The 68,646-nt window shown below is 39.6% G+C and overlaps 1 protein-coding gene across 1 annotated transcript; it reads right to left on the bottom strand.

Moving 5' to 3' along the window:
• Positions 1 to 25,049: 25,049 nt before the first annotated feature.
• Positions 25,050 to 62,645, bottom strand: GDF11 (growth differentiation factor 11; the record flags this gene model as incomplete). The annotated part of the gene is made up of 3 exons (XM_083353044.1): positions 25,050 to 25,430; positions 27,370 to 27,743; positions 62,255 to 62,645. The coding sequence occupies 3 exons, from the start codon at positions 62,643 to 62,645 to the stop codon at positions 25,050 to 25,052; spliced, it is 1,146 nt and encodes a 381-aa protein (XP_083209170.1).
• Between the last annotated feature and the right edge of the window lie 6,001 nt (positions 62,646 to 68,646).

The following is a 68,646-nucleotide window of genomic DNA, read 5'->3' as shown; positions in this document are numbered from 1 at the left end:
CTTTAAATTCATAGTTGATTTTCAAATACAGTGTACTATGTTTCTCTCTGAATTGAATGTATTTTGAATATCTGATGTTTGGTGTTTCAATTTATTAAAGACAATTACTTGGAGAAAACTTCTTGCCTGTTACATTACCACATTCTATTTTCTTACAGACAATTTATTCATACCAGCTTTAAAAATTGATTGTTAATTGTAGCTGAGCAAGAATACATCTTTGAATGATTTCTTCTTTAACTGTATATCAACCACATTTTTTTTACTAAAAATAGATTAAACAAATATTAATTTTTATTACAGATCTGTATCATCCTTTATGGAAAGAAGTTGTTAGGACATTCTGTTTTTAAAAACAATCTTAATGATTCATCAGAGGTTTTATACTGTTACTGATAGACTTTTGTCTTTAGTGGTAATCAGTTTGGCCTCTGGTTTTTTTTTTACCCTAATCTTTTATTTGAAAGATGGTTTTTCCCCTATATCTCATACTTAATTCCTTTTGTCTAAGTACAAATTAAACAACATATATGAAAATAGCTTGAAGATTCTTCTTATTCTGAACCTGGATTCATGCTTCATTTATATTTGAAATTAGTCTGACAGTATGCTTGTGCTTTTCATTATTTAAGCCTTCTTTGAGCAACAGTCTAATGATTTATTTGCTATTTAGTACTGGGATGATACAGTGTGTGTTTTATATATATATCCTAAATTTTTGTTTAATTTTTGGGTTTTAATTTCATAAGATGTATTTTATTCATTGCTTTTTTACAGTTGGGTTACTTCTTTTGAAATGTTTTGTAGATTGTACTGAAACCAGTACATTTCATTTTTGATTTCATAATAAACTGCTTAAGGAAATACATTCCCTGCTTCTTTGATGCATCAGAATTTGCTTTTTTGTAGTAGTTTATACCTGCGTATAACAGAGCTATAATGATGCACGTACTGGTTGCGTCTGGTTCTCATTAGGAGAACCCCTGTTTTTGTTGGATCACAAATATCCCTCTCAATACCATAGTCAGTTCCCTACATTCCTGTTTAAAGAACCAGACTTTATAATTTGATAATTTTTCTCCTCATTAGGGAGAGCAGATTTTGTCACCAAATAAAGGAAGTGTACAGTGGTATGTGGAAATCAATCTGCATTGAAGAATTGGGCATCTTCTTGATCAAATACATAGTTTTAGAGGAAATGGATGAGGACATGGGGAAGCATCATGTATCTTTGGATCTTTTGCTTTGTCTTGTGCCTCGTATCTGACCTTGACTGATCCTAGAAGCTAAGTATGTTTGGTTCTGAATGAAAGACCATCTGGGAATTTCAGGGCTACAGACTAGACTAGAAGCTGAAAAAGTAAGAGGGCAGTAGCAGCCCATTTCCATGATACTGATAAGAAAACTGCAAAAATATTGGTGAACCAATTTGGTGTAGTGATTGAGATGCTGGACCAGATAGCAGGAGATCGTGAGTTCCCACCCTCCTTTAGGCATAAAAACCGGCTGAGTGTCAGTACCTGTCTCTCCGCTCAGACAAATGCACAAGGTTGTTGTGGAGAAAGTAGGCAGGAACGTGATGTGCATGATTTTGATTATGCAAAATAAAGATGGGATATAAATAGAATAGTGAATGTGGTTATCAGAATCAAGTTTGATTCTAGGATATCTTCACCTTCATATTCAACAATGCATAATTTTTATAGCTTGAATTGTCTTTTCTATATAGCTTGTTGAAAAATTAACTCCAAACGTGCATTTATCTTTAGACGTCTTCATTAATATTTTTCGACTTTGCACATAAAAACAGGAATCCAGAGCAACTGCACATCCCCCCCCCCGCTTTTCTGGTCAATTAATTCAGAAGGGGGTGTTCCGGTTCTGTTGATAACCACAATGTGTGTCAGAATTGCCATTCTAAGTATAAATGCTTTAAGAATGGGTTATATTCATTTTACATGTTAGCCTCTGAGGTAGTTAGGTGAAAAGAGCAGTTAGGTATGTTACATTACTGGGAGAATACTAACATTCTGTGGTGTTAGGTGATAACTGTTCTCAATTTTCCCACTTCCTAGCTAGCCACTGGTTTCTTGAAATGGTTCATATTTGGAATAGTGTAACTTTAGCTTTAATGGATTGCAAGCAAAGCATTGATTTAGTTCATGGAGAGGTTTTCAGGTTAGAAAATATGAATCCCGATTTGGACAGATTGAGAAATAATCAAATTAAATATTATCTTCCTGCAGTAATCCAATACTGGACACAAGCAGTGGTTTTCTAAGATGCTATCAGAATAAATTCTGATAACTCTCTCTGCAATTGGGAGATTCATTTATAGTGATATGATCACTTTTACTAACTGCGTTTTCATACATTTCGTTCTTAACTAGTAGTTAAGATTTATTTAATACTATTTAATACTGTGAAGTCAATAGAAGCATTTTTGCTTTGCTTTTCTAGTACAGGATATTTATTTTTATTTATTAAATTAATTACATACAGCATACTTTTTGTTATTTCCCTTCTGTCTATCATATCGAAGCAAAAGATTATGGATACTCCTCTCATTTTTTATCTCAGTAACAGGAGTATCTGAAAAGATAAAATGCAAGCTTTGTAAAATCAGAATGCTTTTGCAATTCATGGTATTGATAATGAATATACATGGCTAGATTCAAATGTGTGTTAAAGTTGGATATTTGTGTTCTTATTATAAGTAAATTTTCGTTTTACCATGACTGCATTCCCATGCTTAAAATAAAATGTTTTTAGGTCTGTTGCTTAATGAAATTAGCTATTTGGGCAGTAGTGCTAATATAGTAAACTCCTGCTCTATGTACTCGAGTCTGTTCTGATCCTGTTAATTATAATTCAAAAAATAATTATCTTTCAGAGGTCTTTCTTGCCTTCTGTACTACTTCTACATTGGGGAAAATTATTAAAAAATGCAAAGAGGGAGGGTTACTCCATTCTTTAGGAGAAAAAAAGGAGGGGATCAATCTAATCAAACTGTGTTTAAAACACTACCTAATTTATTTTTCCTCTAAGCTGGGGGCCGCTCGTGACTAATTTGAGCTGAATAGGCAGATAAAAAAAGCAGCAGGCATACAATGAGCGGCAGAAAGTGTGGGAAAACCAGGAAAAGAAAGGGATGTCCAAGACTTGCAGTGTGAGAGCTATAGAAGGCTATGTAGCACCCACGTTCAACATGAAGTCACTTTTCAAAAATAGACACTAGGACTCTAAATGCAATAGGTCTGACTATAGGTCAGAAAGTAGAATGATTTTAATTTGTCCTTCATAACAAAATACAGACATATGTTTTTTTCCCAATTGCAATGTTGTATTCTCCTCATTGGCCTCTTGCCCACCCCTCCAGCCTTTAGTGGGTGGGTTTGAAATTGTTTGTAAGAAAAAAAGAAAGGCACCCTAGATGTGTGCCAGGGAGGATTTGGTTAAAAAACTATATTTTCTTTGCCCCTGTCCCTTTGCTTTTCTTAAATACTTACTGAGTTCTAGCACAATTTTATTTCTAGAATAAACATACCCAAAATTCTAAACATCTAAAATTCAACTTAATACCCTTCTACCTTGGAAAGAACTAAAAGCTGATTTTATACTTACACAACTGTAAGATCACATGTAAAAACTACCTTTGCTTTTTTGGGAAAAAAATACTTTGAAAAACATGGTAGGAAAAACATGTACAACAATGATCAAGAACTATAATACAGAACTGTGGCATGACTGCTAACAAATTTTAGAGAATGCAGCTCATTACACACTGCACGTTGCCTCAGGGCAAGGCGATGAGATTTCTCTTTAAGCCTGCAATGATAAATATGTGTATTGGAGAATGGAGTCGCATAGGACATAATTTATTTCCTGGCAATACATACCCAGGATTATGCTGTATATAACAAGGCATATTGATTCCACTGCAGAAGACACTTACCGGTAATTTAACACTATAATTTAGTTGGCATACTTGGCATTCAAACAATACTTTAGAAAAATATTCACAAGATGATTTCAGGACTGATTTTAATACTGAAACTATATTGGTTAGTTTGATGTTGCAGAGAGGATTGATAAAAGATGTTTGATATTTTTAGGCAAATGTATTCCACTTACTCTTAATCAAATTGCGTTAAACAGGTATAAGTGGGGAAGTTTTTATTCAGTTGTATCAAAGGAAACAAACATGGTGTAAATACAATATCTATACAGTATTGCTCTATTATTCAAGTGTAAATAATACTCAACCTAAACAGTTGCTGTGTATTTGTGTAGAGACTACTCAAAGATTTTTAATGTCTGTTATTTCAAAAATGTAACTGCAAATTCATTTACCATAGCCTGAGGATGTTGACAAGTTACAATTCCCAGTAGTCTAATGTTCAGTGGTGACATATTTATGTAAAACATTTATATAACAATCCATCTTAGGTCAAACTCTAGACAGTTCCCAATCAACAATTAAAACAATGTCAATATTAATATACAGATATCTATTCAAACTATAAACATTAAAAAACCTGGCACTAAGTTAAGCTTCTAACATACAGTCTTTCATTAAATCCTTTTGTCCACTTTGCCCTGTCCCAGCCAGGTCTTCAGTGCTTAGTGAAAGCCTTGGAGGGCAGAAAACTGCCCAACTTCAAGGGGACAGATGCTCCACAGGGCAAGGTCTGCCATGAAAAAGACATGCTTCCTAGATCCCATAAGGTGGCTTTATTTATTAAAAGAAGAGATTAGGAGTGTGCTCACCATATCGGATTTGGTAGGGAGACATGGTCCTCTAGATTACCTGGCTTTGTGCCACATAGGCCTTTGCACCATGAAAAGCTGGTGGTGTTGTTAGCTGCGAAGTCATGTCCGACCCATCACGACCCTATGGACAACGTTCCTCCAGGCCTTCCTGTCCTCTACCATCTTCTGGAGTCCATTTAAGCTCACGCCTACTGCTTCAGTGACTCCATCCAGCCACCTCATTCTCTGTCGTCCCATTCTTCTCTTGCCCTCAACCTTTCCCAGCATTAGGCTCTTCTCCAGTGAGTCCTTCCTTCTCATTAGGTGGCCAAGGATCTGGCCTTCTAAAGAGCAGTCAGGGTTGATCTCCTCTAGGACTGACAGGTTTGATCGCCTTGCAGTCCAATGGACTCGCAGGAGTCTTCTCCAGCACCATAGTTCCGAAAAGCTGGTAGCTTGCAGCTTTTCTGTCATATGCTCTACATATGCTGAGTTACATACAGCAAGATCTGCTAATATTTTTTTTGAGGGGGGGGAACCAATTGATGAAGGTATATCTCACCAGTTTTAGACTGCTGTTATACTGGCTGGTTTCCGAGCAGAATTCAGATACGGGCTTTTGATGAAGCTTTGCTTTGTTGATGATGTGGACAAATGTCAGATTCCATATCAGTGTTTATATTACCATCAGAGACTCTCCTCGGCATCTCCCTATCAAAGTAAGGAAATTTGCACCTGGAGTTGGTTGTTTTCCCCCAAAGAGACCTGTGTGCTGTGTAGTTGCATCTATTTTCAGCACCAGAAAAATCATCTCCTAGGCTTTTGCTTGTTAAGTTGTAATTCAGGAGTTCAACTGTTTTTAATTTGGCTGTGTCGAATTCAACTCTAGTGGTTTTAAAGTAACATCTGGTGACAAAACTTTGCAGGTTAACAGATGATTCAGAAATACTTCAATAACTAAAATAATTAAGTAGATTGTAGTTTTCACACAGAGCAAATGAAAGTTGCTGTAACAAAATGTTGCAAAGTTTGGTAAAGATTGTGATTCACTCAGTATATCTTCCTTTTCATCTTGGTTGGCTTCTGTTAATCCTTGGCCTGATTCAAGAAGCTGCCATGGCATGGGAAACTGCATGATATGGAATTTGAGTCCCCAAAGGACCAATTTTCCATTTGTGTAAATAACTTTACCAATAGAGTCTCTTTACCAAGTGTCCTATCAGAGGTTTGAACAGCAGTTACAGAAAAGGGGGCATTCTCTATTTAAAACTCGATCACACAACGGCTTCCTCTCCTTAATTCTTGCTTCAGGGTTGGTATGTGGGCACTTTGGGGCAATTTCCCAACAAAAGTAAAGCTCCTCCTCCAGATCCAAGAGGATTGGACAATCAGAACTATTTCTTTGCTCTCCTAGAAAGAGAACTTATAATTATGAGGACGCTGTGATCTTCCTGTTCCTAGGTGTTTGCTCTCAAATTGTTCCAAGGTATTTAAAATAATTCCAGTTTCAAGTAAAACCCCACTTTTTACAAATTTCCATAGATACTTTGGAGGTAAGAGGAGGTGTATGAGATACATGACAACTCCCTGAAAAATTCTCAACCTTCTGCTTTGTCAGTATATTTTGGTAAAGAATCTTCATAATTAGCATTCAGACATATGGTAATATTATTTGTATTAAAATTTAATATCACAGAAATCAATTTTAGTTTTAGTTCTGACCTTATTAATCATGGGAATGTGGCTCATGGCATGATACTCAATAGTTAAGTACACAGAAAAACTTGTACAAACCAGTTTTAGGGAGATTTTTCAAAGCTACTTTTCTCTAGATGAAAATTCTCTAGATGTAAACACATGTTTACATCTAGAGAATTTCCATCTAGAGAAAAGTAGCTTTGAAAAATCTCCCTAAAACTGGTTTGTACAAGTTTTTCTGTGTACTGCTTGTCGATCCGAAAGTTGACAGTTTGGCGGGTCGAATCCTGAGTGCCACTTAGCAGAGTGAGCGCCTGTTACTCGTCCCTGCTTCTGCCAACCTAGCAGTTCGAAAGCATGTAAAAATGCAAGTAGAAAAATAGGGACCACTCCGGTGGGAAGGTAACAGAGTTCCGTGTGCCTTTGGCGTCTAGTCATGCCGGCCACATGACCACGGAGATGTCCTCGGACAAGCGCTGGCTCTTCGGCTTTGAAACGGAGATGAGCACCAGCCCCTAGAGTTGGAAATGACTAGCACGCATGTGCGGGGGAACCTTTACCTTTATCTTTTAAACACATGTTTAGGTGAGACACTGCAATAAGCCAGAACTACATGAAATTCTTATTAAATTATGGGGGATCATCTTGCTTAAATATGGAACTCAATTGATCCTACTTCCTCTTCCCAAGGAAAACAGCAATAAAAGTTCCCACCCTGGTTTTTTTGTTAAACTGGAAACCTTGTTTCTGTGCTAATAAAACAGAGTTATAAGCCATGATGTACAGTATTAGTAAGTTCACAAACACAGCTTTAGTCAGCATTCGGTCTGGTTTTCTGGTATAGCTAAATGCAACTTTTTTTTTTCTCTACAAGTATTTTCAGCTTTCCCCTTTATCTGTTCTGCCTGCCTCCTGAGACTCTTCCCGTTAATTATTCCAGAAGGCTTGTTTCTCTAGGTATTTGATTTAATCTAAAAGGCTTTTATAATGCACGAAAGAGTTTTAACTTGAATTGTTTTCTTTTGTTTGGGGCTTTGACTGCACTTGTCTTACCTCATGTGTCATTCTTCCATTTCTTTATTATCTTCATAGTGAAAGCCACTTGGACATCTGTAACCATCCCCCTTCCCACCCACTACCCTCGGTATTTTCATTAATGTCTAATATCTTCAAGTCTTAAGAGTTAACTTTTTTAGTTGCTGAACTGTGGATTTCATTCTGTTGCCTCTCAGTTTTCATTTTGACTGTGGCATACCAGATTGCTGCTTTTTTTGGTATCTTACTTACTGAGGTTCTACCTACATATGGAGTTTGTTTCGGTTTTCTCTGAACACCTCTTTGTTCTGAATATGCAAAGTTCTACTAAATAATTCTTGGCTCCTTTGGGAAGAAGAGTGGCATAAAAAATAAAATAATAAATAATAAACCATGTCTGCAGAGTAGCACTGCTTTACCCTGGAATGTAAATTGAGTGATTTCTTCTTTCTGTTTTGTTTTTTTTTCATTTACTGCTTCAGAATGAATTAAGCCATGGATCAAGTTAAACTTTTTTTATATACAAGTTTTATTGATTTTTTAATATTTACATATACATGTATTTGTGAAGCAATATGGTGGTTGGGTAGTCAAAATAACAAATAGCAAGTTGTAAATAGTTCAGGTTGCATCAATGGGGATTCCCTCTCTGATTCCCTTAATTATCACATAGTCAAAATAGTCAAGTTAATACACTTCTAGTTCTAACCATCAATTAACAAAATTTTCAATATATTTTCACTAGTACAGTACATATCAATATACTATTTTTAAATTTTATCTAATTGCAATAAAATATTCTAGAATAGCCTATAATATACAAAAAAGCTTAATTTTTGGGTAACCCACAATTCCCTATTTTAAGTAAAGAATAATTCTCTTGTCTGCAAAACTTACATTGTTCATTACAAAACATTCTTATGTTTTACCATTAAAGTCTAGTTTTCATCTTAACAAATCATCAATTATTAGAAAGATATTTTGTCTTAACCGTTCAACAATTATTAAAATACTATCTTTTATATATAAAATTCTAGATTCTATAATAAAGTTCAAAAGTAACAACTAATATATTCTATGTCATCTTAACTGTACATCAATTGTTAAAATTCTATCTGTTAATATATCATTCCAAATTCTATAATATTGTTCAGAATTATATTCTTGAAGCTTACTTTTGTTTTCCCTTACAGATCTAAAACCTAAATGTAAAATCAGTTATATTTTTTTAGAGATTCCCCTTAATCCATTCAAAGGTATTTTTATACTCTTATCTTTAGGAACCCCAAAAAAGAAACAAGTTCAGTTTTTTAAATCTTGCCTTCCTTTTGTGCCAATCAGGCTTCCCTTTTGGCATCTTTAAATTCTTAAATGTATCTCCCTTTCTTCCTATACCCCTTATTTCAGACATGTCAAACACAAGGCCCGGGGGCCAGATCCGGCCCACGAAGTGGTTTCATGTGGCCTGTGAAGCCATCCTGGAAACAGTGAGGGAACGGCCCCCACTGCCTTGGCCCTGGCCCAGAGACCCTCCTCCTGCCAGAGACCCTCAGATCTGTCCCACTCCTGCCCAGGCCCCCACAGGCACCCTTGATGCGAACCATGTAGAGTTGGCCATGCCCACCCAGTAGGCCATACGCACTCTAGCCACGCCCACCCAGTAGGCCACGCCCACACTGGCCATACCCACCTGGCCCCCTGAGGGCAACTGCAATGCTGATGCGGCCCTCAATGAAATTGAGTTTGACACCCGTGCCTTATTTGAATCCAGGGAGCGTATCCAAATGTCAATTTTGCAAGGAAAGTGTCCCCTTTGTAACCATTGTAGTTTTGCTTTGGTAATTCAGTTTTTGATGATTTATGTAATATAGTTGTCATTAGATCAGTCAAGTCTTTTTCTTCCAATTCTATTTGGGTTAGGTAGAAAGTAGTAGCTGATGTTATGGTTGTCATTTGATTAGTTGAATTCTCAATATAGTGTATTTGAAGGCCTTTAGTGTCTTCATTTTTAGTATTGTTTTCTTCAGGTGCTGTTGCTTTTTGAGTTGTAAGTTTTGTAGTTGCCATTGAAGTTTGGACTTTAAGGTTTTCTGTAGGTTGCATTTGTTGTTCTTTGAAATCTCCTATTTTAATGTTAGTTTCCACTTCTGTTTGGTTTTGGATTATCTTTTCCTCATTTAAAGTCAAAATTTGATTTGGTGGCCTTAAGTTGTCAGATTTTTCTTGCAGTTTGGCTTTGATTTGCTCTGTCATTGCCAAAATTGTGTCCAGTATCAGTTTATAGTCAAGTCGTTGGATATATTCATCCATTTTGTTATTTTTTGCAGCTAAATCTTCCATGGAGGCTATTTTAATAAGAAATCAAATATTATCCACCTCCAAAAGAGTTGTTTTCAGTGCCAGGTATTCCCACACTTATCTTTAAAAATAATCTCAAGGACAGCTCTCACAACAGAAAAAAGAAATTTACTTGCTGTACCAAGATGTCATCAATAGCATATAAAATGCAATGTAAAAAACTTGCTTCCCCCCCCCCAAATTAATATAGAACTTTTGTAGCCTTAGTCCAATTTTTTTCCTTAATTCACAGCTTAGAGAGAAAATAGGATAGTGGATCCCCAGCAAAAAAATAGGAGCTTTTTAGTAAATACAGATAAAATTGTTTAATTTCTTTGCTGAATTACTTGTGTTTCTTGTAAAGCTTTAAGGCTTTAAGATTTGTTCCCAGAGTAAATATTTGCCATTTTTTTCAAAAAATGGGGAAAGAGGTTTTCAGGAAAGTCCCACAGAAAGATGGTTAAGGGAATAGGAAAGGTAAAGGCTCACCCAGGTCTTCCAGATTGCTCCTTAGTGCTAGGTAGTGCTTTTGGCTTTCGGCAGGGAGCAGCTTAGTGAACGGTCATCTTTATGGCCGGTCTCTTCTTCTTCGGGCCAAAGGAGATTGTCCTGGATTCAAGCGGAGGGCTGCTGCCCTTCCGCGATCGCAGGGAAGGCCTCCTCGCGGTAATCGCCCCTCCAGGGTGATTTTTGACCCTTTTCAGGGTCCTCCAAAAAAGAAAGAAACGGAAGCAGACTGTTCCTGCGCATTCGGAAGCGCTGTGCGTGCAAACCGGAAGCCAAGTTATTTAGTTAAACTTGACTAGCTAAAAAGGGATGGTTGTTGAATGAGGAGAGACTCACAGAGCAAAAAGTAATTAGCTATTCTGGAACATTTGCAATTTTTAAATTTTATTATTAGCTTTTTTATTGACTGAATTAGTAAATAAGGGAAAAAACCCATTGGTGCTGGTTTGTACTGTCTAGTTTATATTACTAAATGATAGATAACTGCAGGAAATTTTATTTATTTATATGCCGCCCATCTCACTATCAAGCTACTCTTAGCAAAATAAAAGCAAGGCTGATGTAATGTAAAAGTGGACTTAAATACTTTCAAGAGAAGTAGTTTCTAGGGTCATGAATTCACATTTATATGAATGAATGTCAATATGCCACAAGTATATAACTCAGTTAATAGCCACCAGATGTTCATTTAGAGAGAAGAAATGATGCTGTTTGTTCCACTCCTTCTAATTTAAAAAATGTGCTATTTCTGTAACGGATAATAAATATTTAATAAATGTATTAGTAAACTATGTGTGAACCATGCAGTTAGTTACATATGCATGTTTTTTCTGTCTTGTTCATTTTTTAAAAAATGTTACAGTCAGGAAAATCTTAGAAAACATGCAGAGTGTGTGTCTTAAATTCCATTTTATGAGAACTTCTTCAGATGGATCTCCCCAGGCAATTTCTTCAGCTTTGGTAATCATCTCTGAACAGATTGCGCAAGGTGGTTCAGTCTGACAGCCTTGTCATATTGAAGCAGGCAAAAAAATTCTATAAATGCATAATATCTATCAGGAAGGTACCCCGGAATGGATTATTGAGCTTAAAGAAGCATTGCTAGTTTAGAGGCTTGGGGAGACTTTAAGACTTAGTTGTGTGAAGTTGGTTAAGTTGAGCTGCTTAGAATTTGCACACATTTAGTTATGTAGGTAGTCCTTGACTTATGAACACAACTGAGGCCAAATGTTCTGTTGCTAAATGAGACAGTTAAGTGAGCTTTGCCCCATTTTACAACCATTCTTGCCACAGTTGTTAAGCAAAGCACTGCAGTTGTTAAGTTAGTAAAATGGTTATTGAGTGAATGTGGCTTCCCTGTTGACTTTGCTTGTCTGAAGGTCCCAATAGGTGATCGCATGACCCTGGGACATTTCGACCGTCATTGCCAAGCATCTGAATTTTGATCACATGACAGTAGGGATGCTGTAACAGTTGTAAGTGTGAAAAATGGTCATTAGTCACTTTTTTCAGTGCCCTTGTAATGGTCACTAAACTGTTATAAGCCGAGGACCAACTATATAGTACCGTACTTTTTGCTGATGATTCATTCGTGCATTCACATGTCCATTTATCTCAGTATAATAAAGCGGATTCATTTTGTTGAACCTTGTCACCTTGATAACATACACAGCCAGTATTCTCAACATACCCTGTTGTCTTTTTATGAGGGCTCCATAAAACAACATTCCATGATCTAGTTTCCTGTGTAGCACATCTGGCCAATTATAAATCTTAGCTTTTATAATTTGGGAAAGCAAAACAATTTGAAATAATTGGAGGTGGGCTTGAGACTCCCTTTCAGGACAATCTGGACTTCTTTTGTATAATTGGCAACCTTTTTTGCAATATAAGTATCATTAAATACATAATTGCTTCATCCATGCCGTGCTCAGTCCAAAGCATTGTACTTTTGCCTGAAAGGTTTTCCTCCATCAAAGTTGCAGTGATAGAATGGCAGTAAAAGGAGGGGGGGAAATAGTGGTGCAACTTAAATGGATAGATAGGAGGCTACAATGTCTTTCCATTATGTATATGCCTGTGATTAATCACAAAGAGAGAAATAATAGATATACAGTAGTGACCCTGCTTAGCTTCCTGTACTAGCCAAGGTCAGCTGAAATAAATTGAAAGCTATTTTGGGAATGATGTGCATTTCCAATCTTTTAAAAGTATCTGTTAAGCATTTTTGGTTGTTCACAATGTTTTCCAGTTTTTAATTAACACTTAATATCTTTCAATTTGCATTATATTGGTACCTGAAGCACCTATTTATTATTTCAAGCTGCATCTGTAAATGTTATGAGTTTTCTTGCCCTCCCACCAAATCCTTTTCTTCCGAACTAGCTGAACTTTTGATTAAATTAATAGTAAGCTCTATGTTATCTCTGTGTACAACTTACTTCGCTCACTTGTGAGTTTCTCATCTATATCTTAGTATAGTAGTTACTTTTAAGTTGTTGAGATAAGAAATTAAAATGAGACTAATATTCTAATGTAATATATTGTGGCAAATATAGCTATTCCTGCCCATATTTCAGTTTGTGTCAAAGAAGGTAATTATATGTCATTTTTTCTTAAAATTCATAAATAGAATAATCATACTGTTTAGATGAAGTAGTAATAGAAGCAATGTAATTATGGTGTTTATACAATTATTGTATTTACTGCTGAAGCCAGCAAAAATAATTTACATATAGTTGCAGGCTTTACATAAAATATACAATAAGTACTTGACTTACAACCATTCATTTAGTGACTGTTTGAAATTACATCAGCACTGAAAAAAGTGACGTATGACTATTTTTCACAACCATCACGGCATCCTTGTGGCAACGGATGGAAACTAATCAAGGAGAGAAGCAACCTAGAACTAAGGAGAAACTTCCTGACAGTTAGAACAATTAACCAGTGGAACAACCTGCCTCCAGAGGTGGTGAATGCTCCAACACTGGAAGTTTTTAAGAAGAGACTGGACAGCCATTTGCCTGAAATGGTATAAGGTTTCCTGCCTGAGCAGGGGGTTGGACTAGATGACCTCCAAGGTCCCTTCCAACTTTTATTATTATTATTATTGTTATTGTTGTTGTTGCTGTTGTTGTTGTTGTTATTATTATTATTATTATTATTATTATTATTATTATTATTATTATTATTATTATGTTAGTCTTTTCCGAGGTAGATCTGATGGGAAACATGATTACATGATCAAAATTCAGGTTCTTGGCAACTGGCATGTTAATAAGATAGAAAAATGTGGGTTAGACAGCATCACCACCAGATGGATTCATAGCTGGCTGATTGGTCGTACTCAGCGTGTGGTCCTCAATGGAACTGCATCTACATGGAAGGAAATGTGTAGTGGGGTGCCCCAGGCTCTGTTCTGGGCCCAGTGTTCTTCAACATCTTCATCAATGATTTGGATGAGGGGATAGATGGGGAACTCATCAAATTTGCAGACGACACTATGCTGGCAGGAATATTCAACACTCCCAAAAATAGGCTTAAGATACAGGAGGATCTTGACAGACTTAAACATTGGGCACTATCTAACAAAATGAAATTCAATGGTGAAAAAAGTCAGTCCTACATTTAGGCAAGAAAAAAACAAATGCACAGGTATAATAAAGGTGGTACCTTACTCAGTAGTAGTAACTGTGAGAGGGATCTCAAGAGTCCTAATGGACAATCACTTTAATATGAGCCAGCAATGTGCTGCAGCTGCCAAAAAAGCCAACACAGTGCTAGGCTGCATTAACGGATAGAATCAAGATCATATGAAGTGTCAATACCACTTTACAATGCCTTGGTAAGGCCACACTTGGAATACTGCATCCAGTTTTGATCACCACAATGTAAAAAAGATGTAGAGACTCTAGAAAGAGTACAGAGAAGAGCAACAAAGATGATTAGGGGACATATAAGGAACGGTTGCTGGAATTGGGTATGTCTAGTTTAATGGAGAGAAGGACGAGGGTGGACATGATAGCAATCTTCCAATATTTGAGGGCTACCATAAAGAAGAGAGAGTCAAGCTATTCTCCAAAACACCTGAAGGCAGGACAAGAAGCAATGGATGGAAACTAATAGAAGAGAGAAGCAACCTAGAGCTAAGGAGAAACTTCCTGACAGTTAGAACAATTAATCAGAGGAACAACCTGCCTCCAGAAGCGGTGGATTCTCCAACACTGGAGGTTTTTAAGAAGAGACTGGACAGACATCTGTCTGAAATGGTATAAGGTTTCCTGCCTGAGCAGGGGATTGGATTAGATGACCTCCAAAGTCCCTTCCCACTTTGTTGTTATTATTATTAATGATGATAATAATATGTATTTATGAGAGTTGCAGTGTCCTGGGGTCATATGATCACCTTTTGTGACCTGACAAGCAAAGTCAGTGGCAAAGCCAGATTCACTTATGAACCATGTTATTAACAAATGCAGTGATTCATTTAAAACTGTGGCAAGAAGATTGTAAAATGGGGCAAAATTCACTTAACTGTCTTGCTTAGCAGTGGTAATTTTGGGCTCAAATGTAGTCATAAGTTGAGGTCTATCTGTATTACTATATTGTGTTTAATCGTATCAGCCATGGCACTTATCCATTTATACTAGGGAATGGCTGTTATTACTAATTCCTTCCCAACAGTTAATTTTAAAGAATAAAAATTTAAAATAGATAATATCCATTTTTTTAGTATTTATAATTTTACTATTTATAAACCAGGAAATATTGTTAGAAGGAATTAGAGAATTTTTTCAAATGTTTCCAAATGTTTAGATGTTACTGAAGTTTTATTTTAAACATGTTATCATTAATTCCAGACCCTTTCTCTTACAAAGCAATTGTGTGAAAAAGTACATTGATATAACCTTGTTTTTACCCTTAGCCTAGAAAAAACACATGGGAAGAATAGTTTTCAGGACTGGAAGGTAGTTTAGAATATATTTTAATAGATTAAATATTGTTAATTTCTTAGATGAGAGGTGTTAGAAAATATTTTCTAATCTAAGTATTGTTTTTAAAGAGATTGTTTCAAGAGATCCCTGACTAGTTCAAGAGATTCCTGACTACTGTGAAAAGATAAATTATATATGCCATTTCTATTTCTAATAATTAAATCTCTCTCTCTCTCTGTGCTAGGCCAGGAAAAATCCATACCAAATTCCAAATGCATTATCAATACAGTCACAAATTGTTGCTCAGAAAGCTACATAAATATCCCCACATAATCACTAGAAGTTGAGATTGGTTTGAAAGAATCCTTTTTTTTAATACCTATTTCTAACCCTGGCAAGTTTTAGTTCATTAGATTGCTTGAATAGCAAGTTGAATCTTGAAAGTCAAGAAACATATATTCTTAAACTGCTTAAAACAGAAAAGAATGAAATTAATGAATTAATTCATGAAATTAATGAATTAGATAAATTAATGAAATTGTTGTTGTTAGCTGCGAAGTCGTGTCCGACTCATCGCGACCCTATGGACAACATTCCTCCAGGCCTTCCTGTCTTCTACCATCTTCTGAAGTCCATTTAAGCTCACGCCTACTGCTTCAGTGACTCCATCCAGCCACCTCATTCTCTGTCGTCCCCTTCTTCTATTGCCCTCGATCTTTCCCAGCAAAATTAATGAAATAAAAATAGCCAAATAGTGGAATTATAGAGATTTTGAAATTCTCTTACAACATGATTACAATTTAATCGTATGCAACTTGATACCTTTGTAATATGATCTTCACTTCTTAAGAAATATGATTGGATAGTTCCAGATGGTTTTGAAATTAAGAGCATCCAGTAACAATTTATATTCCAGCACATTTTTTCCTTCCTAGCAATAGAACTGAGGCCTTAAGTTACACATTGAAATAAACATGCCAATCTCTTCATTAACATTGGAAACTCAAAACCAAGAACATCAAGTTATATATTCTCAAGATTCCAAACTTGACACATTAAAGGAAGAAAATGTTTTTGCTGTATATATTTATTGTACAAAAAATCTATAAAAGGACAAAGAGAAATTGGAACAGAAGCAATGATTATGATATACTTAACAGACTAGAACCAGTTACAGAACAAATTTAGTTTATACAACATTGAAGAGAAATAGCCAAGGCAGTATTTTTCCTCTTATTTTTTTTAATATGTATATGAAAAAAGAGTTATTAAAGTTACCAGTTCTGATCTCACCTTCTCATAAATGAGTGCCATCTCAGTTTAATTCCTATGTTTATACTCAATAAACCCTATTGAGCAGAATTACCATATTCCTGCTCATAAGCAGTTTTTTTTAACTGAATAATAGTTGGGAACTTTTTCTAGCTGAACTGAAAACAATTTTTCTAGTATAACATTTGTCATATTAATTTCATAATGTCAGTTTTAACAGAAATCAAGAATTTTGTGCATTTTATAAATGCAATGAAATCATTTAAGAAATAGATTTTCAACAGTGACAATAAGTTGGAAATTATAAAAAAATGTAACAACAAAATATCAGCAAGAGGTTAATAAGACTGTGATGCTTTTTTAAAATATAAATTGGTATTAAACCACATAAATCCTTCTTATGCCTTTAGCATTTCCTTCATTTGCAAATTCTGTAAAACTTTAAACATATCACTTAAAACTTGCAATACTGATGAATGAGAAGCCCTCTTCTTTTGATGAAACACATAGGCAAACCAATTTAACTTAAAATTACACCAGAGTTGGTAAAGAAGTGTGCAAAGGGTTGTCAGGCGTCCTAAGTATTGAATGTATATTGAAATATTTTTTAAAATGTATCATTGCAAAAAAGAAAAAGGGTGCATTTTTTATTCCTGATTGCCTAATAACTTAGGAGCCGTTAGTTATTGTCAACGTCAGCTTTAGCCCTTTCTTCCAGACTAATGATTTCATAGTCTTCTCTCACATCCATGACAACTCAGCAGAAGCAAAGCCTAGCTGGACATTAACTGGCTATTTCTTTAATTATTTAGGGTTTTCAGAAAGTGTAATAGCATGATTTACCTAAATACAATCTGTGGAGAACTAAAATATATCCTATTAAAGTTGGGTTTAATGGTAACAAAACACTTTTTGACCTGGAAGTTAGGTAAAACGTTTGATTGTTATGTTTGCAGAACTACATAGCAAATTTCCTTCTGCAGAAAGGGAGCTAATCAAAATTCATACATACTAGTCCTCACACACTGTCTTTACAAAAAGAGAAAACACAGACATAAAAGTATCTCTTCAGTTCTAGAGTGTATTATAAAAGGGAAAACTCCTCCTATTCTCTTAAAATTTTCTTTAACCTTCCATAGTGCAAACGGTACCTTAGCCCAAAGCAGTCTCTCAATACAGAAATTTTTACAGTGAACATTCAACATTTTTAAGTCCAGGCTTTTTGCTTCACTCCTGCAAAGTCTCTGAGGCTTCCATATGTTCTGATGGGACTGCCTATTACTTCCAAAGTGAATCGGCATCCATTTTGTAGAAAAAGGCAGCAGGTCAGGGTGATGGTGAAGAGGTGTGAATCAGTTCACTAATAAAGTACAACAGTCCCGGTTGAATAATGTCCACCATGGCCCAAAACCACCTTGCACCTTTCCCCAACCAAAATTACTATATGCTGTCATAGAATCAGTTTTCCCTTGAAATCTCAGTTTTCCCCAGTTGGCAGCCTCTTCTGTTTAAGACAACCAATCAGCTTCTGCCTAGAAAGATTAAAATGACAGCTATGTATGTCCCAGGTGCTGGACTGGAGTGAAAAGCTCTGAACTCTTTTTAATATTTTTTTAAATATTTAAATTTTTATTTTTGATGTTCAAGTGCTGTGTTTGGTCATGTCATTAAAACAAACAAACATAAACACAATCTTAACCAGTGAATGGCCTTTTGGTCATGTGATTAAAATAAACAAAACTTAGCCCACGTTATCTTCAGTCTCATTTCTTCAGCTCACCTACACAGGCATATGCACCCACTCACACATACTTATGCCCACACATCCTTCTATGACATTTATGGACACTAATATAAACAAAGTAAATAATAATATACTTGTAGGTCTGATATTTACAAGCACACCTCCAGAAATAATTATGCCTGTCTGCCTTTTGTGAGTCAGATTACCCAAAGCAAAATATCCCATTGGAAAGACCTATTAGTAGCAGTTAAGTTGGATCTTATCTTTCTAGTTTAGCACCATTGGGCAGTAGAAGAAACAGGGAACCAAACCACCCAAATCCCAGAAAGCAAGCATCCATAGTTCAGGAAAGACCCAGCTATTCAGTCTGTCACATTTATCATGGCCCATAAATATTAGTCAGCATTGAACAGGAAATTATGAAGTTTCAGATACAGAGCTGTTTTTATACAATAGTGTAGGCTGTATCATTGCCTCCTAAGGCTACAGTCCTAAACACACTTATTGAGAATAAGTGCCACTGAAATAACAAGGTTTGTATCTCAGTAAACATTCAAAGGATCAATTTGCATGTCTCAAAAGAATCCCAAATGGCTTTGGACCTTTCCACCAGCAGGGGACTATTACAAAAGAGACAGTAACAAATTATACAAAGAGATGGATGAAAGAGCAAATTATATTTGCACTTGTTATGATGTGTATCTTTGCATGTATAATTCAAGTAGAATATTCTCTCCATCATTATGCACATTAGCCATAACACGTTTAGTACACAGCTTAATACAGTGCTACCTATAAGACAAAACCAAACCTTTGCTTTCAGCGCTTCTCTTAACGGCCCCCTCTGATTAACAGAATGGAATGTTTTGGTATTTAATAAGCTACTTAGAATTGTAACAGTCCAAGTGACTAGCTTCTACAAATTGGCTTAAGAATGTAATTCAGTTCTTTCAGGTAATTGTTTTAGTTGTTGTGGTACATGACATTCATCCTCTTTTCTCTGGCTCCAACAAAATAGGGCAGAACTTTTTCTTGATTGAACATTGGAAAATACACATTTGTAAATCGTACTGTTAGAGGTCCAGTTTGATCATCGCTATCTCAGTTTTCACAGAACTGGTTTGTGTGTGTGTGTGTGTGTGTGTGTGTGTCCTCCATCCTTGAAGCTTAGCAAAGCAATCAACAAGAAATTACAGGTATTTAAAAAATAGCACTCTCGTGCATATCTGCCCTCTGTGTTTTTAGCAAGGAAAGACTTGTGCATACTAATGTATGTGGCATTGTGCCATCTCTCTGTCTTAAAGAAGAACAAAGTTAAGAATCTGATAACCATAGCTACAAATCAGCACCTTCTTGAATCAACATATACTTTATTGTTTTAAAATTTATTTATTAAATTGTTTGCCACCTATCTCACCACGAGATATGGAGAGAAGGTTAAGGAAGGAGCATTTTGTTGGGCTTCTTGATGAGATGTTCTTTGCCATGGTGAATGGTTGAAGCCAAGGCCTACTAGATATTAGATAGTAAGAAAAGTTGCCACAATAGGAAGAATTTCTCTCAAGCAAATGTTACAGAGGTAGATTAATGAGTTTCCTGTCTCAAATAAATTTGCACATTACTATTCCCATAATTTCATTGTTGTTAAAATTCCTTTCCTAGAATTTTGATTTCATTTCCTGAAGAAGAACTCCAGCATTCCTATCAATTTTTAAGTGAAACTTCTCACAGCCCTATCCCTTTGTTCGGCTTGTACAGAATAACTCTTAAGGTGAATGGTTTGATAGCTGGGTGTTATTAATCTCAGATACATTCCTCCTATTCACGTCATATACTTTTCCAACTGTAGAAAAACCTGCTTAAATCCGTGGTCGGAAAATACTATCTGCACTCTTTCAAACTTCAGCCAGGAAATATGAAATCTAGAATGTTGTTTTCATGGAATTAAAATGCAAGATGGTGTGTACTATGTGCCCTGTCTGTAAAATATCAAATGGCACCTTTTGTGAATGACAGCGCTGATATAATATTAGAGGAAAAATGCTTGACTGAATAAAGATTTGGAATTCATTTATTTTTCATTTCTACATAAGGTTTTCTAGCCTTTTAGAGAGAGCGGGTGCATATGTGCACAACACAAACATATTTAAATGAAAACATTCAGCAGTGTTTGACTTCTCAAATTGTTGGGGTGGGTAAGTCGTAAGGAAGGGGTTTTTTTTGGTAAGATATACATTTTCAATCACTTCTAGAAAATTAAGCATATAATGAAGTTTTCATTATGGATTGACTTAAAAGGAGAAAAGTTGTGCCTGGATATATGTAGGGATTAGGGTTAGTGAAGAAAAGTACTTTCTGTTCTGCTACTAATTCTTTACAGAGTACCATAAGTACCTGAATTACAAGCTATGCAACATGTACCTTTTTCTGTTCAGAGAGAAAGCAGTACAGGCTCTCTTAATAAAGCCCTCTCACATTTTCTCTGAATTTCCTGTTTCTATCCCAAGTCCAATAAAAGTTGAAAGGTGGACTAAATGTTGCAAAACAAGAAGTTAGAATGGAGAGAATTTTACATGTTTGCAGTTAAGTTAGTGAAGAGCCGTATAATACTCCAGAGGAGCATTGAAATACCAGTTATTTCCAGATTTTGTGTTCATTCACAAAAATGGGGGGAAATAATAGGACAACAGGAATTGAAAAATAAATCAGTATTATTGTACATTACTAAATAGCAAATATTCAGAATTCATATTCAGAAAAATACCAAGACAAATAATAAAAGATTGCCAGGTTCCAATTTTGTTTAGACCTCACATTTCAAGATTTATGCACATTTCCCCCCCCCCTTTGTCTAAAAGGTTAAAGCTGTCATATACATGTCATTCACACTGCTGGTAGTTCAAATGTGGGGATTTGGCGGCACATTACAAAGGAAACTATTTAATTTTGTTTCTCAAGGAGACTCTACATTTTTGTATGGGCCTGATAAATGACAAGAATGCAGACTAAACAATGACCTAAGCAGGTAACAAATACTAAGATAAGAGATGTAAAACCCACCCCCACCCCCCCATTAGCCATCTTTTAAAAAATAAAAAAAAAGATTCTAAGCTATTGAAAACTTAAGTATTCCAGCTTTAAATGCCCTCATAAGGTACCAGTTGCAAAACTGTTATTCTCTACTCCTTTAAATTCTCCATTTCATTTACACTGCTATTAATAAGTTAGGGTAACTTAGCCAGTGTTAAGAAGCTGAGAAGGCATGTTTGATGAGTGCTTTGAAAAAGAGTGAAGCGCTTCAGTCTATAAGTGCTAGAGCAGGAAAAGCAGTACAGCTCAGGGCCAGGAGAGTTTGTTCTCTGTGCCACCTTGGGTAAGCGACTGTTCCCTTCTTTTTAAGATTCAGGATTTAACCCGTGAGAAGTGCTAAGATTCTGCTCAACTCTGAGCAGCGTTGGACTCCCTGTCAGTAGAATAGAGGTGGGAGTCTGCTTTTTTGTGGGCAGAATTTTACCTGATACATTCTTAACTAAAAATCCATCCATGCCTTCTTTGCTGCTTTAGTACTCTGGAACTTTCAAGGGAGAAATCAAAGCTGTATGAGTTTGCCTACAAAAGAAACAAAGTTGTCGTCTATATAGAAATCTAGCTGAGTGCCGAGATCCTCAACTTAATATATAATAAGTGCTAGAACTAGAAAAATAATCTTTCTTCCTGTCAATCTCGGTTGACTCTTCTTCCCCATTTATTAATACCCATCCATCTTATCCAAAACCAGTACTTTTGTAGAAGAGACTTCAGAAAAATTCAAAGGGCATACTTTAGCTGTTTGACTACAACACAGTGGCTGTTGTGTTGGCAAGCAAGTTGGTTGGCTCAAACTTGTCTGTGCTGAAAATCTTGACTAAATTCTTGGCACCAGACCTGCCAGACTCCCCTCCGGTCCATCACCTCAGCACTTGGGTTCCAGACCTATGACGGGCATTTCTGAAGGGTTGCATCATACAACACAGCAGCTCCCTAGACAGCCCAAGCCGAAAGTAGAGAAACAAGCCCTAAAGCAGCAGGAACAGTTGAACTCTGCAGAAACAGGAATCCTGATTTCATACTGTCAGGAAAATAGCAAAAGGGAAATCAAGACGCCACAATGGTATGAGCAGTCTAGTCCCAGTGTTTTTCCAATTGGATGCCATAAGACTAAAGGCCTATTTAATTCTCACTTGCCTGTTGCATATTTCCTTTTTCAGTTAAGTAATTACAAAGTCTTCATTCCAATTTCATTGCACAAATATTATGAAAACTACAACAGCAAAGTCTTGCATTAATACAATCCTTACTTTGACCTCACAAATAGAAAGGCATTGGTCTACATTCCAAATGTGACAATGAATCAGGAGAGGGAAAGCTGATTCATTGCAAAGTTGCTATTCATTGTTTTGCCTACAATTTTTTTACTTCTACTTAAGAAAAGAAAGTGATCCTTCCAAAAAATACAAAGTCTGTTAGATATGCCATCCCTTCTGCCAAAGTGCTTCAATCTTGAAAATAACATTTTGGTAGTTCATTCATAATTTGGCTACTGATAGCCAAAATTGGGGAAAAAATGCTTTTTCCTATGCCAAACTTGTTAAACTTTTTTTTCCTGTGCAAATAGAGAATCAGCAGGGAATGACTGGACACAGGTCATTGTCAAACAGCAACATTTTGTTTTCCAGTTCACATGCTGGATTAGAATCTTTAATAATGGATCACTTATTTGTGGTCCAGATTGCAACATTACTCAGTTGCCTGGAAAAACCACTTTTGAATACTTTGACTCCATGATTATCACTAATGTAAATAATTAGAGTCTTAATAATATTTAACCTTTATCTCCCCCTCTTCTTTGATTCTGAGGATTATGAGACATGTAATTAATCCTAACAGTAGGAAACAGCAAGTGCTTAGATGCAATTTGTTATCTTGATCCTATGCAATTGTCTTGCTAGAGATTTTGACAAAAAGCTTCTATGTCTGGAATCCTATCTGAGTTATTCAAACTTGGAAGTTTACAATTACTGTATTCTCACTATATGGCTAATGCTTTGCCAATTGAAAGATAATTATCTTCTGTCTTCTTTCAACAAACTCTTGAAAACAGAACAGCAACACTTCAGTTAAATTAACATAATCTATGGCATCAACTTCAATAGAATTCTATTTGGAAAGCATTCCTTGTTAATTTAATTCTCTTTATGTTACCTGGATTTTTCTGCTTTAGAAAGTAGAATTGGATAGTATTGTTTGGTTAGGACGGTGAAAGAAAGTCATACTATATATAACTTCAAAGAAAGCTGGAAATTAAATCTCTATATAAGTGCATTTAAAATTAATTTAAAAAGGTTTTAAATGTTAGGAAGTGGGGAAAGGAACAGTACAGAGCAACACATCCTATTATTCAAGGATTGATATGTCAATATTAGCCAGGGGGAAAAAATATTGTACATAAGCAGAGTAACTGGATGGATGTAGTTGAGTCTTGCAAATGATAAAGAAAAATTACTAATCCTATCATATATATACATGCATATATATGATTTTTTCCCCATTGGAATATTAAGCAAAAGTGACACAGGAAAAAAAAAGATTCTATTGCCAGGAATAAATAAATAAATTTTCTATCTTAACTTCATCCTGCCTGGAGAGATTTCTGTTCTGTAGGTAAAATTCTTTATCCTCACATGGACAGTACTGTTTCTTTAGTCTTTTTTACACTACCTCAAAAGTGGGTTGAGGATGAAAGGAAATATGTAATTTAAGTTCATTGAACATTTCTCAATTTTCTAAAAAAAAGAAGAAGAAGAAGCTGAAGAATAATGACTTTTGGAGAAAGATTGCTCAGGTGGATATGAAGATATTGAAAAGAAAGAGTTGAATGTGAATACAAGGCAGCTAAAATTAACAGTTTATCCTCCACTTAGATAATTCCTCCATAACCCCCCCTCCCCATCTATGCCTCCGTTTCGTTACTTTTTCTTGCTATCATGCAACTCGCAAAAGCATTCCAAATAATTCCAGTTTTCATCTCTTTGGAGCTTCCAGTGTCTTTAGGGAGTCAGTCTCTCAAAAGGCAGGCAGAATCAGCAATCCTCAACTTCTAAATCATACTTTCCCTCCCCACCCCTTTCCCCCAAATCCAGGATGGCACGTATCCTTCGTGCTGGCAGATTTCATTCATCTTCATATAAAATATCCATTTTAACCCCGTTCCCCGTTTATAACTTCATACAGCATTTTATTCCACATTATCACAACCTAGGAAGCTTTCATTCTTGTAAACAGGTTGAACAGCTTCCTATTTTTTTCCTGATGGACTTTTCACTTTATCACCACTTTCTCAGATCAAGAGAGGAAGGGGGGGGGGTGTTTGGGAAGAGAGAATGCCAGTAAAAGTAAAGCTTGAGAAGTGTTGGGTCAAACAAAGAGCTTGAGGAGAGAAGAATGCTTATTTCAGATTTGCCTCATGGATGGAAGTATGGATCCAAGGCAACTCATCCACTCTCCATTAATGCAATGTCTGTTTTGATTATTGCACAGCGCATGTTGTCACTTCAGAGATTTTCAATGCAATTCTGTTTGTTTTGTTCTTTTCCCACAATTACTTTCTCTTCAAAAGTGTTTTAAAATGCTAATGAATGGATTCATCAATGTCAGGGTGCATCTTCCAAGCAAGAATCCGGGGAGGGGTGGGGGACAGGAAAAAGAATGGAACAGAGCAGGCTGGGAGTTTAAGAGCATCCACACCTGTCAACCACCATGCCAGGGATTTTGCCATAGATTATCTGCTGTTTGTCATTGAAATATAGCATGTTGATGGGAGACATCTTGGTGGGTGTACAGCACGGCCCTGCTGAACCCCGGGGATTGGCTTGCTGTACCAAGTGGGTATGGGGATATTTCTGCATAAACATATATTCACACTGGCCTGAACAATAGTTGGCTTTGTACCGCTTTGGGGCAATTATCCAATCCCAGCCGAAGGCTTCAAAGTCAACAGTCAGGGGGTAACGGCAGCAGCGGGACTCAGTTGAGTGCTCATCACAGTCTAAGCCTAGATTCCTTCGGGACCGTTTGTTGTTCTCCAGCACACGCAGTTCCATGAATGGGTGCTGCAAATGACATACAAAAAGAGAAATCACAGTGGTAGGCATTTAGGTAGAATAACTATTGGCCCCGTGATGAAATAAGAGTTTCTAGCTGTGGAAAACAGCCTATGACAAAGAGTTTTGATGGGCATCAATTACAGGCACGTCTATGCATAATCCATCCACAAACTTCATCTCTGCAACCTTTGCTATCCCTTTGGATCTTTTAAGTAAACTAATGCTATGAAAATACATTCTCTTCCACAGACTTACCAAATCCAATACAATCTCTTGACCATCTTTCCAAGAGAGCCCACAGCAGTTGTCCTTATTTATTCCTGTTATTTATTCAGATATTTATTCAATTCCTAATAACAGTCCTGAGCTTTGCTCCTTTAAAAAAAAACACTCTAGCTGACACCATTAAGCCTGATGATGAAATATTTCTTAAGTAAATGTTGGTCCACTATGAAAAAAAAAATCCATGGAAAAGTGGAATATTGATCCATCAGTTGCTGCTAGGGGGAAAAAAGTATTCAGGCTAAAAAAATCAGTTTGTACATAATGGATGACTAGTACTCTGGAAGAGAAAAGTTTTTTATATATTTTATGTTGTATTTTTTATTACTTACATGTGGGTCATTCTTAGTTAAGCTATAAGAATTATTAGGTAATTACAATTAAAGGGATAGGTTCCATGGAAATAATTCAGAATGAGGAAAAAGAGATAACTTTTTAAAAAACATTTATATAGGAAAACTAAGATGAAACTCATATAAGTAATTTGCTAAATGTTTTTTGAAAAATGTAGTTTTTATAGGATTAAATTAAATCATGAAATAATGCATGATATAATCTCTCTGTATAGAAAGAGAGCGAATTGTAATAAAGTACTACTTTAAAATATACCCTCATAAATGTTGAATTCCTGAGAAGGATATTTCATTGTTAGAGCTCTAATTAGCACAAACCAAAATTAAGTTGTTCTCATTTTTCTATGTAAATAATATTAAGCAGATATAAATTTATCTTAATCCTGTATTTGAAAGCAATAAAAGTTTCATCTAAATTAATGCATGTTGCTGTAATACGAATATTGTGAGAATACTGATCTTGTTATTATCAAGCAAAAATCACAAATTACAACCAGCACAATGACATTGCAATGTCATGACTGACATGTAAACGCCTTCTCAAAGTAGTAGCACTGCAGTCCCCAGTTGACCACAGAGGTAGCAAGAATTCCCCTCTTAAGTCTTCCCCTGACTACACCGTAAGCCTACTGTTGAGATGAAACAGATAAAAGGAAATACTTCCCATTTTCCAACCTGCATTTGTCTGCATTTGATTGTTACATTATTCAGTGATAATATTGATTCTGAAAGCCAGCACTCTCTAGAGCAGCGTTTTCCAACCTTAGGAACTTGAAGATGCGTGGACTTCAACTCCCAGAATTCTGGGAGTTGAAGTCCACGCATCTTCAAGTTCCTAAGGTTGGAAAACGCTGCTCTAGAGAACACCCCACAGTACTACATACCCTAATGTTAAAACTAGGCCAGAGCTATCATGTCTGTCAGCCCTTCAAGGTAGTCCAGATAGGAAACCATAACCATAAGTCCTAACAATACTATTATTATAAGGTTGCAATAACAGTCTCGCAAGTCTGAAAGAACTTCTCACTTCTCTTGCTTTTACTTTCCAAAGAACTAGGGAGGGTCCCTCCTAAGATGCTTTCTCCACCCCCATCCCACCTTTGGACTCAGTTTTTGTTTATCAGCTCGTTGTCTAGGTTGCAGCTCTTTCTCCTGTGCCCCAAGGTTATTCTCACAGCCCATTGCACTGGCTGAAGAATGTTGACAGATAGGAGCTCAGCAGGCAATGAAACTAGTTCATGGGCCTTCAGCTCTCTTTTCAGAGCTAAGGTCAAGAAAGAAGAGGATAGCAAGTGCTCTCATTTACCCACCAGGCCTTCAGCACCAGGCCCAAGAGAAGTCACAGCCAGGTCATTGCCATTGGGATCAAAAGCGTTGATCTCAATACCCCAGTTGTTCTGAGGCTGCTTGAACCAGTTCTGGAGCACGTGCTTGAAATCAATGCTCTGCCAGTGGCCAATGCGTGAATTCAGGTCAATCTTGAGTGAGCGGATACGGATGTGTCGGCTCCCATCCTCTGTCACAGGCTTAAGACGCAGGATCTGTAGATAGACTGTGGATGTGTGTTGAACAGGCCGTAGGTACACCCAGAGCTGTGCCTTTACTACCTTGGTGAACATAATTTTGGGGCTGAAGTTGAAGAAACAACAATGTGGATTGCCTTCGATCTGTACCACTGGATCCGCTGACAGAGAAAGACAAAAAGAGAAGCAGTGAACAGATCTTCATAACCGCAGTTTCCCACGGTCCTAATAGGTTTCTAAGGCGCAATTACTGTAACACCATTATGATTATCATATAAAGATCAGAGCTATTGCACAATTGAAAGTGTTAATGCTGGCCCTGCAATGAAAGGAGCGTTGAACAATAAGATTTCTCTTAATTGGCAGCATAGCCTGAAGCACAGGGAATATTAAAATCCTCAAGATAAATGTTTATGTAAATAAAAGTCATTAAGAAACCATTTACTGCATATCCAAATCATTTATTCCGTACTCTATATCAGGGCTTTTCAACCTTCTCACCCATTATAATGGGTGAAAAGGTTGAAAAGCCCTGTTCTATATCCATGTTCCAAATGCTGTAATACAGAAATAAAGACACTGGTGAATTAGTAACCATTAAATGGTACTTTAGGTGTTCCACCACTGAAAGATGGAGTCAAAAGGGCTAGAGTTAGAAAAATCAAAATAAAGGCATTGCATAGGATAAAAAAATCACATTTAGAGTCTTAGACATTAAAATGATTATGCTGCCTATTAAAATCAATGCCTAGACATGAATTCACTTCCATGTTCAGAAAAAGGGGTTGTAATTCTAATGTTGGTAGAAATTACTTTTCCTCCTCTTGCAGCCTTTCTCTGCAAGAACCCTCAGGAATAAAACTTTCAAGCACTATAAAAAAGGGGTAACAGGAAAACTCACATCCCTTGCTACTATTAGAAGGACTACTCCATGAATGGGTCTCTATTCACAGAAAGTTCTGGCAGCTGAATGGAAATCAAGATCCAAATCCACAAGTATTTGTTCAAAATTAAACTAATTTGTAGGAATTGAATGTTTGAGTGAAGTTTTCTAGATAGTATCTGGTTTTATAGGTTATTAGATAATTTGGATGCATGGTATAGATAATGCCTCACCTTATATACTCTATATAAAAAAATAAAAGCGGGATAAAATATGTAATAGACAGGAAATAATAATACCAGGTCTTTGGGAAGGACACAACAGGTGGATAAAAATGTCAGTTCTGGTCTAACCATTTGGCTGACTGTGTGACGAACCAGAATACGGTAATAATAATAACCTCACCTATTTTCCTTGGTAGACAGAGCCCGTCAACATTGCTGCATGGATAAAGGGCATGATCCTTGGGAAGGACTTGATAGGTTGATAAAAATGCCAAATCCAGTCTGAATATCTGGCTGACTATGTGATTGAACCATAATAATCCCAAAAGAACTGGAGCACCACTTGAACACCATCGGCATTGACAAATTCACCATCAGTCAATTGCAAAAGGTGGCTTTACTCTGAATTGCTTACATCCTGCGACAATATCTCTAACACCATCAAACATCAACATCTGCCTATCCTAGGTCTTTGGGAAGGACTCAATAGGTGGATAAAAATGCCAAATCCAGTCTCAACATCTGGCTGACTATGTAACTAATAATAATAATCTTTATTTGGACCTGAACACCTTAATTTTACAAAAAAATACCCTGGAACTGCCGATAACAATAATCTGCTAATAATAATAATTCTTAGGTCTTTGGTTGGGTCTTGAATTATTATATTTCTACCATCTTTGTGAATCTAATTGAAGATTAATCATATAATAATAATAATTAATAACTATTATATAAAAAAACCTGTGGCCAACCATAATAACAGCAACAACAGATGGTTTACAAACAATGGGATAATGAATGGTATATTTGAATACCTGCAAGAAATACCACTTGCCTGAAAGCCAAAACTGTGGTGGGGCCACAAAATAGACAAAGTAATAGAAAATGAAGAAACTAAAGTGAGGGGTCCTTGATGCTCTCTGAACTTGCTTGTTTTCTTTCAGATGTTTCATTACCCTAACTAGGTAACATCATCAGTGCTAATAAGGAGTGTGGTTTGCTGTTGGTTTATATTCTAGTGCAGGGCTTTTCAACCTTTTCACAGATTGTACTACTTTTAGGACATGACAATATTCGATTACCACCCTGCTTAGCAAGGTGTCAAAAACTTGATGACTAAAAAAAGGGGGGAATTTTGGGTTTTACTGATTAGATTGATTTTTTGTTATAGAAATGGCTAGTTTATACTATTATGGAAAAGTAAAAAAGTTGAGGTTCGATGTTAATGCTTCATTCTACTGCAACAGAGGAAGTTGGAAGTCAGTGCCTTTTCTTTTCTTCTTCCCTTCTCTCCCTCATTTTTCTTTCCCTTTCTCCTCCCCACTATGTCCTACTATTTGCTTTTGTATTTTATTCTATAGCAAAACATTACAAACCGTAAAAAAGGGGAAAAGTGCCATTTTTACTCCTCCTTTTGTATCTTCTGTTCTCTTCCCCCTCCTTTTATATCCTCTCTTCTTTCCCCCTCCTTTTATATCCTCTCCTCCCTCCACCTCCTTTTATATCCTCTGTTCTCTCCCTCTCCTTTTATGTCCTCTCCTCTCTCCCCCTCCTACTTTAATATCCTCTCCTCTCTCCACCTCCTCCTTTTATATCCTCTCCTCTCTCTACCTCCTTTTATATCCTCTGTTTCAGACATGTCAAACACAAGGCCCGGGGGCCAGATCCGGCCCACGAAGTGGTTTCATGTGGCCCCGTGAAGCCATCCTGGAAACAGGGAGGGAACGGCCCCCGCTGCCTTGGCCCTGGCCCAGAGACCCTCCTTCTGCCAGAGACCCCCAGATCTGTCCCACTCCTGCCCAGGCCCCCATAGGCACCCTTGATGCGAATGAGGTAGAGCTGGCCACGCCCACCCAGTAGGCCATACGCACTCTAGCCACGCCCACCCAGTAGGCCACGCCCACCCTGGCCACACACCCCTGCCCCCCTGAGGGCAACCGCAATGCTGATGCGGCCCTCAGTGAAATTGAGTTTGACACCCCTGCTCTGTTTTCTCCCCCTTCCTCCTCCTCTTATATCTTCTGTTCTCTCCCACTCCTTTTATGTCCTCTCCTCTCTCCCCCCTCCTCCTCCTTTTGTCTTCCAGATGCGTTGGAAACTCCTGACAGCTTTTTTTTAACAGTGCTTTTCAACCTGTCATACGTACCACCTGCCAGGTACCGAAGTACTACCGATGGTACGTGTATCATGGGTTTAAAAGCCTAGTGTCTTGCCCGTGGGGATGGGGGCGTTCTTAGGGATTCTTTGGTTGGGCTGCTTCCTAAAGGCTCTTTGGCAGTTTCTTGACTGGGGTATTGCTTACTTGATTATTGGTCTGAAGTTGACCTTGGAGCTAATCTATGATGATCTGAGGGCTGGTTACTGGTGGAGAAGTGCTGGAGACTTTTTCTCTTTTGGGCTAGTTCATGGGTCAGCTCTTTCAGCCTTCTCCTGCAGCTCCCAGTTTGCAGAGACAGAGAGAGGCACTTGCGCTTCCCTTCTCTCTCTCTCTCTCTCTCTCTCTCTCTCTCTCTCTCTCTCTCTCTCTCTCTCTCTCTCTCTCTCTCTCTCTCTCTCTCTCTCTGTGTGTGTGTGTGTGTGTGTGTGTGTGTGTGTAGCTCACGCTGTCCTCTGAGAAGCTGACAGGGTTATTGGGCGGGGCTATGAGAGAATATATGTGGTTGTCCTTACTGGATTTTTAGTAAAGAACACTTAATGAAATCTTTTGATATGGGGATAATTATGCTGTATTTAAAGATGGTAGATAAGCTACTAAAATGTTTTTACCTGTTGGGATGAAGGAGAAAGGTTGTTTTCCCCTCTTTCTCCCATCCTTTTCTCCACCCCACCCCCCGCAATTTTTCTCTTTTCTATTTTTCTGTTTGTAGTTTTTATAGTTTGCACCGGCTTTTTATTTTATAAATACAAGGAGGACTCAAATACACATTTCAGTATTTTATTTGAAAGTAACCTTCGACCCAGCATCTTTTTTTTTTGGAGTTCAAAATGCTTTTGTTGCATGCAGAAATAAAAATTTGTTTTCTTTGTAGCAGTTCATTGATTTCATAAATGCAGCACACTATAGGTTTTTTTTTATACATAGCATAACGGTAAAAAACAATATGTGCAGTGTTATCTTCATTTTAGATGTCAAAAGGGTTTTGCGGCTCCCAGTGGTTTTTCCCCCCCGGTGGGAAACGAGTCCAAGTGGCTCTTTGAGTGTTTTAGGTTGCCTATCCCTGGGCTAGTTGATTGTCTCTTTTGCATAGTCTATTGATGTTGTTAATATCTACTGTGTGTGTCTATTGATGGCTGATTTGTCAGAGTGCCGGGCTTCTAGAAATTCCCTGGCAATTTTGGATTTGGCTTGGTCTAGGATTGTCATATTTCCCCAATTGAAACTATGGTTAAATCTGTCTAAATGTTGTGAAATTAAAGAATTTTGATCTTGGCTTTTGACTGCCAGTTGGTATTCATCGATACGTTCTGCCAGTCTTCTTCTACCTGTTTGCCCTGCATAATGGTTGTTGCCGTTCTTACATTGTATGTTGTAGATGACTCCCGTTTTTTCTTCTGGGGTTGCTGGGTCTTTTGGTTTGCTTAGGATGTTTTGAAAGGCTTCAGTTGGCTTGTGGGCTGTGCTGATCCCTTGTGGTTGTAGTAGTCTGTTGGTGGTTTCTAAGATATTCTTGACATATGGCAATGTAATTCTTGTTAGGGTTTGTGTTGGTTGTGCTGTGTTGGGTTAAATGGTCAAGGACTTTTTGATGAAGTTGCATGGGTATTCATTTTGTTGGAATGTTTTGTATATATGCTCCATTTCCATTTTCTGCTTTCTGGTTTGCTGCAGTGTGTCTGAGTTCATTTAAATAAATAAAATTCACAAACCTGGCATACCCCTCCATCCAAACGTATCTCTATCAGGGACCCCTACATACAACATTGCAAAAGAACTAACAAAAAAGTGTGGTTATCTCACAAGAGGAAGTCAACACTCCATTAACTCTCCACTACAGTGTTTTCAAACAATCAAAGATGTGACTATAGATGAGGACGAAATCATGGTCTCATTTGATGTCACAGCCATATTCACATCTATTGATCCAAAATTAGCTAACGAATCCATGATTGCATTGCTTCACAGTACACCTGACTGAATTGAGTACATGAAGATCAACACACCCAGGATTATAGATCTCATAAATCTCTGCTTAACTACATTACTTCCAATCTGATGGCCAAATTTACCAACAAATTAAAGGGACATCTATGGGATCACCACTTTCAGGACTTATAGCGGCGGTGGTCATGCAACATCTAGAAGCCATAGCACTTCCACAAATACAACCGAAAGTATGAATCAGATATGTAGACAACACCTTCACCACAATAAAAAAGGACCAATTAGAGAACACCTACAGAACCATCAACAACATTTTTAAAGGAATCCAGTTTACTAGAGAAGAAGAAAACAACTTGCTACTCTACCTGGACATGCTGATAAGCAGAGATCACAACGGCAAACTAGTAACGCAAGTCTGCAGAAAAACCACTCATGTTAACCAGGTGCTCCACACTACCAAAGCAACAGCCCAACCTTTCACAAGAGAAGCTGGGTAAGGACTGTATTTAAATGAGCCCAATCACACTGAAGCAAACCAGAAAGCAGAAAATGGAAATGGAGCATCTATACAAAACATTCCAACAAAATGAATACCCATGCAACTTCATCAAAAAGTCCTTGACCATTTAACCCAATACAGCACAACCAACACAAACCCTAAAAAGAATTACATTGCCATACGTCAAGAATATCTTAGAAACCACCAACAGACTACTACAACCACATGGAATCAGCACAGCCCACAAGCCAACTGAAGCCTTTCAAAACATCCTAAGCAAACCAAAAGACCCAGCAACCTCAGAAGAAAAAAACAGGAGTCATCTACAACATACAATGTAGGAACGGTAACAATCACAGTATATAGGACAAACGGGCAGAAGACTGGCAGTACACATCCATGAACACCAACTGGCAGTCAAAAGGCATGACAAAAATTCTTTAATTTCACAACATATAGACAAATTTAACCATAGTTTTAATTGGGAAAATGTGACAATCCTAGACCAAGCCAAATCCAAAATTGCCAGGGAACTTCTAGAAGACAGGCACTCTGACAAATCAGCCATTCAATAGACACATAGACATTAACAACATCTATAGACTATGCAAAAGAGATAATCAACTAGCCCAAAAGAGAAAAAGACTCCAGTAACTCTCCACCAGTAACCAGCACTCAGATCATCATAGACTAGCTCCAAGGTCAACTTCAGACCAATGATCAAGTAAGCAATACCCTAGACAAGAAACTGTCAAAGAGCCATTAGGAAGCAGCCCAACCAAAGAATCTCTAAGACCGCCCCCACCCAGACAGACAGGCAAGACACCAGAATATAAACCGACAGCAAACTGCACTCCTTACTAGCACTGATGATGTTACCTAGTTAGGGCAATGAAACGTCTGCAAGAAAACAAGCAAGCTCAGAGAGTATCAAGGAGCCCTCATTTCAACCCTGAGCTACAAATATTGTCCTTCATTAGGAACTAAAGTGTCCTGGGACTTCAGAATTCAAACAGACAAGCATTTGCCACACAAGATTTAACAATTGTTAATTTTATTTTATTTTTTATTTTAATTCCATTTATATCCCGCCCTTCTCCGAAGACTCAGGGCGGTTTACAAGCTTAGCAGTAGCCTTCATTCTATGTATATGCCTGCTTATTAGGGCTTTCACACACACACCCCAAGTGGCATTATTACAAATTCAGCTTATTGCCCCCAACAATCTGGGTCCTCATTTTACCTACCTCGGAAGGATGGAAGGCTGAGTCAACCTTGAGCCTGGTGGGATGCTAACCTGCACTAATTGCAAGCAGCTGGTGTTACTTAAGGAGGCATTAGCCCACTGCTCCACCAAGGCGAGGTGGAGGTGGACAAAAAAAGGGGATAGTGGACATCGCAGTATCTGGAGCTAGCATTAGATGAGAGAAAGAACTGGAGAAAATCACAAAGTATAAAAACATGCAAATAGAGGTAGAACAACTGTAACAAAAGAAAGCAAAGATGGCTCCAGTAATAATATTGCACTTGCATTTTGGGTGCAATCCCAAAAACTGGAGCACCACTTGAACACTGTTGGCATTGACAAAATCCCCATCAATCAATTGCAAAAGGCACCATTACCTGGAAGAGCTTACATCCTGCAAAAATAACATCTGCCTGTCCCAGGTCGATAGGTGGATAAAAATGTCAAATCCAGTCTAGACATCTGGCTGATTGTGCAACCAACCACAATAATATGGTTGTAGAGATGAAGGGAAATATCCCTAAAAGTTACCTTAAATGCCATGGAGAAGGGATGGTGCAATGATATGTAAAACATATGTTTTACTTAAAAGCAAGTCCTCTGAGTTCAGTGGGGCATTCTAAGTATATGTGCATAGGCTTGCAATGGTAATTCATAATGAAATGCAATGGGAATGTGTTGGGACAGGAAGCAGGAATAAATGAAGCTATTATTTGATTTCAATACAGAGCTCACCAAAAATGTGCTGGTAAAGAACTGAATGTAGCTAGAAGATAGCCAAGAATTTTGAGGAGTTTGCCAAAAGGATTTTTAAAAAAACAAACCTCGAGTCAATTAAATCTGTTCTTCTCTTTGTAAGCATACACTCCTTTTAACAACCATTGTATTATTCTCCAGAGGGAATCCATCGTGAACCCCCAAGATTGCATGATGACAATAGAGGTACTCCTAGACTTAACAATTCATTTAGTAACCGTTCAAATTACAACAGTACTGAAAAAGTGACTTATGACCATTTTCCACACTTGTAACCATTGCAGCATCCCCAGGGTCATGTGATTCAAATTCGGATGCTTGCAATGATTCATATTCGTATTTATGATGGTTCCAATGTCCTGGAGTCACGTGATCACCTTTTGCAACCTTTTGACAATAGGAAAGCCTAATTCACTTAACAAATGTGGCAAGAAAGATTGTAAAGTGGGGCCAAACTCACTTAACAAATGTCTCCCTTAGCAACAGAAATTTTGGGTTCAATTGTGGTTGAAAGTCAAGGGCTACCTGTATTGTGTTGTTTAAATTAGATAGTTTCAGCTCTTTTCTAATCGTTTTTTGTAGTCATAATGTTTATCAAATTATAGCACAATAAGCTTTTTATCTTTTTTCTAAAACATTATAAATTATCTGTTCTCAACAATGTGAAGTCACAGCTGCTGGTAGTTTAGTTTAGCTGGTGTTTGCCCTCATATACAATGAGTAATTCCCAAGAAGCTAGGATGTCATAATCTGTCAGTGTAGTATATGTGTGGATCCAAGTGATGTGGCCTTTTGCAACTGACAGATGGAAATTTCTAAATCACATTGAATATCTTTTGGTATGAACACCTGCTGTGCCAACTGAGACCACCACAATTGGCTTATGCCATAATCTTTCAAGTTTCAGATCTTGATATTTTCTGATCTTTTTCAGACCTTTCGTCTTTTATTCTACTATCCTCTGGTATTGCCACTTCAATTACCCACAGGTTCTTTTTTCAAACCACATCGTATCTGCTATGTTATGAGCCAAGACTTTATCAGTCTGTTATTGTGGTTTGTCGCAAAGTCAGCCAGATGGTCACACTGTATTTGACATTTTTGTCCACCTATTGAATCATTATGGTTCATCACACAGTCAGCCAGATGTGTAGACCGGATTTGACATTTTTGTCCACTTATTGAGTCCTTCCTAATGATCTGGCATAGGCAGATGTTATTTGATGGAGTTAAAGGTATCATCTCCAGGATGTAAGCTATTCCAAGAAAGCTGCCTTTTGGAATTGACTGATAGGGATTTTGTCAAAACCGATGGTGCTCAAGTGGTGCTCCAGTTGTTTTGGGATTGCAGCCAAGCTGCCTATTACTTTTAGTACTATCTTTGCTTGCTTTTTCCACAGTCATTGCAGGTCTTTGGGATTTTCTCCTATTCTTTCTCTTCTAGTCTGCTGCCTCCAGATGCTCCCATCAGCTCTTGCTTGCAAACAAGCAGCATTTCTTGCAGATATTCTAATGCACCATTCTTACACCTTCATTGTGCCGTTGCTTGTAGTCAGTCTGTGCAATCTTCTTGCAGGAGCAAATTGACGTAGAGCTCTGAATGCTCCATTGCCTCTTAAATAAAGTCAGCTTAACAGCTACACAGCAATGCTGCTCGGCCCTATACATTAGCACAGTGAATAATGGTACCTATAAAAGAAACTGTAATGGACTGAAAAATATTGTGACAAAGGGCACTGGTTCTTCTAAGATAAAATCATGCATATTCAGAAGCCAGTTAATTTAATACAGTTGAAATAGGCCATTGTTTAGCCAGTAGAAGATAAGTCTTCTTAAAAGGTTGAAGTTAACCCGACTATTCTTCCTGAGGTGTTAAACCTTTTTTAAATGCAGCCTGCTGCAACTAAATAAAATATTTGGCCATCATTGCACAGCTTCAGAATGATGTAGAGCCAGAGTTTTCTATACCAAAAGCATGAAATGACTCTTTAAATAACTGAGCACATCACTTCTTCTACACCTAAATGGGTATTTCCCTCCTCATCCCCTCCAACAGAGACACATTTTTCAGCCGGCCCCCACCCCCAAGCATATAGCTTTAATGCTAGGGCTTAAACTGAATTAGCAGTAAACTTTTCCTCTTTGATTAATCTCAAGACTCTTCTCCTAATCAAGGGTCAAACTTGAATCTGAGAGCAGAATTTCTATCCATTTCAGCTTTAGCAGGTAGCCGAAGGAGCCAGTGGCTGCCATAAACCCAGTGAGAAGGGTGACAGTTTCCTGGCCTCTCCTTTACAGAGCAAATTGATTTACTTGGGAGCAATATCAAAGTTCTGCAAGAGCCAAGGAAGATCATAAGGACCAACAGACTGAAGCAAAAGTCCAAAACAGATGTAGCAGTACTGAGATTAGGAATAACATTGTTTCCAAAAACATAAAATAGTCTATAAGAAATATTTATAGAGGCTTAGAGTAAAAAATTGTTTTCATCCAAGCTTGGACAGAAATATCAGACTGAACCTGGATTTTGCTCAGCCAACCAGAAACTGGGCACTCAAAGGTTAAATGCTTTTCCATAGTTAGTATTATGAACTTTGTTATAATGAAGAAGCAAGACAATTGACTTGTTTAGAAAGCAAGGAGTTATAACTTTCTCCTGGTAGTCCTCCACTACGACTACAGTTGGGATTGGAACTTCTGTCGCTAAGTGATGCAGTTGTTAAGCGAGTCACATCTGATTTTATGAGCTTTTTGCCATGGCAGTTAAGCAAACCACTGCAGTTGTTCAGCAAATTGTGTGTTAAGCAAATTACAATCATGTGACACTGCAGCCATCATAAATACATGCCAGTTATCAAGTTCCCAAATTTTGATCACATGACTGCAGAGACACTACAGCAGTTGTAACTGCAAGGACCAGTTATAAGTCACCTTTTTCAGTCATCAAATGAATGGTCATAAGTCAAGGACTAACTGTAACTCTATTCTCCTAAAATGGGATTGGTGGTGGCGGCGGGGGGAGGGGGGGAATAGGAAAATGGGAAACCCCCAGCTGCCACGCTCCGCCCCAATGCGTTCCCTGCTGCCACCCCGATGCAGTCTGTGCTCTGCCCACCTGTTTGCTCACACCCCCCCCCCTTGTCTGGTTCTCCCTCTGGCCACCAGCGGTGAGTTGTCCATGTGGAAGTGTCCTGTGATGAGCTAGGCCACCATGAGCTGGCCAAGGCATGTTGTCCCATTCCAGGGGAAATTGGTTTCAACTCAAAGCAGGGAGATTGTGGCTCAGAAATTCAACCACTCTGAAACCCTGAAATTTTGGTGGTTCTGGATTCTGGCTGAGACAAAATCCGGAGGGAACTTACAAACCCAGTCAGGACAAGACTGGTGTGTACCTCTCCTTTCTTCGTCCACATGCCACGTACACTGCCAGTGCCTTTCTTTTCCTATCTCCTCTTACTCATGTGCCACTGCCTCTGATGGCCCTGCTGTTCTTTACTCTCTCCATTCTGAAATCCTCTTCCTGGGATGCAAAATTGTGGGTCTGCTTCCATGCCAAATATGCTTATTATAAAGTGCTTTACATAACTTCAGTCAAAAGAAAATCCAAGCATTTTTTCAGTCTAGAAACAGACAGCCTCATGCTGGCTGCTTCATGCATGGAACCTTTTGTACATCATTCAAGTGGTGGACCAATTAAAATTGTTTCCGAAATGTGCTGTGAGATATCCCGGTGCTGTCTGCTGGCAATAAACTATTTAATACTACGGAAGCCTTGGCTGACCTATAGAATAATACAGAGACAGTGCCAGGTGACTGCTACTAAGAGCAATCTTCTTCCCTCACAAAGCCAAAGCCGTGGAAAACTAACAGTGACAAAGCAGGAGGATGCGTTACAATTCAGGCACAAGTGGAAAAAAGATGAATCAGACCAACGGAGGTTGGATGGCAAAGGAGTTAGTATAATGAGTGTTTCTCTGCCTTTCAGTTTGGCTTGCAGGACTGATTTAAATTGCAGCTCTATTACTCTTGACAGTGTTTGATGCTATTGGCTAAATTCTCTTCCTGAAGCCCTGGAGACATTTCTTGTCACAGTACCAGTCTTTCCTGTCAAACTCTATCCGAAGTACGGTGAAGGGAAATCTCTGTTCAACATCTATAGGGCTCAAGCTTCTTATTTATGCTTCATGTTTATATCAAAACCTCTGGGAAAGGACATCCAGAGTTATGAAACAAGGTGTCTCCAGCACCGTGTTGGGTACAATGTTCTATTGCTCTTGCCACTTAGCTTCAAGGAACAACACATGTTTTCTTGGTTCAGCAATGATCTGGATCAAAATGAACCGAATGAAGCTAAACCTAAACATGATAGAGATGATAGCTGTTTTGTATAGGATAAAAGCACTCAAGGTAGGATCCAGAAAAGCCAATGGGGTGATTTGGGCCAGTCTCAGCCCTAGGAAAAAAGTACGGCAAGAGAGAAAGAGAGAGAGGGAGATGCCATTGATAAGTGAGACAGACATATTGTAGATTTAACATACTCTTTAAAAAACAGGCCTCTTGTCTTTCAAGATTCCCTGCTGATGGCTAAATCTAATGTGGCACCTACAGTCACTCCTAAGTCAGACCGATGTGACATCAGTTATCTATGACATGGCACAAGCATTACAGTTAGACTATTGCTACTTGTTATATGTGGGACTATCTTTAAAATGGTGTAGAAATTTCAGTTGCTGCGAAATGTGACAGATACGTTGCTTGCTTGATGCCATTGCTGGAAAATCAATCACAGGCTACCAATTTTTCAGGAATCGCTTAATCCAGGGCTTTTGAACCTTTTCACCCATTGTACCACTTTTAGGATAAGGCAATGTCTGAGTACCACCAGTTGCCCAGCAAGGTGTCAAAAACTTGACCCAAAAAAGAAAGAAAGGGAAAAAAAGATAAAGTACAGGTAGCCCTCCACTTACAATTCGCTTAGTGACTGTTCAAAGTTACGACGGCACTGAAAAAAGTGACATGACCATTTTTCACACTTATGATCGTTGCAGAATCCCCAGGGTCATGGGATTTATATTCGGATGCTTGGCAAACGATTCATATTTATGATGGTCACATTGTTGCAGGGTCACGTGATCGCCTTTTTCAACCTTCTGACAAGCAAAGTTAGTGGGGAAACCAGATTCACTTAACAATCATGTTACTAATTTAATCTGTCTCCCTCTTTCTCTCCCTCTATTTCTCTCTCCATCTGTCTCTCCCTCTCTCTCTCTCCCTCTCTATTTCTCTCTCCCTCCCTCCCTTTCTTTCTCTCTCCTTCTCTCTCTCCCTTTCTCTCTCTCCCTCCCTTTCTCTCTTTCTTTCTCTCCCTCCCTCTCTCTCCTTCTCTCCCTCTTTCTCCCTCTCTCTTTCTCCCTTTCTCTTTCTCTCCCTCTCTCTCTCTCCCATTGTCCCTTCCTTCTTTCCTTCCTTTCTTCCTTCCCTCCCTTTGTCCTTTCCTCCTTCCCTCCCATTGTCCCTCCCTCCCTCCCTCCCTTCCTTCCTTCCTTCCTTCCTTCCTTCCTTCCTTCCTTCCTTCCTTCCTTCCTTCCTTCCTTCCTTCCTAATCCATTTTTACCAAGAAACCTGACGCCCACTTAACTCTTTATGAAGCACCCGAGGAAAGTTGGGAAAGATTTATCAACGATACTTGGAGGTTGCCAGCTCATTTAATAAGCTTTATTCCAGCAACAGAAACACCTCGCATTCGCTCACAGTCGATCCATGCGCGCCAACAATGCTGCTGTCGACCGTGGGGCAGGAAGGCGCCCTTCACATGGGAGGGATGAAAGACACGCCAAAGATGCCTTCGCCCTGCTGCCTTCTGCAGACGCAGGCAGAGTCCCGGGTGGGGGGAGATCCGGGGCTAAGGCACACTCAGGGAAGTGCATGGCAGCAACTCACAACCAGCTCCTCTTGGGGGACGGAGGCACAAAGCCAGCCAAGGGCAAGCAGGGCAAGGCCGCTCCTGCTTGAAAGGCAGGGTTCGGTGGCCGGCGAGGCGCTCACGTGGGGTGATGGGGCAGGAGCAGGCTGATCGCCTTACAGGTAACTGGGACTCCGACGCGCCTTCCCGGCCATGTGTGCCCTGGAGAAGCGCCAATCAGAAGTCAATCTGGTTGCTGCACAAGTCCCTGGGGAGGGCAGGGCCTCACTCTGCGCCTGCACGCGCCCTCTGTAGGGTTCCTGTAGGCTGCTGCCAAGCAGCATGCTTTCCAGCAGCAAGTGAGCTGGGAAGGAGTGGAGCACGGAGGGAGGAGGAAGTGGGGGGAGGCAGGGGGAGGAAGGTGATGCTGCCTACCATCAGCCAGGTGCCTACCACCAGCCACTGGTGGTACGCGTACCACCGGTTTAAAAGCCCTGGCTTAATCTATAAAGGCAAAACAGCTTAGATCCTGAAGAATATTCCCATCATAAATATACCGTGACAAGTTGAAATGCTCTATTGCATTGGTTTCTTTACTTTTCAGTGAGGAGCTAAGTCACATTTATTTAGACAAAAATTGGGAATTTAATATTTTAACATTATGATTTAATATTTTTGTATTTATTTGTGGGTAATAATAATAATAATAATAATAATAATAATAATAATAATAATAATAATAATAATAATAATAATAATTTGTTTGGAAGTTGAGATATAAAGTAAATAAATATATATTATTTACAAAATAAGGATTTATACCCTTAAAAGAGATTAAGCATTCAATTCCAGAGATTGTTCTTTTAGATATTCCCAACAATTAAGAAATAGAATAATATGAATGTTCCCAGGCTTTTTGTTGTTCTGCAGTGAAGCATCTGCTAAGGACTTCTTGACAGAAATTAATATTGATCAGGTTTCACATTATCATTAGACTTTTCATAGTTCAAGTCTTACAATTTCATCTGAAGGGATGAAATTAGAAGGGAGGAGTTTTTAATCTACCTTGTAATGCAAGCATTAGTTGCATATTCTTGCTGTGGAAGGCAGTGCAATACAGATAGTCCTCATTTAATGACTTCAGTTGGGACTGACAATTCTATAACTAAGCAATGCAGTCATTAAATAAAGTATCAGGTGACCATGCTAGATTTAAGTTGACAATATTGCTGCAATCATTAAGCAAATGACCATAGGTTGTTATGCATGATGTCATGTGACTGCAATCTGCATCTTGCTGCTGGCTTCTCCATTGACTGCTTGTCAGATGACGTCTTTGAAACTTGTGATCATGTGACTGTGGGGCACCATGACTGTTGTAAATGTGTGCCATTGCAAAGCAATTGAATTGTGATCATGTGACCATGAGACACTATGACTGTTGTAAGTTTAAGGACTGGTCATAAAACTACTCTTAGTTGTAAGTTCAGTCACTAAACAGCAGTCATTAACTGAGGACTATCTGTATCAGCAAAGGTTTCTTTAACTCTTAAAGAATCCCTAAAATTAGACGAGAATCCCTAAAATTAAGCTTTAACACAGAAATTATGTACCATATTACTAAAGAAACTTACCTACATCTGTCTATTAACACATACTTGATTACCTCATTGTTTGCCTTAAATGAATCATATAATTTTGCAATGTCTCATTTCTGTAATTTGAAAAAAAGATTAATCATTAGTGCTGATTCAGATAAAATTATTTTTATTATTTATAAAATTCATATGCCACCCCTCTCATTATCAAGGAACTCTACATCAAAGACAACACTACTGAAAAATTAATCAAGTATAAAGTATATATTAAAGAGTCATTGCTTTCCATGCTGTCCTGTCCTTTTTCCAAGAATGCCTGTTCTCAACATTTTAAGACAGATTTTAAAAGAACAGGATGTTATTTGTTGATTTGGAAACAAAAAGACAATGTTTTAACTACTTGATATAGTGGATATTCTTGGAACATTCTGCTGCATGCTTCTATATATACACAGTTTAATCTTTTTCTTCTTTTGAACGTCTCCTTTAATATGGTATTGAAATATCGTTGCATAAGAGGCCTCCTGGCATAACCTTAAGAATATTAACAAGACTTTAATTAATGTCCCTTCTTGGTCTGTGATCTATTTAACAGTACAGTAGTCACTTCTCCTTAGGTGGTCTGGATTGTTCTGATTGAACCTGATGCCTTGCTAATCCATGTCACGTTTAAATTTTTTCTGCTATACATTTATGCATTGCAATCATAAATACAGACTAGCTATAAAGGCGGTCTTTACAAGACTCTAATGAAGTTCTTTTTACTGGGGAGGCAATTTTCAGTATAAATCCAGGCAATCTTTACTAGAGAAGCAGAATAAATAAAACAAAATATGCAAACATTGAAAACTTTTAACCAGTGCACTTTCAGCAAACAAAATGAGCGAGGAAGCCTCTCATCCAAAGCCCAGTCATGATGGTTATCATCACCGCATAGATAAAGGGCTTCACTGAGATCCCAAGAAAGATGCCCCATGTATAAGCCAAGCTGGGAAAATCAGAGGAGGAAATCTTTAGGACCAGATGCTGGAGACTCTTCACATTCTCTTGACACGGAACAAATGGGCAGGAAGAATGGAGAATTATTTCTATCAAGACAGATGCAGAGACAAGAAAAGCGATTGGGATTGAATCCTGTTGTTATACAAATAGGCTGAGTGTGAGAAGGAGTCACTTCTTCCCTCCCTCCCAATGTCAGCTAGCAACACCCAGTGGACAAACTCCTTACTTCCTCCTCTATTCACAGACATCTGGGTTACATTCAGTTAGGAGGGGCCCCTTGCCCCTGCCTGGTGCACCCCGCTCAGCTTAATCACCCCCAGCTGCATGTGCCATGAACCGCAAGGCCTGCTAACACACCAAGGTCATGACACCAGCCAGCCGCCTCTCCCGGTACAGCGAGCTAGGAGCAAAGGCCTCTGCTAACGAATGCCCAAGGCAATTTGCTGTGCACAAGTCCCAAATTAATGCTGTGTTCCCCTGAGAATTTCTCCCTGTCAGTTTCTGCCAGATCTTAAAGTGACAGAAAGCCTTTCCTTCTTTTCTCTCTCTCCCCACCCCGATGCTTTAGGCCTAGCTATTTTGAAATACACCAGATAGTTACAAGCATTGCTGTGGTGAGAGGCTTTGAAACTAAAAGCAAGAAGATCCATTGAAGTTTTGAAAATAAAAATGTGCTAACTCATTACATGTAAGCGCGAAGTCTTGAAAATAAAAATGTGCTAACTCGTTACATGTAAGCACCCTCAGTACTTATATGAGGTTCCTTATTAATTATGTTGAAGTCTCCAAGGAAGAAGACACTGTGGGTACCATGTAGTAACATCTGTATTGAACATTAACTAGCTCTCTCTTACTGCCGATCATCTATTCTCAATGGTATTGAATTTGTCCCCCCCTCCCCCAGCTTGCCAAGGCGCTGTCCATGGTTCTGGGCCATACCCCTGGCTATTTCCCCGCTTGCTGCTAAAAGAGGGAGGGAGAAAATAATAGCATGATGGAGGTCTATGACCAGCCCGTCAGTGGGTAATAAAAATTGTAGTTCTGCACATCCGGAATGCATCAGGGTGGGGAATGCTGACATATAGGTAACCAATTTGAAACCCTGGAAATGTAGTTCCTGGTGAAAAATATTTTCAGAATGTAGTACTAGGCTTGATTTTTTTAAAAAAAAACAAACAAACAGGACTTCATCACATGGATACCTAGCAAAATGAAAACATGGAGGATTCTAATTCACTTCTCCATACATTTTATGGAGGCTCAGTGAATTCAGGAGTGAATTCATGATTCCTATATTAAGGGGAGCTGCATTGGAAGATAAGTGTGGTTTTAAAACTGGAAGAAGAAACATCAATAACCTATACTATGCTGATGACACTAATCTCAATAGCCAAAAATGCAAAGGATCTGCACAGGGGCACAGTGAGAAAAATGGCACCGAAATTAAATATATAAAGAAGACCAAACTAACGACAACAGGCAGAAGAAACAATCTTACAATTAGCAATGAAGGCGGTGGATAATTTTTGCCTTTTATCATCAACCATCAATACCAAAGGAACAAGTCGTCAAGAAAGACCTTATGCCACAGACTAGCACATTTTCCAAGGCCTTGGAAAATGCTGGAAAAAGTGAAAGGGAAGAGAAGAAGAGAATGACCAGCAAAAGGTGGACAGTTACAGTGGTGATGAATGCCCCATTGGTAGACCTGAAAGTCCAGGTTAGGGATAGATCATCATGAAGAAAATCTATCTATGCGGTCGCTAGGAGTCAAAAACAAATTGAGGCACATAATCAATACCATAAATCAACTATACTAAGCAGTTCAGAGATGTAAAATCTTCATTATAGCACTGTTTATAAAGAGAATTTAGCTTTTATACATTCCATATAGAGTCTTAAAATTTCTATGGTACATGGATATGAACTTCATGAAGTTTCCTTAGAAAGGTTTATCATAGCAGGTGTAACAAAAGAAGATCTTTAGAGAGTGAAACCTTTAGCCATCTCTACCAGTTGTTGAATGCTTTCTTACATCTCTTAGTGCAGAAGCAAATCAACTAGAAATGGAGATCTGGCTTTGCATCTCTCTCTGAAAAATCCTGTTCTCTTCTGACTTTGCTTCAGGACACCTGAATCTATCCAGCTGTTCTGAATGCTTAACAGAGAGAAAGTGAATGTGCACATGTCCCAAAGTAAGCAAAAGCAAACACGATACATTCCAATGTCCCAAAGTAAGCAAAAGCAAATATGGTACATTCCAATGTTTTGAAGTCCATCCCCTATTAACCTCAGCAAGGATGATAATGTGGGTGCTATAATCCAAAACATCTAGAGGGTGCCAAGTTGCCTACTCCTGTGCTAATAAAAGCACATAAGTGAGAAGTAGCACATATTGGAATATTTGTTTTATTCAGTACATTTGCACTCCATCCTTCTCTCTGATAAAACAATTTAAAATAACTACAAATTCAAGGTCTAATGTATAAATCATAGCTGAATAATAAAATTCTTTTTCATATATATTTTATTAATTTTCTAGTTTTACAATTGTAAGCACTTAATCAACAACATGTGGTCTGGGTCCATCATTAATTCAATAGTACATATTAACTTCCTCAATCTAGGTACAATACTATACCATCCACTGCTTCCTCTCTTCTTCTGGGGTTATACATATTCTATACTAGGCAAATACAATTCTTATTGCTGTTAATACATATACAATTGAATATCAGCATTTTTGTTACATTTTTCTAATATTATATATATAATACCAGTAGTGTCAGTTTAAAATACCTTTTCTAACCAAAACATATCTCAACTGAATTTGCTTTAATATCCATTTGTTCAATAAATATCCTGTTTTTCCTGCTTTTTAAAAAAATGATTTCCCATCAGTGTTCAAAGTACCTCTTATCGTTTGTAATTTTCTCATAATAAATTATATTTGGGCATCCAAAGGCTTTTCTTGTTCAAACCCTCTTAGCATTTTCATATTTCCCTTCTCATACTAACATGTAAAATTCTAGTTATAAATCCTATCTTTCTAGTTCTAATAACACTTCTATTTCAAACAATTATCTATTCTCTTAGCCATATTCAAACATCTCTTTAATAGTATGATATCCCATCACAATGGGTCAGGATCTCTATTTTCTTCAATCTTACTCTAGCTTTCTTCCTTTGTCAACTAACTTTCCAGGTCAATGCCTTTCAATCATCAGGTAATTCTTCCTCTATTTTTGTGTATATTGTTTGGAATAATTAAGACAATTTCGTTAAAGTATTTTTGGAAGATCGCTCAGCCCATTGATATTCATTAAACAGCCTCCCTCCTTCACCAATTTCCCACAATTCTCCTAACAGCTTTATCTTCCATTTGATTGGCCCTTCTTCCTTATCCTCTAGAGTGTTCTGAGATCTTGACAGGTAAGATGTCTTTTCCGTTTCCTGTATTATCGCTATGTCTTCTAATTATTCATTTGTCTGAGTCTGTTAATTCCTTCCTTTAGGTCCTCCATCTTTGGATCTGCTTTCTCTAATTTTCCTTTGGTTTTCTGAGTTACTAGTTCCTTCTTTATAGTCATTTTCTGAATTTGTGGGATTAGATTAGAAAATTGTTCTTTTATCTCCTTTGTGTTATTTTTAGTCTCATCATAAGCCAAGGCAATTGTCTCTTGTATTCATTTTAACATAGAATTTCCTTCTGAGCTTCATCAACATTTTTTGTTGATATGTCAAGCTAGGGACTTTGGAGATAAGTGTTAGAGATGATTTTTACCATTTAAAGCTGAGAATGGAAGATCCATTTTGTTTTTATTTGTGGTCTCTATAGTCCAATCTGTTTAGTGATTTAAAAAGTTTCAAGTCAATTGTCATTTGAGCTCAAAGTTATCCACCCAGCTTGCCAGTCCATCCTTAAGCCTCCCCTAAGCAAATATAAGCAAAATTCAACTTTTTCTGTCCAATGAAAAACATGTCCTTTCTGTCCAGAGAGAGAAAAGCAATTAAAAGTTGTTCAACAGTCAAACTTTTATAATCCAAAGTATTCCATCATTTTAATCCGTAATGCATGTTTCTTTGACACAACACAGCTCTAAAAGTCAGTTAGTATTTACATTCGTGGTCCAGGCAGGCCAGTTTCAAAATAGTTTATTGTCTCTGCCACACAGATAAGCAGCCCAAGAGGTTTTTTCCCTTTTCCTGGCTGCAGTCTAGAAAAGTGAAAGTTTCCAAGAACAACCAAAGTCTTATCTGGGTCTGGTCTTCAAGCCATGTTTCCCTTAAACTTAACAAATGTAGTGCTGTGGTTTGCCACTAGATGTCATTGACGCCACCTTCCAGCTTTTTAAGTCCAAACTTATATTACAAACTTTTTGAGTCTCTTTTTTTTAACCAAAAAATCTCAAAAGCACTTTTAGTCCCCAAATTTCAAAGATTATATATATATATATGTGTGTGTGTGTGTGTGTGTGTGTATGTGTATGTATTGATTCCAAATTAACCTTGTAATTTTCTCTGTTTTCCCCCAAGCAATTAATTTGCCGCTTTTCTTTTCTTGAGGGAATGGGACGGAAATTCCCCTTCTCTTTCTCCTCAGGGAAGATTCTTTGCTTTGAGTGGGTTTTTTCCAGGAAAAAAATCATAAAGAGAGAATAGGGTCTCACCCAATTCCATCCACGTTGTTCAAAGGTTGCTCGTTAGTGCTTATTTTCTTCGGTTGTCAGCAGCTTCTGTCTAACCACATGAATGTAGCCACTCTTTCCATTGGTTTGGAGGGCTTCCTCAGATCAAACAGAAGGGCTGCTGCCCTTCTGCAATCAACAAGGGTCCCCTCCTCCTTCAGTGCCTCTCCGGGGCGACTTTTGACCCTTTCTAAGATTCCCAGCGGGATGAAATCAAACATGGAAGACAGAGCCCCGTCTTTTTGCATCCTTTACGCCATGACGTCAAACTGGAAACTCCCTGAATAATAATATTCTTAATGTGAAGAGTGAGGTGAAGCACAGCAGATTAAACCAGGCTAAAATCAGAATTCCATTCCATTAAGACTAACCAATCCAGCAATTCATATGCCTGTTAAAATAAAAAGATTTTACCTATGTGTTCTGTACCAACCTGCTACCGGCCCTGCAGAAAAGGCAGGGACAACCCCTTTTACAAGAAGGCAAGAGGCTGGAATTAAGCCTGCCAAATTTATTAACATAAAAACACAGAGCAAAGAGAGCAAACACGAACCATGAAACAGGAGCTTTTCAAGCGGTTGCCTTCAGCAAACCAGCCCTCCCATGCATTCCCCTTTTATACAGTTCAGGGCGTGGCTTCTCTCTGCCTCCTTCCGAGGTGCCCCATTGCCTTCCTCTGTTTACTCCTGATTGACTGCCTCCTGCGTCGGGCGTCCTTGAACAGGGCCAGCTGTGGGTCATCTTCATCCACGCTGTCAGGCTCACACAGCTGGGTCTCCGTCGTGACCAGGTGGGCCTGGCTGAGGGCTCTGTGGAGCCTCAATATTATTCTCAGCAAGCTCTTCAACACCCCCCTCCTCCTCCTCTGAGTCGTCCAACCCAACTGCCGAACCCATAGGCTGACCCTGAATCACAACACTATGTGCCTGTAAAGTACCAAGGCAGGGAATCTCATAATTCCATAAAGGAAGTCCTTTCTTACATTCCATCCAGTAATTCTTTTTTCCCTAATATCTATCATGTATCCACCCATCCATCCATCCATCCATCTGGAAAAGGCCTCCTTAGCAGATCTTAAAGTAAGCAGATTCATTCAGGAAGAGTCAATTGAAGGTCTAGATTACTTCACGCATTGTGGGGAATATGGCTAGACCTGTTCCTTTCTATTCTGGGAGTTTTTTATTCTTTACAAACATATACACATGCACACCAATAATGACCTACCCAGTCATTTATCTTGCAATTTACTGGGAATTTGAAATTTCTCTACCTTATATTAAATTAAATATCCAGTCATTACTCATACTTGCCTGGGCTGATAGCAGTGGGAATACAACATTTTATGGGATACAGGTTTCCCATTCAATGTTCCAGGGTCTGCCAACATTAGAGGTGAAATCATAGGATGGTGGGATTGTGCTGTACTGTAGAGCATGTGTTTTGGATGTGGAAGATCCTAGGTACAATCTACAACTAGGATGAGAAAATACTATGAGAGATTGCTATTGCCAACTCATGTTGAGAGTGCCAGAGTAGATGGACGCAGTATATAAAAATGTTCTAGATTTTTAGAAATCTTCCAGAGCTTATGGGAAGATAGAAGCAGAACACTGGATCTGAATGGCAGAAGCTATAACCTCACTTCTTGCTTCTATAATGAATTCAATCAGCTGGTGCCTTCCTGATGTACTAAATTTTGACTCCAATAATTGTTTATCCATAATTTTTTAGAACTTTTCATCCCAATATACTTGGAAAACGTATCATATTTGGGGAAAATATCCATATACTAAACTAGGATATAAGTATCTTTGCAAAGAGTTTCCAGTCCATATATCTTACTTTCCCTATAATTAGTGTTATCAATTCCAGCATTCATCTGCATTTATAAAAAAATAAATCCTGCTTCTTTGGGATAGACAGATGAGACTTTTTTGCTGGAATTTAGATCTAATCATCTTTATTATTCTAGCTTTATGGAATTTAAACCTTTTTGACAGATATACTGATGGTCAATTATGTTTATGTTGCTTTGATTAAAGCTCCAGTGGTAATCAAATTTTCTCCTTTCTCTCTCTCACACACATAGATCTAAAACATCTGAATTGAAAATTTCATCATAATATTTCAGTGGCATTTTTCAATTGTTTTTATACTGTTAATCTGCATTTGGGGCTGTGTGGGAAGCTCAGTTCATAGGCACTAATATTTAATATATTTTGGTCTTCATACTGGCTTAATACATATGTTCTGAATTTCCCAAGAGATGACAAGATGGCTTCTAGTCCTTGTGATGCCTGTTTTCAGTTAAAAACAATCAGAATATCCTAAATCTATTACCTGGGAAATCAGCATGTAATTTATTACAGAAATAGGCTTTTACACAAAACACTAAACTAAAACCCAAATTACATTTTAGCTTTCATATGCTCCACAACCCAATCCATCTAGTTAATTTAATAGTTTGTTGTGCAACTTCAGAAAATTAGACTGAGTGAACCTGAACTGACTAATGGTGTGTCATGCAAACCAAGTGACAGAATCTTTATTTGTTGGGATATATCTAATTTAACATGCTAATTTATCTATGCCCTCCAGTGTGCTATGCAATTCTACTAGTCAGTACTCAGGTGGGAGAAGGACAAAATTGTGCCAGAGTAAATGTGAGTCAAATTAACCTCCCCTGGTCAGCTGTGTCTGTCAAAAACTCAGTTAACCTTTAGGCAGTGCCTAATCCTCAACTCATTAATCCTTTAAGGAAAGATGTGGTACTATAGATTGGCTAAAGACACAAAGTATCCTATTCCAGAACTTAGTCTCAAGGTTTGTCAGTATATGATGCTTCTCTGACTTTTAACTATGATAAATAAATTATCTGTTCTTATTAATTTAACATCTAATAAACTCTACATATTAAATTTATTTTTGGAACTGGTCTCTGAAGGGTGACAGTATACAGAAGTTCATGTAAATAAATAAAATCAATGATTCCCCATAATATTAACCAGCTACAGCAAACTTACACTTTTTGCTGCCCGCCAGGCCAGTGGGTCAGTGGTCACTGACATAGTGACATGCCTTTCATTTTCCTGGTTTAAGAATTCATAGGGTAGTAGGCAGGTCTTGAAAAAAATGATAATTCCTTAACTGGGGAACACTAGCACTGCAATTTGACTGGCATATACAAGAATGGTCCCCAACTAGCTGAGAAACCTTTCTGTTCGGTGATATAGGTACGATGGTTGTGCATGCTTTTAAAATGATTTAGACAAGAGTGCTTTGGAATGCACAGGAGTGCACATGTAGCACTTTTTAAAGCAGCAACATGTTTTTGGCTCTTGCACAAACCTAAAATAATGTAGATGTTTTAATGAGCTGGCTTAAACGGCTCATACTTGTTGCTACCTGCTGAGTTTCCATTCACATTAGTGATTAATGTTGGCTCTTCTAGTGTTCATTGCAAGGATGAATAACCTATGGCCTACAAATCTCATACAATCCCCAGCCTCTATTTTGTAGTCCCCAGATTGTTCCCACAGAAGTTCAAATGCCACTGAACTTTGTGATACAATTTTATTTGTTTGGCTTCATGGAGGCACATCTTGGTGTATTAAACTGAAAATATCTAGCCCAATATTCTCCCCTACCTGTGATTTTGCTAGACTTCCAGACATGGTTGTTGTGATTTTTGTGGCATGATGAGGATGATTATGTTCTCCCAGTATAAAAACATTGCCCTGCTTATTTTATCAAATTTAGCATTATTTACAAACAATAATACTTCAATTATTAACAAAGTACTACTATTAATATTGCATTGGAGACCACATTCACCACCTCATATGGATATGCCAAAGTGAACCAGTGGGTTAGGATGCTGAGCTTGTCGATCAGAAGGTCGGCAGTTTGGTGGGTCGAATCCCGAGTGCCGCGTAGCAGAGTGAGTGCCTGTTACTCGTCCCAGCTTCTGTCAACCTAGCAGTTTGAAAGCACGTAAAAATGCAAGTAGAAAAATAGGGACCACTCCGGTGGGAAGGTAACAGTGTTCCGTGCGCCTTTGGCGTCTAGTCATGCTGGCCACATGACCCCGGAGACGTCCTCGGACAAGCGCTGGCTCTTCGGCTTTGAAATGGAGATGAGCACCGGCCCCTAGAGTCAGAAACGACTAGCACGCATGTGCGGGGGAACCTTTACCTTTACCTTTAGATATTTCCACAAAGAGATATAGTTATGATATCACATAACCTTGGCATAATTATCCTTTCCATACTAGTGTTGGAATTGCATTTCAGTTAAATATAAGTAAGTACTCCATGAAAGCTCTAGAAGATGCATCTCTTTTGGGGGATGGAATTTACTATATATTCTCACAACAAATAAGGAAATATAATTAGCCCCAAGTACCAACTGCAGAAATATATTGGAAATATTATCTGGACATAAATGGCTTGACATTACTAGGGATAGGTTGTATATACTTTGAAAACATCAGTAAACATTTTATCCTATCTGTTTTTGAGGTATTTCATTGCTTGTTAAAAATTGCTAATACTTCACCATTCCAGCTTTCGTCTATTAATATGCTGAATCAACATTGATAGCCTGGATTTTCCTGAGATATTTTGGTCTCTGGTTCTTGACCTCATACTTTCAGCCTTGAAATTACCCCAGATCCATAAAATAATAAAGCCTACAAACAATTTTGTATTTACTGTTGGTTTAAATCTACTCCTCGCAGTTGGATTGCTGGGCTGTGAGTAGCATTTGGTGGATTTCACACTGTCACACACATATATACACACCCTGAAGAAACCTCTAAGATACTTCATTAACTTCCCTTCTCCACCTCCAGTGCCCAAACGAAAGGTCAGCAGGGGTCATGGGTAGCCAATAAATGGTTTAGAACCCAATTATCCTTTCCCAGTTTCTTGTCTATCAGTGGGAGAAATGTATGCTTTAGATTAAAAAGTGTGTGTGCGTGGGGTGGGGTGGAGGAGAACAGGACAGAAGGACTGAGAAGGGACCCAGAAAGGTTTATGGCCCCATTGCCTATAAAACCTTCTCTTCCTTCTGTTCAGGCACCATAAAAACACCGGCACACACAATTGCTTTATGAAAGAATGTAAGCAACAAAAATCATAACTGTCATACAGAGAAAGGGAGATGAAGAAGAATGTCCAGGAATCCAGGGGATGAAACCTAAGAGTTGAGTGGATCAGCTCCAGCCAATCGGTGAGCCTGGGGCAAAGGGAGCTTTTCCACATGGCTAATTAAAATCAGATTGGATTATTCTTGTCAGTGTTTGCATGCTGACTTTTATATTTTTTTATTTTTTTTTTTGGTTGGGGAGGGAGAAGCAAGTTGTTAAGGAGAGAGAGATGGTTGCAGCAAGGAGGAGCAGCAAACGTTTAACACAGAAAAAAGTCTCAGCGTGTCACCGATTTTATGGGCAGTAAAATTTCAAAGCAATCCAAATCTATTAATGCTAGAGAAAGAAATTTCTCAATGAGCTGTAGAATTGGCCAGGAGGGAAGTCCTTTTCCCTATTGCGATTCCTCACACTTGTGCCCCCCACACCTTTTCACCCACACCCCTTCCTTCCGCTCGGCCTTCACACACTCCAGACCATACGCTGTCTCTCCTCCTTACATGGCTGTTTGCTAAACTGAGCCTTTGGAATCATTGGTTCTTCCAAAGGACTTAACATTAGAAGAGAAGGCTAAACTTATAGTTACGAAATAGGTGCAATTCACAAAATGTGGTAAACATTCCCGGGATACATTTTCTGTCTTTCCAGTCTCTTACTTTAGGTGCATTTGGGGCAGAAGCAGAGACACTATAAGCCTGTAAAATACAATTGTTCAAATTCTATTCTGTTACAAGCATTTTATTTCTTTGTTTTTAGAACTTATTGACTGACCATCTTACCACAAAGTAACAAATAGTTTTATTCCTAAAGTGCTGCTATTCATCATTTTCCAAATGATGTATTGGTGCAGTGGAAGAATGACCTTTGCTCATCTTTTATCCTAAACTTCAGATTCTTGGATCCACTAATTTTAAACTCCTGTCCCATGGCTACTGTCTATAGGATTAGAATAAAGGTCTCTTCTCATCAAATGGTTCCATGTAAATTAAATAACTTATTTCTAAACCACTGTACATTTTGTTTGCAAGTCTTCTGGAACTGCTTTACTCTGAATGGTCATTTTTTCCCCTCCTTTTACAGGGCCAGATTTTTTTTTTAGCCATGCCAAGTGCTGACTTGATTTCAAGTCCAGCAGTTCAGTGTGAATCACCCCTCCTGAAGACTTTTAATGACTTTCAGTTCTTTGATTTCCTTAACATCCTCAGCAGTATTCTGGAGGAAGTTTGACATAACAGCCAAGTCCAATGTGGATAACTGATCCACTATTTCAGATTTATTTGATCAGTAGTAGACCTTCTGCCTTTGTCTCCCACCTAATATGCTCTCAGGATTAATAAGTAACATTTCGGGAGAAACTGAAGGTTCAAAGGATTCCAAACTGAGGGTTCAGTGAAATGAACATATCTTTTGGTTTTCAGCTTACTTCACCCTACTTTTACCACTCTCCTTCTGATTAGAACTATTGCTTATTAGACCTGGATTTGTCTTCTCTAGTGATTGAAGATCACAACAGGAAACCTGTTCATATTTCATTCTGGGGGGAAAAAAGACCTAACTGCTGTGTTTCTTGTCATGAAAAAGCCATTTCAAATGAAGTAGGAAAAGTTTATCTCCCTAGAGTTGGGTAACTGGGGCATTTATTCCATTTACTGGTACTGAAAAACAAACTCAATTACTCTGAGCCCCAGTTAACAAGTGAGTGATAACTTTGAGTGACATCCAGTTTGATGATGCTAAAAAGTCCTGAACATTTGCCTCAAGCACATAGATAGTCCATTGCAGACTTTTTGCAAGGTGGCACTGTGCCTCCAATGCCACCTGTGCTGGAGGCTTTTATTTATTTTTTATTTTTATTTTTATTACATTTATATCCCGCCCTTCTCCGAAGACTCAGGGCAGCTTACAAGCTTAGCAGTAGCCTTCATTCTATGTATATGCCTGCTTGTTAGGGCTTTCACACACACCCCAAGCGGCATTATTACAAATTCAGCTTATTGCCCCCAACAATCTGGGTCCTCATTTTACCTACCTCCATTTCCAGGGCAGTATTTACCTCGGTCATGCAACAGAAGCATGTATTGAAAGAAATCTGTTTGGAACCAGAAAGAATCTGATAAGACTCATTGTCATGAAGCACGCTTGTAAAAGAACAATAGGAGAGTCTAATGTGGTGATATATAAAAAAGAAGTTGCAAAACATCTTCAGCATATGGCTTCTAATTTTCTCAATGATGTGGCCTAATAATTCCCAATCTCATGGGATGATATTTGTTGTTGGAATTAATGAAGAGCAAAACAACTTCATGATACAACTTTATGATCTCTAAAGACCATTATAAATAAATACGAAACATGTTAAATGCAGTTTTGATTTCAAACATTTCATTGATTGTGCTAATATTTGGGGAATTTGATTTGACCAGAAACACAATCTAGCATTTTTAAAAAAAATAACATCTACAGTACAATTATCTATGGTTCCTTAGAGAATAAAGATGGGATGCGTTACCCCTTTTAAGCAACTGGTGTTCAAAAAAGGGCACTGAGATGCTAGATTAGATTAGATTAAATTAGATTAGATTAGATTAGATTAGATTAGATGCGAAGAAGCATTCTTTTCTCAGAAAGAGTGATTTAATATCACCTAATCTTGGCAAAGCAAAGTTAGCAGTAATGGTGCTGAAGTGGTGTCAAGTCATATAAGAACTAACATTTTCATGTAAAGAAAATAAGTAAAATATACTTGCTGTAATTTACTTTATGTAAATTTTAGAATGAGCCAGTAAGTGGTAATATTTGAACATGATTAAGTTAGAGTAACTTTTTTCAACTAAGGATAAGAGATTTGACAAAGAATAAAACATCCAACCACTTAAAGACTGGATTAAATTTATTTTCTTCAGGATAGACAATATTGCAGACAAATTCTTCACCCAAAATAATCAAAACCCCGTCATTAAGCTTGGTTTTTAATAGGTAACTCTATTCTGTATAAAAAACTTTTATTGTAAACTGCATTGAGGACTTTTTTTAAAGTCAGTGATGTGAAACTATTTTAAATAAATAAATAAATCATGAGGAGGCAGGAACGATTTTTTTCTCCCAAGCTCATTGTATCACCACAATAAGATGGGGTCTTGTAGACCCCAGTCTTACTCTATAAATAACAAATAAACATAGCATAAGTGGCACTTCTCTTGTTTTTCTCTTTCCATTGAAGTATGCAGTCATTTTCTCTCTTTGATAAGTATAGGAATTATATTCATTAATACAGATACCATTCCTGACCAGCCAGGCTGTTCCAGAAAATAAGAAAATATATGCATTTATAATAGTAACAGTTAAATATGCTTCAGTTCCAATGATATATACTCAAATCTCATTCAGCTTTGAATTTTAAAACACCATTAAAATACTTAGATGGATTCTCAACACAGAAATAATAGCTATGAAGAAGACTGCAAGATTCACATATTTTCAACTCAATCTAATTTCAGTACAATGCAATTGTATGTATATGCTTTGGTCAATGCTTTAATTCCGAACAGTAAAAAAGACAATTCTCTCAATTAGTAATGAAGAACCTAGAACTCTAAATTTTGCTGAAAAAATACCTCAGGAATACCTGCCAACTAGGACCCATAGTGAAATATGCTTAACAATATGCTTAAAGATATGTGCTTAAAGTAACATTAGAAGATTGTGGCATGTATTCCTCATACAAGATGAATATGGATAAAGAGTTTTTCAGATATTTCCTTATGTTCGACATACCTTTCAACTATCTAATCATTCCTGCTCAGAGTTTACCAATAGATTGATTTTTGCAAATGACCTAAACACCTGTCTCATAGTGGTTTCATTGATAATATATTAGCCTGAATATCTGACTCATCATATGATACTAACGAATCTCTAATTCTCTAATTCTTATCCATTTTTAAAACATAGTTCTTCCAGTTTTCTAACCCTTATACCATTAAGCAAATTCTTAAGGAGTATTTATTTACAAGGTCATTTTTGCTGTGGTACATCAGATGATACTTTAAAAATCTATTACTGTTATAGAAATCAGATATCAAGGGTCTATTCATCAGTATTCTACAGTAGAACACATTCAATAGACTTCATGTTCTAACCAAATAACAGATCAAAATAACAGAGTTGGAAGGGACCTTGGAGGTCTTCTAGTCCAACCTCCTGCTCAACAGAAAATGCTATACCATCTCAGACAAATGGTTGTCCAATCTCTTCTTTAAAACCTCCAGTATTGGAGCATTCACAATTTCTGGAGGCAGGTTGTTTGGTTGATTGCTCTCACTGTCAGGAAATTTCTCCTTAGTTCTAGGTTGCTTCTCTCCTTGATTAGTTTCCATCCATTACTTCTTGTTCTGCCTTCTGGTGCTTTGGAGAATAGGTTGACACTCCCCTCCCCCCTTTGTGGTAGTCCCTTAAAATATATCTCATCTCACTGCAATTACAGAATGACTCCAGGGCCCCTTATTCTCAGCCTAGCTAGCCTTGAAATTTAAGTTATATCCTGCTGTAAATGAGAATGAAAGTTCCATGTAGTGATTAAGGCTAGAAACTGGGAAGCCATGTTCAAGTCCCACCATAGGCCCAAAGGTCAACAAGTTGCGCTAGAGGCCCAAAGCCAACTGGTTGACCTTTGAGCCAATCCCTCTCTCTCAGCCCTAGGAAGCAAACCACTTCCAAAAAAAACCTTGCCAACTGAACAGCAGGGATTAGTCCAGGCAGTTTGTCTGGTGTCAACCCTGACTCAAAGGCACCAAAAAATATATATAAAAAAATAAAAAGATAACGGAGGGGCAGGAAGCTTCTATCCTTCAGGTGCTGCTGAGTTATAATTGCTAGGATCTCTCAACGTTAGACTTTCTGGCAGCAGCATTTAAGAAGTCACGATTTCCTATCCCATAGGAAAGGATAATGCCTATAGACAGACAGTGAATGTACAGGAATTTTGTATCCTGTGATTTGTTTGCTCTAATGTCTAGGAAGGACATATTGGCTCAGAAAAGCTTATAAAGTTATCTTAAACAAGTATGAATGGCAAAATGGTATAAAGCATTTTTAAGAATGCTGCTTTTGCAATCTGAGGCACCAGTAAGGCTAACAGATGTGGCTCATAGGGAAGAGGGTCTATGCTAACAATGTTTTCAGCCTGGTAAACAAATTGCTCTCGTTGCCACTTAATTTTATGAGTACATATCATTCTCGTTCAACATACTGCTGCTATCCAGCATTCTTTAACTGAATACTATACCAGCTGTTCTGAATTTTGTAAAAACTAATTGAAGTGCTATAGGAAACTGCGTGACAAGTTATTCTGAATGGTTTCCCACTTGAAAACCAGTTCCTCCTTGGTGGCAGTCTCTGCATTCCCCTGATTGCAAGCTTCCCTAAAAATTGGAGCTACAGAGATCTGTAGCTGAAGGGAGCACACTTAAAAGTGACTAAGAAATGAAGGTGAATGTGTGAATGATTGTTCATGGAGGAAAGTTTGCTTGATTTGCAGGCATCAGATATATGTACGTGAGCCTAGCCTAGACTTAGAGAGATTTGCTTGCACAATAGTTTCAGTGACTCTTGTCTCCTGTTTGAATGTAAGGGTTATGTACCACAGAGATTATTCCCCGAAGTCAAAGCAAGCAAAGAAGGCAGAAAAGCTGCAGATTCATAATGCAGAGCTGTAATTAGTCAGCATTTGCTCTTCGTTTCAGGCTCCAGTACACCTTTTCCCCCTGAAGGATACTGCATTTGAGAGCGCAAGATTTCACTTGTTTAAAAAGAATGTTCTTGCTGTGTTGCACAAAGCATAAACTGGCACATACATCATATTAACAAACATTGTATTTTGTTAGATATTGGCTTAGTGCGTTGCCAAAACCAGATTGTCTGGCTCACCGTGTTTAACCATTCAACCCCTATGTGAACTGTATACAAATAAACCACACTGTTCTCTATTTGTACTAGCCAGTCAGATATATAATTCAAAGTATTTATTCCCAAATGCGAAGTTATTATTTGCTGGCTGAGCACGCAGGGTTGTGTTAAGCTGCTGTCATTGAACTAGAAGAAAATTAAAAGGGCCTCTATGCTGAGTTTGCTGTGTCCACTAAGCAAGCTAAAGACTTGAGGGAGTGGTCATTTTGAGATTTATCCTGGGGAGGTGTGTGTGTGTGTGTGTGTGTGTGTGTGTGTGTGTGTGTGTGTCCTGCTCCCTGGGATAAAACTCAGAACGACCCCTTGGCCAAGACTTATATCTCATCCATCAGGCAGCAAGGAAAGTGCCCCTATAATCCCTGTGCAATTGTGCAGCTGTAACAGAAAGGGACGCGGTGGCTCAGTGGGTTAGGACACTGAGCTTGTCGATCAGAAGGTTGGCAGTTTGGCAGGTCGAATCCGGAGTGCCGCGTAACAGAGTGAGCGCCTGTTACTTGTCCCAGCTTCTGCCAACCTAGCAGTTCGAAAGCACGTAAAAATGCAAGTAGAAAAATAGGGACCACTACAGTGGGAAGGTAATAGCGTTCCATGTGCCTTTTGCGTCTAGTCATGCCGGCCACATGACCACGGAGACGTCCTCGGACAAGCGCTGGCTCTTCGGCTTTGAAACGGAGATAAGCACCGGCCCCTAGAGTTGGAAACGACTAGCACGCATGTGCGGGGGAACCTTTACCTTTCCACTCCCACTATCTGCCATTTCTCAAATTCACCTTTATGCTTTACAGAGAGAACTTTCAAAGAAGCAAGAGTAACAGCAGCGGCCCTGTTAGATGAGCCTGAAACTAACAGGTACCTGCCAATGCCATATTTCAACTCCTGAAATATACCCCAGTAGCTTCAGGGTCCCCATGGGATCAATATTGCACAAGTACTTCTACAGTCCACTTGCAGGCAAACCAGCCAAGGTAAGTAAGGGTGGCGAGAAAGAAAGATTGCATTGCACAGAGGAGGCCTGTCACTCCACAGCCATTCTTGCTTGTTTTCTCAAAGCTCTAGGAAACATTTACTTTTAACCGGTTGTTTTTTTTCCACAAAGGAAAAAAAATGTAATTCAATGTGAGGTTACAATAAAAAAAAAAAACGGGAGAAGTACAAAGGGCCGTGGATTTTGGCAGACCTGGAAAGAGAACGAGGAGGGGGCCTGATGAGGAGGGAGGCAGCTGGATATTGCAAAGGCTCTGCTGGCTGGGCAAACTTCTGAGTGTTTGCAGCTGGAGAAAGGAACTCACAAAAGGGATTATGCCTTAACTTGGCCGGGGGAGAGAAAGGAGCCACCCTCTCCGGCCGGGAGAAATGCTGTTTCCCCTTTCTGTTTGCAAGGGAGCATGACTGGCAGAGGCCTTTCAGAATCATGACACCTTTCGGCAACTGAGCTCTGGAGCAGAACCTCTCCATGACCTTTCTTAGGTTTATTTGGTTTGGGCAAAAAGTACTTTTCACACAACATTAATCTACGCACAGATCAAAGCCCCCCCACACACACACACACTACTTCCACAGAAAGACACTTTAAGCTCCAAACCCACAGAACAGTAAGGTGACAAAGCTCTCAACAGGGATGAGTTTGCACAATACGGTTCACGCTGCCAAAGCTGGATGCAGCCACTTTTTGCTCAGAGCTTCTCTCTTCAAGTGCATCTAATCTGCTGGGCGAAGAACTTTGCACAACTTAGGGGAAAGCATTAGGTTTCTGCAGTCAATTGGGGGTTGGAGGGGGAAGAGAGAGAGAGGGAGAGAGAGGGAGGGAGAGGGAGAGAGGAAGAGAGAGGGAGAGAGAGAGGGGGGGAGAGGGAGAGGGAGAGAGAGGGAGAGAGAGGGAGAGGGAGAGGGAGAGGGAGAGGGAGAGAGGGGGAGAGAGAGGGAGAGAGGGAGGGAGAGAGGGAGGGAGAGAGAGAGAGAGAGAGGGAGAGGGAGAGGGAGAGGGAGAGGGAGAGAGAGAGAGAGAGAGAGAGAGAGAGAGAGAGAGAGAGAGAGAGAGAGAGAGAGAGAGAGAGAGAGAGAGAGAGAGAGAGAGAGAGAGAGAGAGAGAGAGAGAAGCCTGGACGAACAATTTGAGGAACAGAGGCCTTTCATTCAACTCAACCTTTCCGATCTGACCCCCTCCTGGCATTTGCTCTCTAGCGCGCAGGGGAGGGGGCGGGTTAAGCATTAAACTAACCTGATAGTGAAATCAGCCCTTAAGAGATACTCAAAGAAATCCGGCCCAGGAGGAGATGGAGAGGACTTAGTGCTGATGCCTTCTTCACACCTGGTCAGCTCTCTCTCTCTCCCCCCCCCCCTACACACACACACCCTCCGGCAAAAACCCAGCCATCTGCAGCAGAGAAGCCCACCCATTCCCTTTGATTTGGAGGTCCCTGGCGACGCCAGCGCTGCTGCTTGCTGCTGCTGCTGCTGCTGCTCTGGGAGCAGTTTCTGCCGAGCTGCAATAAACAATAAACCCCGAGACTCGCAGAGGCGAAGCGGCTGGCCGGCTGGCTCTCCTCCTCCCTCCCTCCCTCCCTCCCTCCCCCCAAAGCCCGCGGCCGCGAAAGTTGCGCTTGGCCGCTGCAAGCAGCCCGGCTCCCGCCTCCTTAACAAAGAAGCCCCGGCTTACTTTCTTGAGCCATGCTGATGACAGTCTCGGTGGTGGCGTGGTACTCGTCGTCCTCCAGGTAGTCGTCGTGCTGGAAGGAGTCCCCCTGGAAGTCGTGCAAGTCCAGGATCTGCTGCAGCGGCGGGGCTTTGGGCAGCAGCTGGTTGACCACCTCGCGGGTGATGTTGGGCGCCTCTTTCAGCCTGAGCTTGCTGAGGATCTGCGACTTGATGCTCTCCAGCCTCATCTCTTTGCTGTGCTTGCGCCAGAGACAGACCGGGCAGCTCTGGTCCTCGGCTTCTGTCACCAGAGGGACGCCCTCCGTGGGCGCCTTCTCGCTCGCTTCGCCCGCGCAGAACTCCAGGGACAGGACCAGGAAGCCCCAGAAGACGGTCGACTTGGGCACCGGCATGTCTGGCGCTTCTCCGCTCGCTGGCTGCCGAGCTCAAGCAAGCCCGCTCCTTTCTCTGGCCGAGCACAATCGCTCTGGCTCGGCCTCGGGATGATGGGCTGCAGCTGCTGGGTGCTTGGGGGGTGGTGCCGCCGCCGCCGCCGCCGCCGCCGCCGCTAAGTTCTTTGGGGTTGGAGATGGAGCGGCGGGGGGGGGGCCCGACTTGCTGGTTGGGGGAAGGAGAGGAGGAGGGGGGGGGCGAAAGAAAGAAGGACTCTCCTTTTATATCCCAACTGAACTGTGTCGTAAAAAGCCTTGATTGGCTGCGGAGGCAACAAAAGAGCTCTGGGCAAAAGGGCTGTCACCGGCAGGGGAAAGCGAGCGGACTTCTCCGCGCTCTCCTCGGGTCAGGGCGAAGCATTCCGACCGCGCTCGCCTCTCCCCGTGTCAAACCTTTTAAAGGCTGGCAGCGCTCTTTGAAGCCGGGAGGGGAGGGGGCGCCCAGATGGGGAGGGAGGGAGGGAGGGAGGGAGCGGGTGGAGGAGGCATCTGACAGCCCCTTAAAGAAACAAAGTCCCCTTTTTCCTTTGCCCCCCCCCCTCCCACCGCCAGCTACCTTCCCGCGGCAGGCGGAGCGGGGTGGCTTTCGGCCCCGGGCTCCGAGGGGAGGAGGCGCTGGTAACAATGCACGGGGAGGGGCGGCTCGGACGCTCGGGGTGGACCCGGGCGAGCGGCGAGGGAGAACCGTCGGCTACTAACCCCCCAACCCCACCCCCCCGACCTCGTTCCGCCTCGGGTGCCGGCCCGCCTGGCGCTCCCCGAGCCCCTGCGGGCTTCTGCACTTCTCGGGCGGCAAGCGCCGCTTTGCCTCAGCGCAGAGTTTGCCTCGGCCTCCCTCCCCTTCTCTTCCCTCTCTTGGGCCATTTGACAGTTTCTAAGTGCCCGCGCCGTCTTAACTCCCCCCCCCCCCCGATCGATTCGACCGTTTCTAGCTCTCTCCCTTTTCTCTCCGGGTCCTGGTGGCTTTGACAGGCTTCCCCGCTCCCGCCCGGCAAGGCACGCGCGCCGCTGAGGAGACTTCGCCCGCCCGCCCGCCTTTCGCCCGAAGCTGGCCCGGAGGGCGGGCTGCTGTCACCCACCCTCCGCTGCCCTCCGGCGACAGGCGCCGGGGCTGCCCCGCGCTTCGCTCCGTGCGCGGTCCCCCGCGGCCGCCCCTCTCCCCTGCCCGGCACCCGGGCGGCTCGGGCGGGTGCCCGGCGTAGCTCCGACCGGGAGCCCAGCCACGTGCGGCCGTGTCGTTTTTGCCGTCGGAGAGCAGAGGGGCGGCCGACTGGCGAGAGCTGAGGCGGAGGAGGCGCGCAGGCCAAGCGCCACCACCTTCCGCCCCGGCGCCCGCGGGACTCCTGGCGGGCTAGGGGAAACCCGAGCTTGCACGCTCTCGCCCTCTCTCCGCCGGCCCCGGAGCGGAAGAGGGGCGAGGGAGCGGGCCAGGTGAGGCGCCAATGGAGGGCTGGGGCCGAACAGAGGCAGCCGGAGCCGGGGGAAAAAAAAAAGGAGGTCCTCGAGCTGCGGTGCTCTGTCCGGGCAAGGAGCGCCGTTTCACCTGCCAGCAGAGCTTCAATTTCACTTACGCTAAAGTTCAGCCGAGGCAACCCGTAGTGTGCACGAAGCCCCGTCGAATATGATCTCCTCCTGCCTTGCCCAAGTGGCACCTCTGCTTCGGTGGGAGGAGTGTGTTGATTTGTAATTTCTGTGCTCCAAAATAGTGTAAATTAGCCTGCTCTCCCCCCCCCCCATAGGTAAAAGGAAGGCGCGTATAGAAGATCTTAGTTTCCTGAAATAGCCAACCTAAGTTCGGGAGGGGTAACCGGGGTAACACCCTCCCTCCCCCCCCCCAGCCTCCCAAATCCTTTGGACCAGAACCCTTTGAAGTCCCAGCCGGCGTGGACAGTGACCTGGAATTACGTGGCTGATCTATCACTCTAAAGAGCACCAAGCTGCCTCTCTTAGTGGCCCTCAGGACGACTGTAAACCTGGGAAAAGGAGCATTGTAAGAAAAATGCACATTTCAACCAGTATTTGTCTTCAGCCATTCTGTGCATATGACCTTAGAGTACGTGTTCCTTATTACTGATTTAATTTAAATGGCCTAAGCAGATTTCTCGCTTGTGCTGCTACCTGAAAGTTCACATCGGTCCCTGGCCTGGAATCTCCAGGTAGGGCTAGGGAAAAAAAACAACAACAACAACTCATGATCTGAAAGGTTGGCACGCTGCTCCCTCTTTCTGCCATCCCCAACCTTAGCCTGGCATTTCCATCCATTGGGCCCTTCACCTCTTAACATTCCTGAGCAGCAAAAGCACAGGCGCTGAAAGGTCATCCTGAGAAGAAAAAAAGTTTCATTTATCACCTAGAATTGCTTAGTAAGAAGTCTGGCCCTTTCTCCAAACAATGAGTGGGGATGGGGGTGGTGGTGTGTGCAAGGGTAGACACCTTCCTGAAGAAAATATGTACAGTTATGTACCCAGTAAAGTAGCCAGACAGAGAAAACGTCTTTCTCCTGGTAATCATCCTCATCTTCAGGTCAAAGGATCTATGACTACAAGCATGTGCAAACTGAAGCTGGTTTGACTTCTCCATTTCTTCATGCCTAATCTTGGCTAAGCCTATCAACTGAGTGGGGTTTAACTTCAAGCATAAGGCTCAATATTTCTTTTTTTACATAGAAAACTAAGACACATAGAGACAACAAACATAGACAAGCCATTATTCAGACACACAGAGAATACACATTGTGTAACAACAACAACAAAAATGTTCCAGTCCATCAGTGAATTTTTGCTGGAAAGAAATTTAGAAACGTTCCACTGCAGTGAATGGAGAGAAAGTTTCTACATATGAAAACAATATTATTAAAGTGATTCCTTTAAACAAGCCACCAGTATTTTCCCCTCTTACCCTCATAGGTACTATGAACTGATGAGCGTTGCTAATGTGTGTTCATACTGTTCAGACATAGGTCAGCCTTGAGAGTTTCATGCTAATTTCAATTTGCCATTCTTGGCTTTTAAGCTTCTGTCATGATCGCTCAGACTGACTAATTCTAATCAGTACTTGCGAAAACTATCCAAGATCCCGGAGCATCGGGGAACTACCAGAGGACTGAAAAATTGCTGATGTGGTTCTAATCTTCAAAAAAGGGAAAAAAAATAATGGATCCAGGAAACTATAGACCAATCAGTCTGGCACCAATTACTTGGAAGATCCTGGAAAAGATTATCAAGCAACCAATCTGCAAACACCTAGAAGCAAGCAAAGTTATAATCAGAAGCCAACATGGGTTTGTCAAAAATAGATCATGCCAAACAAATCTTACTTCATTCTTTGTCAAAGTGACTAAATTAGTGGACAAACGAAATGCTGTGGACATTGTATACCTGGACTTGGTAAGGCATTTGTAAAGTAGATCACAGCCTACTTAGTAATATAAAAAAATGTAGGATAGATAGCATCAACACCAGATGGATTTGAAACTGGCTGATAACTGCACTCCATGTGTAGTCCTCAATGGAACTGCATCTACATGGAGGGAAGCATGCAGTGGGTATCCCGGTACTCTTTAACATCTTCATAAATGATCTAGCTGAGGGGATTGAAGGGAAACTCATCAAATTTGCAGAGGACGCCAAGCTTTGAGGAATACCCAACACTCCAGAAGATAGGCTCAAGATCCAGAAGGATCTTGACAGACTTGAATACTGGGCCCTAGCCAATAAAATGCAAATCACTGTTGAGAAAAGCAAGGTTTTACAGTTAGGCAAGAAAAGCCAAATGCACAGGTGTAGAATAGGTGATGCCTGGCTCAACAGCAATAACTGTGAGAGGGATCTAGGAGTGCTAATGGACAGTCAGCAGTGTGCTACAGCTACCAAAAAAGGCAAGGCTGTCCTGGGCTGCATCAACAGAGGGATAACATCAAGACCACGTGAAGTGTTAGTACTGTTTTATCCTGCACTGGTAAAACCACACTTGGAATACTGCATTCAATTTTTGGTTGCCAAAATACAAAATACAATAGAAAGAGTGCAGAGAAGAGCAACAAAGATGATTAGGGGACTGGAGGCTAAAACATATGATGAACAGCTGCAGGAATTGAATATGTCTAGTCTTGCAAAGGGTGACATGATGGCAGTTTTCCAATAGTTGAGGGGCTGCTACAGCAAGGAGGGGGTCAAGCACCTGAGGGCAGGACAAGAAGTAAAACAGCTGGAGTGATTCAGCCTAGAACTAAAGAGAATTTTCCTGACATGAGAACAATCAGCAGAAGAGCTTGCCTCCTGAAGTTGTGGGTGCTCCATTACTGGAGGTTTTTAAGAAGAAATTGAACAGTCATTTGTATGGAATGGTAGGGTCTCCTGTTTGAGCAGGGGATTAGACTAGAACACCTTTAAGGTCCCTTCCAACTCTATTATTCTGTTAATACTGTTAAAATGTTTTCTCTTTTTATAAGCTACTTTGGATGCTTAGTACTGTAGAATTGGATAAATCTAAGATACAAACTACGTGAAAGTGCACAGGTCATCTAAATCCAACAAATTGGCTAGATGCATTTGTTGACATACGTAAATGAACAGTTGCATCGAGGACTATTATTAGGCATGACTCATTGCCCACAAGCGTAGTTGGATTGTAGATCATAGTGAATGGCTATGTCAACCATAATGTACATTGCCTTTGGTTTAACTGGCTATGTGTACCAATCAATGCTGGTTGCAAATCATAGTCAATAGTTCTGAACAATATATAAATACAATCAAGTGGTTTATCTACATATCATAGTTTAAACCAGGGGTAGGTAACCTCGGCTCTTTTATGACTCATGGACTTCAACTCCCAGAATTCCTGAGCCAGCCATCCATGAGTCATAAAAGAGCCAAGGTTGCCTACCCCTGGTTTAAAGCAATGCTGCTCTTGTCAGTGATGGCTCCTGGCAACTGCCTGGGCTAGTCCCTGTAGTTTTCTTGGCTGGCCCAATGCCACCCAGCTGGCCTAAGTGGGTCTCCTGATTTAGTTCCTTTATCCATTACAACAAACTGACTCTCAAAACAGTGTATGGAATCTGTCAATAAATGTTGGAATAAACTCTAAGAATGGGAACTAATCTGCCACATGATTTACTTATACATTGGCTTTCATCCAGTCAAAAAGAAGTCAAGAGCTAATTCACAGAGCATGAGCATCATTTTATCGCTGTTTTAAAATTTGGGAAATTTACCTGCAACCGCTGATTTGAACTTTTATCAGGTTAGATAAGACACTTCAATTGTTTTATGATCCATGCACATATTAAGCTAAGACATGCTATAGGAGCTGATGACAGGTTTGCATGTATGAACCCAAAATAACACAAGGCAACTTTGCTGTGTAATAATGGCCTGAAGTACAGAAATCTTGTACAGATAATATTTGAACATCAGAGAAGTGTCTACTTAAGCATTCAAATAGATCTTTGCCAAATAGGTCACATTAACCACCCACAGCCTCTACATTACTAGTTTCTTTGTTATTGGGCATGCCAGAAGTAGGTATATGAAGTTTTACCTGACCTCCATATACCACTCTTGGAGGGGTATAAACATATTTGTTTTTACACACACACACACACACACACACACACACACACATCTCCTGTGGTATTTTCAGTTACACTGACCACCAGGAGGCACCACATTACCAGTTTCATCCTTGTTAGGAATTGTCGGATGTGGGGGGCCAGATGTTATTTGAGTTCAAATAGGGGTTATCTCTCTGCAGTGATTTGCTTGCTTGAATCATTTTCTGCTATCCCCAATGTGGCTTCCCTTTCTCTACCAAAAGCTCTTTGTTGTCTTTGGCCTATCATGAGATTCTGTTTTAAAATTAGACAAATGGCCTTTCCTTCTCATGCTAATTAGATTAGTTCTCCCCACCCTCCCCCAGGTACTTCTTCCTAAGGGACTGCCATGCAGTCTTCAGAGTGGGG

This window comes from Vipera ursinii, assembly GCF_947247035.1.
Source record: "Vipera ursinii genome assembly, chromosome: 2".
NCBI lineage: Eukaryota > Metazoa > Chordata > Lepidosauria > Squamata > Viperidae > Vipera > Vipera ursinii.
Note: the sequence above shows the minus strand (reverse complement) of the source record. Positions and strands in the feature narration are given on the sequence as shown.